Source organism: Rhopalosiphum maidis, chromosome 1, assembly GCF_003676215.2.
Source record: "Rhopalosiphum maidis isolate BTI-1 chromosome 1, ASM367621v3, whole genome shotgun sequence".
Classification (NCBI taxonomy): Eukaryota; Metazoa; Arthropoda; class Insecta; order Hemiptera; family Aphididae; genus Rhopalosiphum; species Rhopalosiphum maidis.
This window is the reverse complement of record NC_040877.1, coordinates 25,539,065-25,611,153: the sequence shown is the minus strand read 5'-3', so window position 1 is coordinate 25,611,153 and position 72,089 is coordinate 25,539,065. Positions and strand designations below refer to the sequence as shown.

At 25.2% G+C, this 72,089-nt stretch overlaps 5 protein-coding genes across 5 annotated transcripts; 2 read left to right on the top strand and 3 right to left on the bottom strand.

The window, feature by feature from the left end:
* Positions 1 to 39,122: 39,122 nt before the first annotated feature.
* On the bottom strand, positions 39,123 to 41,979 carry LOC113548752 (malignant T-cell-amplified sequence 1 homolog). The gene is made up of 6 exons (XM_026949796.1): positions 41,797 to 41,979; positions 40,745 to 40,897; positions 40,579 to 40,679; positions 39,584 to 39,717; positions 39,387 to 39,454; positions 39,123 to 39,320 (listed from the first exon to the last, which is right to left on the bottom strand). Exons 1-6 carry the CDS (start codon positions 41,805 to 41,807, stop codon positions 39,239 to 39,241), a joined length of 549 nt encoding a protein of 182 aa, XP_026805597.1. The 5' UTR covers positions 41,808 to 41,979; the 3' UTR covers positions 39,123 to 39,238.
* Positions 41,980 to 42,212: 233 nt separating this feature from the next.
* On the top strand, positions 42,213 to 44,730 carry LOC113560507 (actin-related protein 2/3 complex subunit 4). Its single transcript, XM_026966413.1, has 2 exons — positions 42,213 to 42,498; positions 44,083 to 44,730. Exon 2 carries the CDS (start codon positions 44,091 to 44,093, stop codon positions 44,595 to 44,597), a length of 507 nt encoding a protein of 168 aa, XP_026822214.1. The 5' UTR covers positions 42,213 to 42,498; positions 44,083 to 44,090; the 3' UTR covers positions 44,598 to 44,730.
* Positions 44,731 to 47,563: 2,833 nt separating this feature from the next.
* Positions 47,564 to 58,737, bottom strand: LOC113547955 (leucine-rich repeat-containing protein 58). The gene is made up of 5 exons (XM_026948555.1): positions 58,577 to 58,737; positions 57,835 to 58,490; positions 53,906 to 54,122; positions 50,871 to 51,060; positions 47,564 to 47,917 (listed from the first exon to the last, which is right to left on the bottom strand). Exons 2-5 carry the CDS (start codon positions 58,344 to 58,346, stop codon positions 47,748 to 47,750), a joined length of 1,089 nt encoding a protein of 362 aa, XP_026804356.1. The 5' UTR covers positions 58,347 to 58,490; positions 58,577 to 58,737; the 3' UTR covers positions 47,564 to 47,747.
* A 6,091-nt stretch (positions 58,738 to 64,828) lies between these two features.
* On the bottom strand, positions 64,829 to 68,953 carry LOC113553235 (checkpoint protein HUS1). Its single transcript, XM_026956453.1, has 6 exons — positions 68,413 to 68,953; positions 68,144 to 68,344; positions 67,428 to 67,534; positions 66,359 to 66,466; positions 66,016 to 66,202; positions 64,829 to 65,046 (listed from the first exon to the last, which is right to left on the bottom strand). The coding sequence occupies exons 1-6, from the start codon at positions 68,462 to 68,464 to the stop codon at positions 64,868 to 64,870; spliced, it is 834 nt and encodes a 277-aa protein (XP_026812254.1). The 5' UTR covers positions 68,465 to 68,953; the 3' UTR covers positions 64,829 to 64,867.
* Positions 68,954 to 69,120: 167 nt separating this feature from the next.
* On the top strand, positions 69,121 to 71,567 carry LOC113553241 (V-type proton ATPase subunit D). Its single transcript, XM_026956464.1, has 6 exons — positions 69,121 to 69,329; positions 69,651 to 69,768; positions 69,844 to 69,991; positions 70,053 to 70,268; positions 70,364 to 70,442; positions 70,903 to 71,567. The coding sequence occupies exons 1-6, from the start codon at positions 69,289 to 69,291 to the stop codon at positions 71,024 to 71,026; spliced, it is 726 nt and encodes a 241-aa protein (XP_026812265.1). The 5' UTR covers positions 69,121 to 69,288; the 3' UTR covers positions 71,027 to 71,567.
* Positions 71,568 to 72,089: the final 522 nt, after the last annotated feature.

The window sequence follows — 72,089 nt, the reverse complement described above, 5'->3', positions numbered from 1 at the left end:
ACAAAAATAAAATATTTTCATATTTATTTATAATTTGTATATGCTCATCCATTTTAAGGTTTTTATAACACACCATTTAATACATTATTAATAATATAATATTAAACCAATAATTTAAATATCTATAAATGTGTACTATAATATGGTCATCAAAAGCACTTCAAAAGCTTAGCCTTAATAACCGTTACAAATGTAACAAATTTTAAGTGAAGAAGAATTTATTCTATTCAGTTACTTTTTATATAAAAGTGAATTGACATATTATCAAATGTATAGGTAAGAATATTATCTAGGCAGCTCGAAAAATGTTTTTAATATTTTAATTTGAAGCTAGTTGTGATCATTATACAATTTTCAAATGTTCATAGATTTAAAATTCAAATCTAAAAAAGAGACTTTCGAAATGCCCCAGATAAATTGTTACTCTTAACTTAATAATCAGTACAATTTACTAATATTAAAAATAACAGAATAAAACGAATTCTGCATAACTTAAAATTTGCTATATCTTTTATGCGTTAATAGGATGAACCATGAAAATAACACACATGTGAGATACCTTTCCTTAAATGTAAGAATTCCAAAACGTTATAATTCTAAAAAGCAATAAAAGCAAAATTTGTGTTACGTTTTAGTTCTAAATAATATAAAACAAAATTTCTTTTCAAATTCAAGCCCTAGTAAAAACAGTCGTCAAAACCTTTAGTTATACCCTATACTAACTATATTCAGTTTTTGTACTATACAATTTAATATTAGGTACGAATGTATTAATTTATTAATTTTTTACGAATTCTACTAAGAAAATACACCGGGTATTTTGAATATAAGGAATTATAAATAATCTCGATAGACCAATAACAAAAAATTAAATAAATATATGTAAAAATCTTTATACAATATTATATTAAATAATTTTATTCTACTCAGGATTTACTGTAGAACCTAAGTATATTTATATATTTCGTTACCATGCCAAAAATAAAACGTTTATCATTGTATCATATAGCTGGTGAGTGTTTTAGGTCTTTAGGATATTATACGCTGGCACTTTATTAAAAGAAAATACGGCTTTCTCTTATTTTTTTATTAACCTTTTCCTGACTAAGAAACACATTTTTATCGTACTACTTTGACGTTGTAGGATAATAAAATGGAGACTGTCAGAAAAATGAAATATATCAGTTTCCTGGAGAAAAATTTACACTAGCCTAAGGATTTATATAAAAAAAAAAAAAACTATCATAACCCTTGACTGCAATCAAATTGCAATTATAAATTTAATTTTTTAATTTAATTTTTTGACATTCAATTACTTTTATCTTATTACTTATTTTATTAACATCTATACATTGTTATTATTATTTTTTTTTTATGTAGACCCATCGAAGACTAGTATTATTTCATACATATATTTTTGTTCACACGTTGCTACTGACCCGATAACCAATACCAATACTGTAATTAGTCGAAAATTAAGATAGGTATACATTTAAAGAACAATAGCGATTTAAAATTAAATTATAAAAATGTAATAATAAGACAATTTAGTAAGAATACATTTTTTGATTATCTATTCCATACATGAATTATATTTGTTTAGTATTTATTCAATTTTTAACTCGTCACTTACTAGTTACTAATATGTGATGTTTTATTTGTGTGGCGAGGGAAAGGTGTTAAAACGATAGTTTTTTTAAGATTGAGATATTAATTCAAGTAATAAAAATAATATAGTATATTAAATTGGTGTTTTTCACATCCATGAACAATTTAATGGAAATACTGTACAAGGAGGAATTAAATAAAAAAAAAAAATTAAATAAAATGAGAATATATTTCATTATTATACGTAATTTATTATTAAAACTAATAAAACAATAAAACATGGAACATAGATTTTCTAAGTCTATGATATAAACGCCACCGGGTTGTGAATTGTGACAGAATCATGACCTAACCAGCAGTTAAATGAGTCTATTTAGACAATAGTTATTGGCCCGGTAATATTTATTATATAATCTCATAATCTGCGTAATTATATTTTTGTTATACTTAGTTTATATTATAATTACATGTTTCCATTTAATACACGAGGAAACAAGACGTGTGTTATTTAACTTTTAACCATCGTATTATTATCATGAATGTATTTATAATAATAAGAGGAAGAAGAAGAACAACAACAGTATAATAATTATTTTCACAAATACCTATAGGCTATAATGTTTAAAATTTAAATGTTTTACGTCAATAATATTAGTATTATTAATATCATGTAATATGATTAATTAATTGTCAATAAGCTAAACCAACAACACAAGCATCCATAACGACGTGTTTTTCTTCTTTTTATCAATTATCTGCGTTACAGAATATTTATTTTCACCGATTTAATCTAAATAATATCATATAGGTAATGAGCTCGTTCACTATAATGTAAATTGTCCGCATAAGCTGCTTATCTAAAATTAGATCATTTGTTTATCATTACACTGCAGGGACGTAAGTCGCATTGCATAGTAATTAATACGTTCCACTGCGACTAATTGCATTCCGATGGCGTAGCCCCAGGTGGCCGACCCTACAGTGTTATAAGAAGAATAGAAAGAGAGAATATAAAGACTGAAAAAATCTACGACGAAGAGGAACGTGCGTTTGACATGGCCTCGCGACTTGGAAGACAAACAAAAAAATCCGTCAAGTTTATTTATTGTTTTTATTACAATTTTAATTTGTGTCTCGCGCTTATGATAAATAGTCCGTAACCGGCACACACGTGTGACAAATGGTAGCGTTTATATTGTATTAAAATGAAAAATAAATATATAAACGTAACCGTTGCGAAGACATATTTACGACGCAAGCTTCGATTTTACAATCTAATTATTTTAAAACGCAATGCCCACAAGTCGGGACCCCCTCATAAGTTTCAGATATGTTTTATTCACGTGGCAATTAAAGAGTAGCGGCGGCGTGCCTCGGCGACCGTGTAGATGAGAAATCAGATTTGCCCACAGCAAAAGTACCGCGAAAAGATAATGTTATTATTGTCGTGTGCATTATATAAAAAAAAAAAACGGCAACACAAATAAGAAGAGGTAAAGATCTCGATTAGGACATTGCATTTAAAGTACAGGTTTTAAGCAAACGAGTTAAAACAACACAAAGATTCCAGAAAGTAGATACAACTTTAAAACTCGTTCCGAGACTCAGTGCTTATTGTGGCCAATCCAGAACTTGCCTTTTCCTCGAGGTTTACTTTAACCAGCATATGTCAAAACTTTCATGCAGGTTTGCCATTCGAATTATATTTCGTATTGTAACTTTTATATTTAATTTTAAAATCATGGAAGATCGATTTATGTTTTTGTTTTATAATGATGTGTGTTTAAAAAAAAAAGAAAGTTTTTTGTGTCTGACGTCACTTTTTTTAGCAGTGAAAAACGTTTCAACGTTCAACTTTAAGATAAAAAAAAAAGTTGTATGTAATTGATAGAAGTTAAAAAGTAGAAAACAAGTTACTAATTATTTTCCAGATAATCGAGAAATACTAAGAAAAAATAAAAATTGGTGAAATTAATATATTTACGTAAGCACGCAAAATGTATCAATAGTTTTCTACAAAATATCATTTTTTTTGTTTTTAATTTTAAAATTTGATTATTTAATACAAAGTTTTCCTTAAAATATTAGTAAAAATAATATCAAAATTACGAAAATTTTATAATTTTTTTTAAAATAGTCAACAATTAATATTATAGCTATAGCTTGAACGTGTAATACATACAAGGTTTACAAGTTACTCTTAAATTAATTTCAAAATATTAAAAATATACATTATGATCTCTTAGATTCTGAGCAAAACAATGAATTTATTGGTTTTACAATGATGTGTGTTTTTTTCTGTTTATTATCAGTAGTCACAATTTTGGACAGTAATAATTCTTTAGTTTTCAAAAATGAGAGAAAAACAAAAAAGAAAATCGTAAATTTTCATGCATATACAACTTTTAGCAAAATCTATTTTGTGTTTTTGGTATAACTCAAGAACGAATAGCCGCAGATACTTAAAATTTTCACTAAAATTGTATATTATTATTTTCTATTTGCGTTAAAATTTTCAAAATATTTCTAATTTTGATGTATTTATACTATTTATAGGCATGAGTAATTTTCGATTATACACAGTTTTTTTTTCTAAAATTTTCGATTAAAAATTATTCGCTCGGTAGTAATGCTTGAAAATTTAATATAAAACTCTTCATGAGTCTTTAATTTTTAATTAAAAAAAAATCAAAAATCTATATTCGTATTATTTTTTTAATATATTTTAATAAAATTTATCAAAATCTTCAAAATGTACAAATTATTATGTAGTTAGAAATTCATTAACATTTTTATTTTTAAACCTAAGATTTTAATTTTGATACAAGACTAACCTTCCTCATAAGTATTTCACTCTAGAACCATAAAATCTAAAAAGTATATATAAACATTTTAAGTTCCAATTTGGACAACATTATTTATTTAAACAATAAATAACGACGTTTATTATTTTATTATATTTTATAAACATTATTCCTAGAAACTTAAAACAATTAAGTATATTATATTATTATTCTGTACTTTACTAAACGCAATGACATTTTTGATTTATCTTAAAATGCTATATATTTATGTTTTACACTATGAATCTATTTTTATTGTTTTACGGTATTTATAGAAATATGTTATTAGATTTTGAGTTATATAAAATGATATAATATAGTATATCACTTTTAGTATTACAGTGTGTTGATGTAATTTTTTCCGATAATATACTCATCAGAATACCGTAATACTAAAAGTAAAATAAACCACCAATAGCTATATCAAAGAATCATATCTTTAAATACACTTAGAGATGCCATCTCTGTTAAGATTCGTTTTTCATCTACAACGACATATCGTTGAATTCAAATTTAACATACCCATAATAAAGACCCACTCAACATGTAATGTACAGCAGAATGGTACCCACTTGTCTACCTTTATTTTTACATTCATATTTTCAAATTTTAACAAACTTATATATTAAAAAAAAAACATATTTTCCTCAACAAGTTTTATTTATGGTTTTTTTTTTTCAAAAAAAAATGTATGGTAAAAACTTGAAACTTTCCACTATTAATTAATAATATTATAATTAAACTTTAAAAAATATTTACTCTAATTTTAAATTATTTAAACCATGAATCCATTCACACCGTTCTACGGTTGTTATACCTACATCAAAATTAGTTCGTTAAATATAATAAAATATGATATATTCTTAAAATAATATAATATATTCGATAATATAATCTAAACACTTTCCATATAATTCACATGAATTAGCAAAATGTACGATCTAACTATATTGATATAACTACTGCACAATTATTATTTTCTATTAATTTTTAGCCAGTATAAATCGATATCAAACTATTTATTTAATGATTGTATGAGGATATTCGATTTCGTTTTAACAACAAACTGATTTCCAATACTACTGTATTTATGTATCATGGACTCTGACTATTAATAAAAGATAATATTACAAAAGTATACTAAGCTTATTATAAGATTATCATCAGCTATCAACTTTAAATGTATGTATTTGTTATTTTGTTATAATTGTTATAAATAATTTAAAAATGTTGACATTTTTTCAAAACTTTAATTAAAACTATAATATAATTTTTCAACGACCCTAAAAGATGTAACATACACACGATTTTCCCCATCGTTTTATTAGGTGTTAATGCGCATTTTCACTACCTCATAAATTATATACAAATATCTAGTGGCCAAAGCCGTAATTGGGATAAGGCGCTTGCCTAAGGCGCAAAATTATTAAATTATTAACTTGAGAAAAAATATCTTTGACAATGTAATATTTTTCACCAATCCGTAGACATAATGATAAAAATTTTATACTTGTAGCTAAAAAATGTTTTTTGTGTTTTACTCAAAACCCAATGACAAATTTTCAGATTTTACCGACGCGTATTAAGAAATATTAAAAACTGTAGCTGTGTCACCCCGCGTCACCCAGGGAGCACATAACTAGAGTTCTACTTCTAAAAAATGGCTCAGTACGGCTCTGCTAATGGCATATCTAGAGTAGATTCACTTTTTTATCTATTTTTGTTTTTTGGACTATTGATTTACAACTGAATCAACTTACTTATCTGTTGTATAATTATCATAATTATTTAGATTAAAGAGTGTTTCTAAATCAGGGTTAACTGAATGTTTACGGCAGTGTACCTATTTCAAATATTTAAAAAAAAAGATTAACTTACATTTTGTCTGTGGCATTTTACCTTTTAAGCTTTTGAGGGAAGTGCTATATTTGCATTTCAACTTAGATTGTATAGCTCCGTGGTAGCTTTTGAATAAGTTATTCAATGAAACCTTGTAGAAATTTTATAGTTATAATTTTATACCATCATTCTTCAGAAAAAAAAACTTTTAAAATTTTTTATTTAAAAAATTAGAAAATCCATAATGCAGTTTGAGCAAATGAAAAATACGACAAACTTCTTCGTTATTCAGATGTTTTAATTAGTATTTAAGCCTTTTAACAATAACTTTTTCTCCGTCTACTATATTTTTTACAAAATTGTTCATTCTTTCGTGACAACGCTTATGTATTATGCATTTTTGTTTAACTCTTGGCCTATCCATTATGGTAATTTTATACTCCAATACAAGTCTAATTGCAAATTTTATGAAATTATTCCTTTGCATTAATTTGTTATTTGTATAAATCGATAAATTAAAATTAAAAATTATCCTCAAAACTTTTTAATTAGAATCAAAAAACATATTGTCATACAATATAATATGCTTAAAATTAAACATTTAAATGTTTGTATTACTTAGAAGTTACCTTAGTTTTGCTAAGTAACTTTCAATGAAAATAAGAAAATTAAAATTAACTATTGTATGATAATCAATAAATTTAACAATATTATAATATTCAATTAATTTGAATTTTATAAAACTAAACGTAAAGCAAATATCTACAAATTTCCTATTTTTTTTTTTTTAAATAAGCTACTTTAGTGACAGCTAGTATGAGTATCATTTAATATATTATATAATTATAAAACAATATTTTATAAATATTGTAATTTACAATAAAAACCACAATTTTCTATTATGAATCAGTAAAATTGCTATTAAACTAAGGCATCGAATAGTATTAAAGAGTGATTATTTATTTATTAACATGACGTTATAAGTAGTATGTATTTGTATATACACAGCACTTTTGAGCAGGGAGATTTTAAAAGTTTAATTAGGAGTTTCCCACCCAAGCCAATTTTTTTCCCCTATAACACGAAAAAACACTGATTTTCAAAAACCACAATATATGTTCATAGCACTTTTCGACAGGAAGATTTTAAAATTTAAGCGGGAGTATCCTTCTCAAGCCAATTTTTTTTAAAAAAAATAATTGTTTTAAACCTAATAAGAACACGGTTTGATTAATATATATAATATTTAATGAAACAACAGGTATTAATAAATTAATTTTTACTTTAATCAAACTGTATTCTTATTCGATTTAGAACAATAATTTTTTTTTAAATGTGGGTAAGGATATACAGAATTTATTTAGTTTGTATTATAGAGAAAAAAAATTGGCTTTATTGAGAAACTCTTCCTTAAACTTCTAAAATCTCCCTGTCGAAAAGTGCTGTGAACATGTATTATGGTTTTTGAAAATCGGTGTTTTTTCGTGTTACAAGAGAAAAAATTGGCTTTAGGGGAAAACTCCTGCTTAATCTTTTAAAATCTTCCTCCTTAAAAGTACTGTGAACATACAAAATACGTACTTCTATGGTATAACATAATAATAACTAAGATATAAAATGATTTAATATAATTTTACAATCCTTCATAGTGAGTCATTTTTACTTGTATAGATTATTTCTCATGATTTTATATTATTTATTCAATCCTTTAAAATATGTTAGACAATTCAATGTATAAGCAAAATACTAAAATATGTAGATACATAACTCTGTTAAAAACATTAAAAACCACATAATGAATTTAAAATTATTTAATTATTTTCAATTATTTTATAGTAACTCTCGTACTTACTTACTTATATGGCTATTTACAATTGTTATATAACAGTTAACTTTTTATTTTATTTTTATATTTATATTGATAAAGTCTAAATAATTTCATTAATATGTAGATAAAAAAAATTAGTACAAGATCCCTCACAAGTTGTTCTTACAACAGTTAAAATAAAATTTTTTCTGTGCATTTATGATCAAATTCTTTGTTTTGTACAAAAACTAACTATTTTAATTATTTTGCTGTAATTACAAAAATATTAACTGTAGATACTTAAATCATTTAAAATTTATTTAAAATAGCATAATTCGTATACAGTGATATTTTTCATAATATCTAGACTACTTTAAAACTATTTATAAACAATTTAAATTTATATTATAATTTATGATAAATGTTGATAATACAATGTTCATATAGATCACATCCAAATAATAAGTCATAAGGAACTATATGACTATTTACATTATTCAACAAATTGAATGACAAGGAGTCAGAAACAACCATGACAATGACACAAATGATTATCGGTCTGATTCAGTCCAACGGTACCGTGTCACGTTCATTCATTTACCACATAGATATGTGTGCGGGAAAATGGTCATAACGGAATATAATATTTTAATAATAAATGATTTAAATATTTTCAAGTATTGTCAATATTGTCAATACATAATATTTAAAACAGGTAGCTTAATGAAACACCTTGTACATAAAAAATTCTGTAAGTAACTTTATTAAATTATTATATGAAAAATGAGAAAAATGTATTTGATAATTTTTACGCTGATATTTCTGTACGATAACGAAATAGAATAATATTGCTGACCCGCGTTTGACGTCAAGCGAATTGACTATTTCACTGCGGGGAATTGAATTTCGGTTGAAGCGGTATTTTTCTTTAGCTGCTCCTTTCTTTTCCTATTCATTCTTCGCCATCAATGAACGACAACCGTTGTGCTAGTTTTATGTCTGGCACAATAAATTTCGACTTTTTGATGCACTCCAGACCAAGCTCTTCGATTAATTGTTTTTTTTTTCTTTGTTCCCTGGAGAATAAGTTGAATTTGATTACAGTGGCCAAACAGAGACAATCACGTGATAATTTTATCATTTTTTTTTTTTATCAAATAAAAAACAGACCCGATGGCAAATGTAATAATAATATAATACTCCATCGTTTCATCTGAAAAACGGTTATATAAAAATTGGTTTTTCTTTTCAATTTTTAATTTTTCAAACATATGATGCTAATTTATAATATCAAAATAAAATTCATACACGTAAATTTACTGAAAAATGTATAATAATCATATAAATTGTCTCTACGGTATTTTTTAAATTACAACAATTACTTAAGTATCATTATTATAGGGAAAATTGTAGTTTTTTTATTTAAATGTTTAATTTTGTAAATATACATATTACAAAAATATGCTTGTATACTTTGAAGCGTACCTAGGGGACCTATAGAGACTTAGGGGGTATCAACATTACAAAGCCCTATTTTTGTTTAAAATTTACACAGACCTTTTTTGAATTTTTATACACCTATTTAAATATCTTTATAGAAAGATACTTTATAAATATTTAAGAAAATACACAATTGTCATTAAATTATGTTTGGTAGTTTATTTTATGAATATTACATGTTTTAATTTCAATGAGATGAATAAAAAAAGCTATTTTCATATACTTACCTAATTATTTAGGTGTTTTTATTTTAAATAAATCTATTATTACCTATACTCTATGTCTCTATATTATAATGATACAATAATTTGTTTTCAAGGACTTAGGCAATCGGTAAAATAAATATAGGTATTGTACACACTATATTTTAATACGTATGTATATCGTATAATATACTCTATTGACCAGTTACACAGACTGTGCAGTGTTATACTCCAGACTACAATTTGCATGTATTGCATTAAGCAAACAGCTTAAAGACACAACATCCGTATGTATTGTACTGTTGTCTCCTTCTTTATAAACTTAAAACGTGACGAGTATAAATTCAGCAGAACCAATTTTCAATTAGCTTTAATAATACAATTAGTTGGCCTACAATAAAATCATAAGACTTAATGCGAAAACTACATGCTGTGTTTATACGTCAATTTTTACGATATGTAAATTATTCAGCGAGTTATGAGTGTAAAATATTATAATTTGAAAATGTTCATAACTCACTAAAAAATTAAAATGTCATAAAATATATGTGCAAACTTAGATGATAATCTAACGTTCTTACCTTTAAGTTTTATAATAGGTCTACTCACTCTAATATTAATTATAACAACACAATATTGGTTCTTTTGAACGACATTTTTCTTTGTCTTACTCGCTTGTAATATGACAATGAACTTATGTTGATACTTACATATATATGACTTAAGTGTAATAGATATGCATTGCATACAGCAGCAACTAACTATTAATCGGATAATTCTTGCAAATAAGTATGATCTCATTCATTTTATTTTTAATTAATATCAATAAAATAATAGTTATAGACTCTATTTGAAAAGTCTTTATAATTATATATTTTAATGAATTTAATTTAAAAATACAAGTAAATTACAAAGACAAATTATGTAAGCTATTTGCATGTAAGTTTGTATGGTTAAATAGTTACTTTGATATCAAATCTATTTAATAAATAAATTAAGTACATTTCGAGTGAAAAGCTTTCTCGTGCAAAGATGGTTATTTATATTTATACTACATGAATCTTCACTCGACAATTAAAATGCCCTAGTAATAAAATCTATAGGTACGCAAATGATTGTACTTTAGATTATATTATGTAACTGGCAACTGCTGAATGAGCGAATTATGAGGACCTGTTTTAATTTATATAAATAACTCAAAAATACCAATATATCTTGAAAATTAGATCATGTCTAGAAAAGCTACTGTAAATATTATGTAAAAATTTAAAATTCTCTTCAGCTCTTTCGTTCTTTTCAATTTAAATCTATAGCAAAGTAACAAAATCAAATTTATCGAATTTTATACATTTTTACCACAAATTAATTTATAATGACTTATAAATTAATGTATTGTACATTAACTTTAGCTTTGTAATAAATAGATTTTTATAATTATATTCCTTATATTTTGTTTATATAAAAATTATATAAATTAAAAAAAAATTAAATTAAAATTATTTTGGTGTAATATTACTTTAATATAATTATTGTAATTTTAATGACTATATTATACAGTAATATATACAACAAATATAAACCAGTTGATTTTTAAAAAGTTGTGTAAAGTATCAAATTTTATCCATCTTCTCTTACTGCTATTTAAATTCAAATGTTTAAAACAGACTAAGATAATAAAATATATTAATATATAAAAATAGATTGCAATAAATTATCCATACTAGTATACTAAGGTAACTGAAATGTATGCTCATTATAAAGCTAAATTTAAATTTAAATTGTAATTACTCATATTATGAACTTTTCTATTTTTGGTGTAACCAATAAACGGCTATTAAAAAGTAGGTTATATTTGACACAGGAAATCAGATTTCCATGTAGTAGAAATATATATTATATATATTATGAAATAAAATAATATTTATTTTACTTATAGTCCATCGATACACGATAAAACGTAATATGCGATATTGCGATAACGTCGAAAATATAAATAACACTGATAAATTATACTACAAATAATTTATATTTTAAAAATCTTCAATAATTCTATATACCTTTGCTCGTTGAACTTATAAATTATAATACTATTGTATCTCTATTTTATATTTTCAATCGGGACTTTTTTTTTTTTTGGTTCTGAAGAGCGGGATAATTCCCCTAATCACCGCCCATCATTTACACTATTGAGTTTGGCACTTTGGTGCTTTAAATCTTCTATTTTCAATATATTCACTATATTTTATACTTAGAGTAGCGTTTAACTACATGTAATCGCCTAATGAATCGGATCATGTCATATATAATAACCGTGAGTAATTGGATAACATAAAATTGATTATCGTCGTAAATATCTGTGAATGTTTCCAATTAGAGTGATAACATATCACCTAAATTCGATTATGCATTATTTATATAATGAGATTTCAAGTTATAATTTTTGTACGCGATTTGATTTTTAAATCGTACTCTACAGTTGTATTGAAATTGAATACAATTTCTTGTTGATAAATAATAAATTGATTCAAATTGATTTAAATAGTAATCTGACAATGATTTGTTTTAAAGTAATTTTTTACTAAAAATCACATATTATATTATTATTTTTATTTTACATAGAATATGGATTTATTTATGTAGTTTTGGTTTGTCATGTGTATAGAAAAACCAAAACTGCTTTGCAGCACACCACGCAATGGCCATCGGAAATAATTATTAATTATATTAAAATATATTACCTACTACAACTTCTTTATTTTTCTAATTATTTGAATCCAACTGCCACAAGTACCATTGTAAGTAACTGGTAGAAGAGAATAACTGTATTTGTATTAATATGTTAATATTGTTTTTTTAAATACAGTCTTCGCAGTTATTTGTGTCTATTTTATTGAGATTGACAATGAGATAATACCATCAGTGAGAATATTGCGCATGAACGGTTTATTTTAGTTTACAATGCATAATATATACTTCTTGTTTAATTTTTATACGCACAAACACAACGTTATTTATAATAAATATCCTTAGTAATATACTCAACTCATATGATAGGGCGTAGCCGCGTAAGTTGTAGCCTGTAGGTAATAAGTAATTGACTTACCACAATGTGTTTATGATCTTTACGCAGCTCGCAGTATACTTTTTAAACAATTTTAGTATTATATTCATAATAATAATTAAATAAATACTATAAATGCAGGTAAAATATATTTAAAATCAAATTATGTTTGTAGTACTTAATAAATATTAAAATAATTTAAAAAATAATGAAATCAATTGAAAAATAAAATAATATAAAGAATATATTTTTTTTAAATGTAAATCTAAATCACGTAAATATTTCAAAACACAAAAATCTACAGACTTCCTAATGCTTGAAAAAGTTAAAAGATATTATTAAGATAAAAATATTAATATGTAGAATGTAGATAGGTTTTATATATTATTGTATATTCTTATTTGGTGCATTTAACATGATTATTTTTTCTGCAGTAATTGTCATGGTAATTATAGTAAAACTGCATTTGTTGTAAAATTAAAAAATTTTAAGATGCATTTTAAGATGCATTTTTAATTGAAACTATATTTCATTTGATCAATATTAGTTATGTTCCATCAAATCAAATTATAATAACTCGGCAATGATTACTGTGCGTTGTAAGTAATAAGCTAACAGCATTCAACAACCACGTGTTTACTTTAGAAACAACTGCGATATCTTATTTAAACATTAAACACAATACAATTATGATATCATACCAAAAAATGTAATATATAATCTTTTATCATCACGTGTACACAAAAATCAAAAGAAACATAATAAAAGCGATAGATTTTTATCATTTTTACAGGGGTACGAGTATAGCATTTAATGTCTCTTGTGTATGTATTTGTATTTTTCCCCTTTTCTTTAAACTAACATTAAGTCATAACTCATACATTTATTATCATAAAGTATATCTTTTGTTGTACAATTTTTATATTAATGCACTCTCAAAATATTAAAACTCAGAAAACGAAACAATTGTATTTGCAAATATTATTTTTCACCATTTTATAAATGTGTATTTCATAGGATTTACATTTTTTTTTAGAACTTTTATGTTTTTATAATATATTTATTATTACTTATAAAATAGTGGCTATATATGTTTACAAAGAGAAGTTCATTGAATAAAACGGACTGTGAACAGTGACTGGATGTTAGATAATTATCATGTTCCACTCGCCTTGAAACAAGATAACATATATATGCATAATTAATACATATATATATATAAATTTGTAATTTCTTACAAAGAAATGTTCGGCCACACTAAAGAAAACTCGTGTAAAGACCAAGGGTTTTAAGTATTATTATATAAACATAAATAACTCTTATACAATTTTATAATAATGAACAAATAAAATATAAATACACTACTAAATAAATAGGTAATAAGTAGAACATTAGAACTAAAATGATAAAGACAAATTTATATGATATGACTATTTATATGATTTTGAACGAAATCGTAGATAAGCTAATTTTTTATTTGTTTTTGAATACATGTGATAGTCATATATATATGAAAGATCTTCAGTATATCTGGTTTATTAATTTGTTTTCTTGAAATTTTTATTGCTTTCATGTATACCTATCTGCTTTTTGTGGTTAATAAACTGAGATATTATTTTAAGTAAATATAATATTTACTATTTACTTTGTGCATGGTATAATGTTACCATGGTGTTTTTTTAGAAAAATAGCTTTAGATTTGAAATGTAGGTCCTTTATATATTTTATTCAATTTTCATATAAACTTTTTTATCAAATATCTTGATTTCAATATTATGGCTATTCTAATTATTATAGTGTTTAGACATATTTTTTTAATCTCATAGTAACGTTATCAAATGTTCCCCCTCCCCACTCAATTTCACGGTATTTTATTTATTTACTTTTTACTGATATATATTATATAATATTAACAATAATAATGAATTCCATTGAAGATATATACTCGACATCTATAGCAGAGCGAGTTGACTGTTTTTTTAAGTTGGTTATGACTTATAATTATGAGTAATAACTTTTATTTTATTTTCATTAATATCGATACCTAATTTATCATGCAAAATTTATTGAGATTAGATTTAATAATTAATTTACATTAATGTTTATTTAAGATATTCACGTTTGAAACGTTGCTATAACTGAATTATCTTTTTCGTTTTTTTAGTTTTTTAAATAAATATTTAGATCACATCATTCAGATCAGTCAAATATTTTATATAATACCTATATTTATTGAAACTATTTACGTTTGAAATTGCAATTGAATGAACATTTAAAAATATTAGAAATAAGTAATAACGATAGTATCAACTAAATAAATGAAAATAAAATTAATAACCCTATTCGATAAGTTAAAACATTAATATCAAGAATATGACATAGGACATATCCACATAGGTCAATATAATACATTTATAAATCAATATCATTAAAGTATTTATTACGTAGTTCTATGAATAAATGTGTCATTTTAGAAAAAGTATAAAATATATTATAACATTTTATTTTATTTATATTATAGCTGGTAGATTATATTTACAAATATTAAATATTGTATGAAATATTGACATGATTCCAGGTAGAGTATTTATATATAATGTTTAACTAGGTACATTATAATATTAATAGGTAAATTAAGTAAACTACTTATTTTAACACCCAAACTTTGGTGGCATCTTGAGTTACACAAGACAATAGTTGTATAACATGTACATCTTTTAGTTAAACATTTAGTTGTATATGAACATTTAAAAACCCCTTGGCCATTTCCTAAAGATTATTCAAACGCTACTCACTACTTAAGACCTTAATGAAACTAATTTATCTTGTGATACATTTTCGGTTGACATTAAGTTTTCTGAACAAATAGTAAATTATGAACGAGTGTTGTTCTAATATACCTGAAATACAAAAATCGTTTTAAATTACGTATGTTATAAACATTTTTTATTCATTTATATCACTATTACTGTCAAGCTGATAATTCCTTAAATATTTTCTAATCGTCTTGATAAAAATATACGTACCTATTGAAATTTGAAATTTCAATCAAGCTGTGACTGAAAATCTATAATATTTTGACATCTTTAACTGACATTATTGAAAACCATCGGTTTAACGACAATAGGTTTTTTTCAGACATTTTTTTTTTTAACAGGATAAGCATAATCCAATTTATTTCATTACAACGGTTGAGTAACTTGTTTTCTATTTTTTGTTACTTAATATTACCTACGATCCCAACCACAATATCCATTTTATATATATATATATATATGTATCTTGCGTATTACATTAAAAATGTATATTTCTATATTTGATTCTTTTTTACTAACTAGGAAAATCAGTCTTTTGAATTTTGATATAATTCACTAACATCGTATGGTAACTTACTCTTAATGTAAATTATTGTTATTTATGATTTTATGAGGTCTCTAGATCATAAAGGGGATCATACATTATGAAGTACCTATACTACTAACGATATTAAAGTCCTTAACATCAAAAAAAAAAATAACTCTATTAAAATTGTATTTTTCTGTTAGCTTTATAAATTAATAAATAACATCGATAACGAGGTATTAATAAGAAGTACATTAAATCCCAAAGTATATTGTAAATAGTACACTTATATTTTAATCATTAAATAGTTCATGAAATAAAACTAGTTATTTAATAAACTATCAATATGCAACACTTGTAGTACTTAGAATATACATAATTTGACGTAATTATTATTATTAATATTATAAGGTAGATACTTGGTTCATTAAAAAGTAATTTAATATATTGAATCAAAATAAAAAAAAAATTAATTAATTATTATTATAGATACCTTTAATAAAGTTCAAGAAATACAATTAAATTTTAACATTATAAGGTATCATATGAACGATTATGTATTAATATTATCAATTACAAAAATGTAAATTGTATTGATAAGAAAATTATACTAAAAATATGAATGTAGGTAGGTAATGTCACATTATGAGGAAATCGTTATAATTGAGATGTTAAAAAATGTTATTTTATAATGTAATATAGTTATACCTAATCATAATAAGACATATAAAAATATAAACTAAAAACTATATAATATGCTCATAAATTATATTATTTCTATGTCAAAAGTGAATAGAGTAAGGGTCTATCTATTTATTTATTTTTTTTTTTTAGACATTTTTTTAGGAGGATATCTACATTGCCGATCCATACGTATTTATAGTTTTTTGTTTTTCCTGTAACCCTCATTCTAGTTTAGAAAATCCGCTTAAAGATTTATGTGACCCTCTAAAAATTAATCATTATTTCATAGAGGTTTTTATTTTAAATGGTCGGCCATATACTTACAGCTTTGAATAATTATTATACAATTTCTAATAATACCTTATCTAAAACTCGCGGGTGGAGATGAGTGGTAAACTATATACAACCTAAGTATCTATTCCTCTGTTTGCACACCATACAGCCATTACAAAATTGACAGCAACTACCGGTATCGTTTGTTTTGCTAACTCCCCGCACAAAGCCAACATCCATTAAACTCTTGATTTAAAGTTTAATTATAATTCTAATAGCGTAACCCAATATCTTGAGCTACAAAAATAACACCAACATTCCCTACGCCGTTGTATTAAAGCAACTTATTGAATTTGTTAATAGCTTCAGAGATTCTTTTAGACAGCTGTAATCGTTTTTATTAAAACCTGGTAGATTTATTGTAACACTACCACAATCTTAATACTAACCATCTATTCAAGACAATTTAGACTTAAGTTCAAAAATATTATTCATCAACTTTTTTTTGAAAAAAAAAATATTTAACAAGCCAATACATTATCGAAATATGTTTCATTAATTTAGTTTTTAGTTATTCTATTATCACATTCGAAATATTTTTAAAAAGTTTTAATTTATTAAATATTTGAATATATTTTGTTAATACGTAAACATAATAATAATCATACAGATACGAAATGTGTATATCACTTCCATATATTTGTATGTCTAATAGAATAATTGATTATCTAGTGACTAGATAATCATTCTAGTGCAATATTGTTAAACTTATAATTAACAAGTGATCAACTAATATCTCGTGCAGCTATGTAGACTTTCTAGAATAACTTAGTTGTGATAGACATTTTCAACTAAAAATCATATTATAACTAATATTGTTTTCATGATAACTATTATAAATTATTATTTCTAAAAATGTTTAATGTGTATGTATTATATTTGCATATTGTGCATAAATAATTTAATTTTAATTACTATGATGTATTAAATGTAATACTTTTAGTATAATTTCTTTGTTCGTCGTTATTTTAGTAAATATAACTTAATAATTACAATATTTTTAATTGCAATATATTATACTTAATATAATATTAACTATAATCTAAAAAGTGAATTTAATTAATAGTTTGAATTAAGGATGAAATTATAATTTATATCATAACAAAGGTTATTCATCTCGTAAAACTCAAAATTTAGTGTAACAACTTAACATATTACACAAATAATTACTGTTTCTAAACAATTTTAAAATATTTTTATAAGATTACATCTACTGTTTCTTTATTATAAAATAAAGTGAATGAGGCTAAAAAGATAAAATGATATTTAATTATGTGAAAATCCATACGTATCTACCAACCATATCATTAAATTTATACACCATGATTTACTAAGAATTATCATCCCAAGTTGTTCCTTTAACAATGAATTTATTCAAATTCTTGATATTTTTTAACTACTTAATAAAGTCCCATGATGATACAAACTTCTAATATTCAAATAAAAACCGTCCTATTTTAGTGTTAATTCTTTAGTTAACTATTATGTAACAAATTCAAAATTCAAAATTTTTAAAGACCAGTTTCTCAGCTATCACTATGTTTATACTGAGAATAATAGCCATTAAAAATGGTTTTATAAAAATAACAAATATACGTAAAATTGGATTTAGTATTTATTAAACTTGAACCATTTTTGCAAAAAAAAATTACAAATTTTAATAAATTAATATAAATTAGTTATTACTAAAGTTTTTAAATCACCAAAACTCCTATATCTTCTAAACTCGTTATCATGAATCTATTAGGCAGTCGTGGTACACAAAATTAAATAACTCAATGAATATTAGTTCTAATTTTTATTTTAATACCACATACTCAGTGAATATGCTGAATAATATGTATAAAGTCATATTATTAATTGTTTCAATAATTCTATAATAATGCCTACTGTGAACAAAATGTATTTTTAAGTTGAATACCCTTAATATATAAATTATGTAAGTACCGTACCTACTAATATAAATATCTTGATCTGCATCTTACTATACATATTATTTTATAGTTATATCACTTATATATTATGAACAATAAATAAATGGTATAAACTTCAAAATTAATATATCTATAATATAATATTACCATTATTTAAAAAAAAATTTACAAAAGTTTTTGCAAAAACAGTGCTAGTTATTAGTACCTAGATAATAATATAAATACATAATTTTGATAAATTTTTGATATTTTTTTTAATTATAAAAACTATATTAAGCTGTTAATGTTTAAAACGTATACATAAAATCCAATATATATTGATTAAAAAGTATAAAGTATAAAATAAAATTTGTTGGTTGATTTGATCACTAATAAAATTAGCAAAATCTGAGTTAATTATTAGGATTAGTATTTTTGTTAATATCTTAGAAAAAATGAAGAGATAAAAACTTCACTATATCTATTATCGATATATGTACAGATAAACTATAAAAATAATTATAATATGATAATATACCGTTAGAATAATTAGGACCCGGTTTTATTTATCTTTTTTTCATATTTACTTAGGTACAATTAATTATTTATTCATACTTTTTAATTAAAAATTCTATTCATTTCTTATGAAGGAATTCTTATATATTTACTTTAGTTTGAATAATATTTTTACTATGATAAACGATTTCTAAATCTATTTAAACTCTTCATGATATATATATATTTAAATAGTTATCATTATTGTCAAAGTTAAACTATCGATTTAGTTCTTGGTTTCGGTAATATCACGTTTTCGCCATAATTTAATGACGTAGAAATTGTACACGTCTGCTTAACTTAACATGTTTCCATTTTAATGGTTTTTACTTTTTACGTTATCGATTAAATTGGAAACTTTTACCGTTTACCGATTAAATAATACGTGTTCGGCTTATATTCACATCCGCCATTTTAGACCCCGTGGTCTAAAAACCACCATTTGAAATTCTCTCTCGCCCTCCTGCGCTGGAATTGATAACACAAATTCTCCCCTCCCCATGGACAATAAACTACATCCATAATAGAATGATAAATAATGCTAACTTGACAAGGCTCAAAGATAGAGCAGAATGGGTGTACAGTATAATCGTGTATTGGTGTGGTACTGCAGACACGAATTATGCAACACACCTACTGGACAGACGGACACCGACCATAGACGTCCCCTGTGTTTCATAAATACACTGTTGGATGCGGTGGATGATAACAGACAAGTGGACAGGACGGTAGCCAAATTGCGCGTCGTTTACCATGGAACTGGTGGATATGGCAGCAGGTAGTAGGTGGGCAAGGGGTGTCTATGAATGATATATTCAATTAACTTGCTACAATTGCTGTCGTTAATCAGAGGGCCATTTCCTTTCCTTTTTTTCTTTTTTTACACCCAAGAGGAAGAGCAATTTTTTCTCCCTTCCCGGTGCATTTGTCAACGGATAGCGGAGTGTAAACCAATCTGTTTTTGTCGTCCCCTCAAGTCACACTGATTGCAAACAATTTTTTCACAACAGACAGTTTTTTGAATGCAGTTTTTTTAATATTTTTTTACCTCTTAGTATCCAGAGTAGATAGGTACTATATAAATTATCCTAAGCAAAAAAGTAAACTATTATAACACTATATAATAATAGGTGGCTATTTATATTTATAAAATGTATTAAACAAGTACAAATCATTATTTTTTATTTATCTATACATTTAAATCTTATAATTTTAATGAAACTTATTAGGTGCTATCAAATTATAAATGCTATTTTATTTTAATTACTAACTAAATAATTTAACTGAAAAATAAATAAGATTTATAATGAAATGAAATAAGTATATGATAACCAAAAGTACAAGTACCAAGTGCCCTAATGGCTAATGCCCATGTTCATTAGTCATAATCCGATTTTTCCTTAAGTTCTAATCACAATTGTAGTCGTATTTTTATCAAAACACCGTTTCATTCAAATTTCCTAGAAAATAACAAATACGGTGAAGATTTGACATTTGTGTAGTATTTGGAAGGACATATTAATAACAAGCAAATTTTACTATTGCAATTACCGTCTGTCTGCACAATAAGAATTATTTGTTTTATAAATATATAAATATTATTATAGTATTTTAAAATTTCTCTACTAGGTCATAAATATACGTCTTTGGATTTACATTAGATTAAATAATAAAAGCATAAACCAATCAAGCACTGAATATTTCCATAATAAATCATATATACTTTATATAAATATATATGTATAGTTTTAAAAACTTCCTATACACTTAATCAAACATAAAAATACCTAATATTTTGTACAACTTTAGTTAAATGCAAGAACTATATGAAGATAATTCTTATACAGTATGCAGGTAACTACAATATATGTCATTATTTACACATCATTTATTATATTTTAATTATAAATTATTAAAATTATATTATTTTTATGAGTTTTAATAAATCGCATTATGGCTAGTGAACAAGTAGTATAACCAAAGAATCAATAACTATTTTATGGTATATTATTTTAATATTTAAATAATAATAAAAGATTAATTAAATGTCATAAAAAAAAAATAATAAAAATTCAACATTATTTTAATTAAATAATAATTATTGCCATCATAAGAAATAATTTACATTAGTACATGGATATATGAAATTCTGAATTGTTTATAATGTAGATACAGGAAAATATTTTAATACAATTAACTACATTATATATTTCGTCTTTTAAATAAAATGTTAAGTTTTTAAATTTAAAAAATACCCTGTAAGTCACCTATTAAACTTTAGAAAGTTCTGAAACTCGACAGGTCACTGGCTAAGCGAATACCCAATAATCGAATTTCATTGTATTTTTTGTTGACAAAAATACATAGTGTAATATTAAGTATTGAACCAGACCATGTAATTAACGCATAAGACAGGATTCACTGATCACCGAACTGCGTACAGGTTATTAGAATATTTTTATATCTACTCAAATAAATGTATATTTAATCGAATGAACAGTAATAGTATCGTAACATGAAACTATAAATACCTAATACAATCACTCAATAATAGATAACCAATCAATCGCACAAAGGGTAAGCAGGTTGGACCTTTACTATACCTTTATTGACACGTTTTTCGCGTTCTGCTCATTGTTATTAGTTGTGAACAAATCGTATTGGCATCCCATTCAAACTTCTATAATCTCTTCTTATTTTTTTGCTTTCATTTTCTCTCCTCTTTCTTTTTACGTCCTTTTAAATTCTATTTTCTCACCCTATTATTTCCACCGATCACCTTTATAGTATTCTATTACAAACCTATGTGTACGTATACAACTGATTGTACCGATTTATAATTATTTATTATTTGAATTTAAAACTATTAATCAGTTTTTCTATTTTAGCCAAAAATGTATTGCATTTGATTGTAATAATTTTTTATCAAAATACAATTGTTAACAAAAATAATTTTAAAAAATAGTTATCTAAAATAACTATTTCGTGAGATCAAATTGGACTTATTAGTTATTATTTATTACTTATTTATCTCAAACTAATTTGATATGACAGTAAAAAATAAACTAAATAAAACACTAGATTCACTCAAAGGAAAATAAAATTATTGTACTGCACAACAGTTACCAATAAGTGCCTACATAGACACAATAATTGTCTTCAATTTCTTTTGTTCACAAGCGCCCGCGAATGGAAATGCGCTCGTTATTAGCTCGTTTGGCTCGAAAGGTTCAAAAAACAGTACGACGGTTGCTTGCTCTCGTCGTCCGCTCTAATAGGATTAGTCATTGTTTTCCCGTGAACCGTATAAATTAATTTACACGTTGCGGACACATCCTCCAGTGGCGCATTGCAACACCATATTTTGTAGTAGAAGAGACTCAGTACTTAGTAATAGTAGTAGTAATAGTAGTATTAGTAGTAGACAATAGTAATAGTAAATAGTAATAGTAGGAATAGGAGTGCTATAGAAGTACTAGAAGTAGTATTATCTAGAAATGACGAAACGGTATTAATTGCAATCTCAGAGGCCGAGAAGTTTTCAATTCTTAGTGCGTATATTGTATAGTGTATACATTTAATAATTATCTATTTCAAGGACTTCGTTTAATCGTATAATGTACTTCATATAAATTCTTAATATTTTAATTATATGAATTCTTTAATTTTTCAATTTATTATATTATAGTAATAATTACTAAAATTACTTATTACTGATCTTGAATAAATTTAAAAAAAAAGGTAAAAGTATAAGTTACCGCTCTGTTGTACAGCAGTTAGTAGGTGTCGAGTGTATCTCGTCTTTCAAAAATTAACTACGATGTATGATGTATGTGTTGCATTTGAATTAAACGATAAATCATTGTATATGAAAACGATTCTGAGCGAAGATGGTCCATCAACCTACGAGTGTAGAAGCGACCAAGGCGACAAGTTTTTGTCGATGGCGCGCAGGTCACACATATAACTGTTTTCTCTACTTAATCAACCACCAGTAATACCAGAACGATACTGCGCCTATGTACTGAAGTCATCGACTGCCTGAGTCATTTTTAAACGTAAATGAGTATTGAGAATATATTACAAAGTATATTTCATAATATATTTATATTGCTAGTTGCTACTATCGTAATTTATTGTTCTATAAGTAATACAGTAAATTAAATTAATGGTATTGAAAATATTTCATTTATTATAATAATAATATTAAATTATTAAAATAGGATATATTTATATAAATTATTATTCAATTTTGCGATAATACCGACTTCGCATAAAATTATGTTAATAAATAAACAATAGTACAAAATTAATCTAAATCTTTCGAAAATTGTATTATTGTGTATATTGAAATATATTATGACACGTAAACATTTTAAGCACCTACGACAAAAATATTTTTGAATTTCAACAAAATAACTGAATTCGTTTAAATTTTAAATGAATAATTTCATCTAAACGTATACTTAAAATAGCTATAGAAAAAAATTATGTTTATATATTTTTTGATTTTAGTATTAATTACTTATATTATATTATATTTACTAATTACTTGTATTATGTTTTTAAGACTACGTAAATATCGTGTAATTAACTCAAATCTGGAAAAGTTAGTTATTTCTTTCATTTAGTTTAAGTTAAATTATTTTAACATAATAACCGAGAGAGTTAGAATAAAAGTTAGTTCTTAGTTTATGAAATTTCCCAAATTTTTAACTTAGTTAGGTTAGGCTAGGTTAGTTATTGATTAGTTATTTTCTAGTTGTTATAAATAAAATAAAAGCTTGACAATTTAATACAAGATTCCTCATAGCCCATAGGTATTAAGTTGTTATTACATATTATTTGAACTATTTAAAATAAATAGGCACAATTAACACTTAAAACTTTTCGTATAATTTATTTTTATACACATTAAAATTTTTTTAAATATTTAGAATAATTTTAAGCTATTTATACTATTTTAGTTCCACTTTCCAAATTATAAATATAAAACTAATTATTAATGGTTACATAAATAAATTATAAAATATCTTTAAAAATAGAATTAAACATCCATATAGTAATCAAAATCACTTATCATGTACGTACAATGATTTATTAACGAATTCAAACCTCAACCTAACCTATCATACTTTTAATTTTTTCAATATATTATTATATTAAAGTAAAAAATTGCACTTATTAAAATTTTAATATATTTTCATTAAATATTGTGTTAAAGAACATAAAACTATATAATAGAATTATTATATACGATGCACACAGTGGCGTATTTAGGTGGGGTGAGAGAGGACAATCACCCCTGGCATCAAATTTCAAGGGGCATTAAGTTATTATTTAAAAATGTGTTAATAATTATAGTGTTACATATCGTTATTTGTGCTTACTGCCTCAGTTATTATATAAATAATACTCGACCAATAACGCAGAATTTCGGAAATAAAAATGTGTTATTTATAAAACACGATAGTGGACAGTGGTTGTAGTATTAAACGTTTTAATGTATATGTTTCATATTATATTATGTTCTATACTTGTATGTATGATTATGTTGTTATTTTTGAAGCTCAAAATATGTTTTTAATTATTATAAAAAAAAAAGGTAAATAAATGTTTAAACTTTGGAAGCAACCAATTATATGTACCCAGGTCATCAAATCTCTAAATACACCACTGGATGTACAACTAATTAATTTTAATTTATATGGTTGACTAATGAATAATTATTCAAAAATGTTAAAATAAAAAGCTAGATAAATAACTAAATGTATTTAATTTAAATAAAACATTTTAATAAGATTTGCAGAATTTATTTTATTTATTAATAATGTTATTCAAATAAAATAAATTTAAATCATTAACCCATGAATTAATCAAGTGATATCCATATGATTAATTAAAAAAATAAATAAAAGACATTTTAAAAATATATTTTATGTGTTATTATAATGATATATTGATTACTTAAATAAAATTATAGTTTATATGAATATTCTGAATAAAAATGTTTCCAAATTTACCGGCTAAAAAAATGTTATAAAAAAAAATCGCATTATATCATTGTCAAATCAATCATTCTCTCTTTCTCTCTCTCTACTCAGATAATAAAACTAAAATATATATTTTTAATTACGTGTTTTAATTGCATATCATTAAAAATAAGCTTAAACTGGTAATAAATTTAAAAAATTAATCATACATAATAATATTTTTAATAAATGGAATTTTAATTAGTTTTAAATTACACTATTATTAGCTATGTTAAGTTTTGAAATGAGTAGGTATACCTAATAAATTATCCAGTTGTATGGATTTATAAATTAAATTCGATATGGCTCAAAATAAGAAAATATTAAAAAAATATATTGCAAATTTTAAATACTTATAGTTTAGGCTAGACAATTTATTTGAGATTGTTAAGATTCAATGATAATGTTCATACCATTTTATTTGTGTTTCTTTATTTTAGATCAATATTATTTTTTTTAGAAAATTTGTTATACCTACGTTGATATTTGATTTTTTTCTTATTCCAACCCACAAACATTCATATGACAAATCAACACTATAAGATATTATCATACCTACTTCAAATGTTTGGAAATAAACAGAAAAATTAATTTTATGATGGGTTTTGACTTCAAAAGTATTTATATTATGCGCAATATTAGTATATACATTTTCATGAATTTTTTTTTTTTTATTTTTAAAAAAGTTGAAAATTATGAAAATTTTATAATTTCTTATCATATAAATGTTCTGATATTATACATTTATAGTATTAAACCTTCATAATTATATTTAAAACTATGCACTTCTATTATACCATTTACTCATTCTATTAAACATAATATTATAAAATATTATATTATATAGCAATTCCAAAATACAAATAACTGTATATTTATATAAATCCGTATATAATTTTTATTTCGGTAATATATGTGTATTTTTATCTCTACGAGAAAATATATTAATAATTATTGTTATTATTATTATATATTAATTATTAAAAATTTTGTATTCTTATGCTGAGTATATAAATGTCGTGTCTAGTGTTTTGAGTGTATATAAACGTCTTGCTACATTTATTGATTGATCAATTATTTGTTATTTATTGTTTGAGTCATTTTCATAATTTTACACAAACATAATTTTGTTACAAATTATATTGTTCCTATCTAGTTTAACACAATAGGTACTACAAGTCGCATTTAATTCATATTTAAATAATTAACAATAATTAAAAAATATTAATGATAAGAGTATTACTATATTTTTTTTTAATCAAATATAAGGTTTTTTTTAATACTTTGACGTTATACCAACTCAAAAATTAATTATGTTAAGAAAAATAAATTAAACTAAAAATATCAATTGAAAATTTTCAAGCTTACATCTCTACGCATTATACATTATATTACATAGGTGATAGGTACAACACTGTAACTGATCATAATATTATATAACTTAAAGTATATTAAGGTATTGGATTAAATTCAATTGTAAGTTTAAATAAGTATCTACACGGCTACACCTATTACCTATATTATATTGAAATATTATATAGGTACCTAACCTACCTAGCTACATACACAGAGACGCAGAGTTACCTATCCAAATAATAGGTACCTACATTACAAAACATATGAGATTATTTACAAATTATAATATTATAATCCTAACTGTAAGCTCACACATACAAAAACGATAGTAAATTAAATCAAAACGACTTCAACCACGCAGATAAGAACTTGCTACGGTATTATACCGTATACATATACAAACACGTGATCTGAATAGTGTGGACCCGCAGGTGCGCTCGTTATTATTCTTCTACGGCAATTTTGTTTACTTCAATATAAAAGAACAAGTTCCATAATGCAGCAGTATTGGTGGATCTACCCATGTGTGTTGTGTGTGTGTGTGTGTGTGTGTGTGTGTGTATATGTGAGAGAGAGAGAGAGAGATCGTATTCCACAGTTTTGTTTCGCAGAAGTTTAGAGAGAGCCGGCAAAGTTGTTGATTAAATAAAACAAAAAGTTGTTTCAATTGTTTTGATCGCATGGTCTTGCGGTTAGTAGTTGGGAAGGGGACGAAAAGAACAAAAAGAGACTCTTCATTAAGTTTACATATTCCGTTTCTAGACGACTTTTTTAAAGAAACTGTTGTACTTTGTATAAACAACAGAATAAAAATGTATTTCTTCTTAGTTTATTGTTAGACGTCGATGTACTCTTCAATCTTCATAAAAGTTCCAACGCTTTTGTAAGCACAAAAATTGTAAAAAACTATTATCGTTGGTTAACTGTAAGACTCTCGTCAACTAACAAAATCCGCAAATGAAAAATTATATATAATGCATATTACAAAGTACCAAAAATAATATTTTATATAAAATATATGAAATTGTGAACATTTTACTTTTGAAATAATATTTCTATAACCAACTATAAATAAATATTTAATTTTCTTGAACTATAATTAATAATTATAAAATTTAATATCTTGAATCTAAATATCTACAATAATTTGATAAATTTGTTATAACTTATAACAATTTTTATAACAATTTATATAACATTTTTATTTTTTTTTTATAAAATCAATAGTCCAATTAATATTTATGATTGACATAAAACATTACTATATGCAAGCAACTAACTTGGCTAAAATATTAAGTAAATATTTAAACTATTAAGCTCTTTGTCAATTTCGTTCATCTTGATAATCCTTCGATAGAAAACTGATTTTCAGTCTTAAAATCCTACCTATTGACCACAAACCTTGTTTAAATAAGCACGCAAGGCCTTATTATAATAGTCAATAGATATATAACCAGAAAATCTGTTAAATACACTGTCCTTTCATAATGGGATCATTTAAATCAGTAAATCATTGCTTTAAATTGGTCACACTGTTATTTGAAAAAGCAATTTTCTTTTTTTTTTAATGAAAATGTTTATAAATCATGTATGTGAGTATAATCAGTTCGACCGTTTTTAATCTAAAATTGGAAATCGGCTGATCCGTTTGACTAATATAATGTGTCAAGATCCTAATGACAAAATGCTTCCTCAGAGAGGAAGCAATCAACTAAGCCCAATGGGTTTTCATTAATCCAGGGTTCGGCACAGGGATGTCAACCGTATTTGTCACGACCACTTCATCCGTTGGTGACCATAGATCTACCATGGCTATAGTTTAACAAATGTGACCTTTACCACTGGCGAGTCTAGTATATACTCAATATCCGTCACTAAAACAAAAAACGAATAAATAAGGTAAATCTAGTTTATTTATTTTGAGTGAACATTTTAAAATGAAATAACGGAAAAAAACATTCTAAATTAAATGGAAAATATCTGAAAAATGACACATAATCGATAAAAGGCAATAATAACAATAATGTAACTTTCATAATTTAGTATAAGTTTCATAGTTTCTTTATGTTTAGTAACTTAAAATTAAAAAGGTTTGTTTGAAAATTGTTGACTTCATATATATATTTATAACCCTTAAGTAGATTTTGTATCTTATTAGATACATTATATTTTAATGAATATCCAACTTTTAAGCATGCAAAGAAAACTGACTTTTAAACTTTCTAAAATTTAAAACGAAAAATATATAATATGCTATATTATTCGACAATTAACATAGAATTTATTTTAATATGTTCTAAAAAAAATCGATTTAACTAGTTGAACTTTTAACTCGCCAATCCATTAGTTTCAATGAATTAAATATTTTAATAGTTATTTATAATTGTATTTTAGTTATGTTTAGTTATTATAAGTATAACAATACTACAGTACTGGTTTAGTATTGTATATATTATGTACACCTATTTAAAATAACTATCCTTAAACTTTGACACAGGTTATTTTGTTATTCTATAGTAATTTGTAAATATATATCATCCTCCTCTAGCTTCCTTATTATTACATTACCTAGGCTATTATCAATGCATAAATATAAGAATAAAATATAATGATTTCAAATATTTATTTCATATGACGTATGTACTCGTAATTGTTAGTAGTTGTTTGGCTGTTAGATTAGCGTGTCGTTCAGTCTTGTCTTGTGTTTGCAGGAAAACTATAGGTGATTTCTTCTGCAACTTTATGAAACATTATTACGTGATATATGATTTTATAAATAATAAAACAAGGACTACCTCGAAATCAACCTCCGGTGTATTATTACTTCCTACAAAGGGACACTTCGTCAACATGTTACTGCATGTCGTATCACATAATTTATAGTATAATATAACATGCTAAGTTTTGCCTGTTTTTTCTGTATTGTTTTTATATTAAATATAAAAATGTTGATAAATTGTGTCGCATGCATACGGAAAATATGATATCATCTCCATCATTCTTTGCTTAGAGAATTTTAAAATTAATTTAATGATTAAGAAAATAAAATTACATAGGTAATAATATATTATATTTAGATCTTTAAATAAATAAATAACGACTTTTATACTTTATATCAAACTCAATAGTTATACAAATTATAATAAAAAGTGAATTCTAAACTCTGACTGCATAGTACTAAATTATAATATTGTAACCAAAATAAACAACTATTCAGAATTTAATTTGAAACGTTAAATACATTGAGAAAATCAGAAGTCAAGTTTAAACGTAGAAGGGTCAAAATTACCATTGTATTGCCAACAATCAATGAAGAGGTAGATTCTCTTGAAAACTTTCATTAAAATATTTTGATCAGTTTCTATTTAATTTTAATATAATCAGAAACGATAAATCTTCAATTTAAATATAATTATCGAATATGTTAACAACAAAATTAACATATTGAACTGGCTAAATAATTAAAATATTTTTATTAATTTATTATAATAAACTAAAATATATTACTAAATTTGTTATTAAATTGATTACAAGAATCTTAACTGAGAATGAATATATACCTACGTATAATTTTGTTATTTTGGTTTATTTATAAAGCTGGTTATTTTTTTTTCTGTTTCTGAGTTGTCACATTTAGAACCAGAAAAAAATACTTTAATAATTCAATTTATCTTCAACTTTGAGGGTGGTTCTGATCAGGGCCGTTACATGGCAAAGAGAATCAATGATACCTTTCGTCTTGAGGCCTATACTCTCGAGAGGCAGCACAAAAATTATAAATTAACAATTAACAAAATAAATTTTGTTTTATTGTTGAGTTTTATAAATTCCACGGAAACTCGATATTTTTATCAAATATTTATATTTTTATTATATCTGGTAAAGGTATTATAATTCTCAAAACATGTTGGCTCTTTTTGAACCATTTATAGACATTATCTTTTAAGTTTCTGATTTCAATTTTTCTAGTTTATGTTAATAACGTTTTAGTTTCTATGCCAAAATGTCAAACAATATAAACTATACATTTTTATTATAGAAATAAAAATACTTTTTTAAATTTTTTTTATAATTATTTTAAGTTTTAATTTTATTAAAATTGACTGTTTAATCTTAAAATAATGGTATAAATTCTTTATTCTGAATAGGTTTTTTTAATGTAAGTAATTCCTAAAAATAATAATTATTGGCACTTAAAGCTTTTCTCTGCTAAGTGTATTATAATTGTCAATACATAATTACGTAAATAATTATAATATATTATGTAATTTTCTTGCAAAAACTATATCGATCTACATAATATAATATAAAAGAAACTATCCTTAGAAATAAATATTTTCGTAGTTTGGAATCCTTTTAATGTATTTGTATACAAATATTTATCATTAAATATAATCTATCAGATTCATTTCAGTTACATGCTCAATAATGTACACTTAAACGTTAAAGCCTACTTGATATCGGTAAAGCAAAAGTGAATATCCCGGTTTTTTATTAAAATAACCAGTAAATAACTTTTTTCCATATAATTTTAGAATAATTGCACACTATACATATTGGTTTTACTTAAGTAATTTAGTTTAAAATCAAATATTATTATTATTACGTTCATGATATCAATCTTCAACTTTTCTAATTCAACATATAATTTTAATCACTTTAGATGTTTAAAGTTTAACCATGGCTAATAAATACTAAGAAACTAGTTTTTAAAGAATAATGACCAAACCAACAAAAGGTCTTAAATACATTTTAGTAAGATGCACACAAAACGATACAAAAGTACTGAGCGGTACAGTCAAATCCATCATGTATAATTCGTATTTTAACTTTAATTTCAAAACAAATCCCCGAACAGCATGCAAATGAGCACAAATTAGGTGCATTGTTTAAATCCCCCGTGGGAATATGTCATCTGTACAGATTTTATTTAAAATTACAAATTGGTAGTAAAACACTGAAATAGTTTTAATAATAAAAATATAAAATAAACCCCCCAGGTTTATGTCCGAAAGGTTTAATTTTATTACTCACTTAATTGTTGTAATTATAAAATAAATTGTTTGACATTTTAGAATTAAATACATTTGGTACCCAGTACCTACAATAATTATTAATACTAACCTAATTTTGAAATTTACTATGGTGAATTATACGTTAATATGCCGCTTTTTCGTTGTTTCATTTTTTTTTTTACTTTAATCGATATTTAAATTATATTCCAATGCAAGTTCAGAAAATATTTTGAGTAAGTATATCAAACTACAATTTAACCATTATATTGCGATAATTTTTTTGCTCTTCATTTTGACAATTATTAATTATTAACCTTTTACAATTAAGTGATAAGTAATATAATAATCTAAAAATATATTTGTATCCAAGCCATAATTCACTACAAATATTCCTAATTCTTAAAGCTTCTTTAAATAAATATAATTTATTTATGTGTGATTAGAAACCAAATTACTAAAAGAAAATAAGGTTCTAAAGATTACGCCGAGGCTAATTCGCATTTAAAATAGTTCACGAAATGGCATATTATACAATCCCATTAAATACCTACATAAATGACAAATAATTTAGTGAATTGCAATTAATATTTAACTAATTAGTTAAAATTACATACAATTTAAATGTACCTTATAGCTACCTATTGTGTATTAAGTCCTTTATTAAGTTAAAATTAAATCGTATAATATTATACAATACATTAATTTCCCATTATTTCTATCCATACCCACTTAAGATACATAGTCAAAGGTTTTATGCATCAGACGTAACTTTTCCAGAAACAAAGTTTTGAGTGTTATAAGTATACTTTAAACATATTGTATGGTATATACCTAGTATGTGTGTGTGTGTGTGTGTGTGTGTGTGTGTGTGTATATATGACACTGTGACGTATGCGCATCCGGATAGCAAAGATGCGGTGAGATTACCAACCGGAATGTAATTAGTTTTAATTAAAAACATTATACTTCGCACGCTTACTCATCTACCTAGTACTGAACATTTGTAATCATTAGTATAATGGTTTAGGTATGGTTTTTTTTCATCTCAGTCCTCAAGAATTCTAATGCGATGCTGTTGTATATCTTCGAGTTTTGATTAAAATCGGCCTTGAGCACTACATCAAACGTATTTCTTGAACTATACTATTCTACTTCTTTTTTCGTATTTAAAGTTTACAGTGATAAAAATGCATATGAACGACTCAAGGAAGTAAAGAAAATATATGTACACTTTTATTGTTGCGTGAAACAATTTTTCGTTTCCAGTGCAATATGTTTTACTCAAAAAAGAATTGAAATTATATCTTTCCAAGCATTATTTGTCAGTTAAAATGTGTTCGTCAAGTGAAAAAACCACGATGGTAGGAAAATAGAAAAGAATTTCCTTTTATCATTGTTTGCGCTCCGTCCAAAAGATTTGTTTACACCGTTTTAATACCCGGTATATTTATTTGGCATTTGTTTCCATTCTAGTATTGGTTATAAACCTTTTCTTTATTTTTTTTCTTGGTTTCCATCTCTTTCTGATTCACCACAAAAGATGTTGATACACTGACGTTTATCATCATTTAGGTCACTGGACTATATATAACGCACGTAAATATTATATATATATATATTTACACATATTTTTATTTTTAATATTTCATTTTTTCACACTCAAAATAATCTTTAGTTCAATAATAAACAGTAAAAATTGAACTAAAGGGTTAATAACAAGTGATGCGCACTATCACACTTATACAATAAATTATTATAAACCACGGAAATCATCATCATACCACATTAAAAAATTATAGAAACATATTACATATCGTAAATAATACGGTGCATAAAAGATAGCTAAAGATTACTCATGACAACTGAATTAAAACAATTAATTGATTACCTATATAGGGATTTGCTACTATAATTAAAAATACAATGATGCATTTTTGAAATTATTATTAACTTATAACCGTATTATATTATAACCTTTCTTTTTTGTTCGGTAAAATATCTATATTGTCATTTATTTACTTAATTACAATAATATAGATTAAAATTGAGAATAATATCTGTGTTTTACTAAATTATAACTTCAGTGATAAATATATAGGTAGCTATGCAACTTTGTCTTTACTAATAGATAATCAATAAATCTTTTATACTATCAAAAACCTTTTATTACTCTCACTATTTGCACCATCTATATACCCCGGCAATATAAATGTTCTTTAAAATTTGAAACAACTTTGGCCAATTATTTGGAATCTTGAAATAACTTTGAGAGCAAATTATAATAATGGTAACCTTAAAATATTATTATACTTGCAGATATTTCACATAGCAGTCTTATTTAACAATAAAATTGTAGGTATATAAAAAAAATTTGTAGTTAAAAATTATTATTATAAGTTTTATAACCATCATGACATTATTCATTAAAAAAAGTTTATTAAATACATTTCAAGATCATAAATTACAATAGCATCGTAGCCCATTCGAGGATAAAAGAAGGAATCACTTGTTATTCCCCAAATCATGAAAATTTACATTTGTGTGTGGCAAACGAATAAAAAGTGAGAAAAGTTTTTTTAGAAGAACAAAATGGAAAAAGGTAGGTTTTTTACATGAGAACGGGGTGGCTTATTGAAAGGCAAATGACCAAGAGTCTAGAATTAATCCCAACTGACTTTATATTAATCACGGTGCAACAATTCCGCATCACAAAAGTTTATATTAACATAAATTATACTCACGAAAAAGGTAGGTATTTCTTTTCTTTTCTTTTTTTTATTTAATTTTTTTCGAGCATTGTAATTCCCAACCGAACAATAACTACCACTAATTTCAATATTTAAATTGTAATGAAGATTTTATTTAACAACTTTTGTAGCTGAAAATTAATAATTATCCACGTGTAAATTAAAATCTGTGAAACCCATTGCAATTAGTATTAATCTGCATACAAAATTAAAAACCTTCATAATGTTTTTTTTTGCATTTTTTCATAATTTAATAAAATCTGCATGGTATTCGTTTTCTGTATTGAACATTTAAGATGCTGAGTCTTAATTAGTAATTATTCTACTAGGTACCTATTGTCCTAGTATTAAAACAATTTTTAGGCCTACTGAAAATTAAAACAAGTATAATTGATAAAAAAAAAAACTGTACTCGTATGTGTAAATATATTGAATAAATATTTTAAAACCTTATACTTATTAACTTTTGGTATTCTTGATTATATTTTTTAAATACTTCACACTTTTGTCAACCTATTTTGATACATGACATTTATTTATATTATTATATGTATATAACTATATGAGTAATATATTTTTCTATTCGCAATATGGTATGCGTTCAACTAAGTTTTGCCAAAAATGACATTTGTTTTTGGTTATTATAATTAAGTTTAATAGTTTTTTTTATTATTATATTTTTCTATTAATACTAGTTATACTAATCTAACCCACTGACCTTCGAAAAACGACTTTAATAGGTTCGTAGTATAATAAATAGCTGAAAATTAATATAAATATTTTGAAAAATGTATTGCATGGGTAAAGTAAATAATAATATACATAATTGTATAATAGTATTAAATTTAAAGTTCTAACAAATAGTATTTTTTAAATAACATCAAATGAAAATAATAAATATTAGTTTTTTTCGTTCAAATAATCTACTTTAAGGAACCTTGAAATATTTTTTTATAAAAATGAGCATAATATATAAACATTATTTAATATTGTTGGGCTGCTGTAAAAAAAGTTTATAAGGAACTTTCAGCCTTGCATTGTTAAGACTTAATTTTTAACTACAAATAATTTTAAAATATTTGTGATTTTAAATTGTCTAGCTTTTTGAATGAACCACAAAATAATTATAAACACTTTTAAAAGAAAACTAATAATCTGGTAATATCAGTAAGCACTTAGATTGCCTTACAGCATATCTCTCTTCAATGTGAAACCAGAACTTAAATTTCATAACGAATAGAATCTATTGTCGTTTATAATATTAGCGTTAGGAAACGTAAAACCCCATGAATAATATAAGTAAAATTAGTTTAATTTTGGTGGCGTTAAAAGGACATAACTTATTAACTTCCTAATAATAAATTTAGTTAAAACTAAATTTATATCGAACGGAAAAATAAAAAAGCACATCTTCATATATCATTGTCACCGTTAAATAGCTCAAACAATTTAAAAATTTTACCGGATATAGAGAATGCTAATATACATTTGGTAAAAATTTCAATTATCAATTCAGTTATTTGTTTTTTAACTATAACTAAATATTAAAAATCGTTTGAAGATAAAAAATATTTTACGGGTGAATATCCAATTTTATAAATACTTAAACTTCAAAAATTCATAAAAAATTAAATTAATATTCTGGTAAATCATTTTTTGTTCTAGTTATTCTAATTACTTAATATGAGGAATCTTGTATAACATTTTCAAATCCAAAATAATTTGTAAATTATCACGATTTCGATTCAATTCATCAATATCCTAATTTCAGATGTTTATAATAATTATAACTACACATTTTCGATATTTTTTTATGCATATTATGATCAACTTAAGATGAGTCTTTTATTAAATCTTTAAAGATTTTTATCAAGTGGAAATTTAATTTTATGTATAATTAATTTTAGTTTATAATAAATACTTCAAATTTGTATTTTTAATCTGTGTACATAATATATTTATATATATATTATTGTTACTCGTAAAAAAAATAAATACATATTTCAAAAATAAAATAAAAAATGTATAATTTTAAAGTTTTAAATTTAACTATCACCTACTTCAAAATTTAATGAAGTAATAGAAATTATTTCACTCAAAAAACATCTGAAATATTGAAATATAATTTATTGTGTATAAAAATGTATTATTTTTAACTGCCGTTTTACAATGACTAGCTCAAACAGTAAATCGTTTTTAATAATAAATTACTTCATGACATCTACATGCGGTAGCCGAAGTTCAGCATTGTTTCTGGCCTGTCATCCACAAGAAGTAAAGACAAAATTACGATGCATTCAAAATCCGTACAATTAACGATCAGTAGAATTCTCCTTCAAGCAATTTAAAGGAACTTTGAATACATTATAATGTGTGAATGACGTACCAGTAAACAGATAATAATCCAAGGTTTTCGTTTATACTATAAAACTCTCTCATTATAAAGTTATTTAGAAAACTCGGTTAAATTAATTTCAAGTTGGAATTTAAATCATTGAAAAATAAAATAAGTAGATATCTATTGATTGCAAAATAATATATACACACTTGTAAGACTTTTAGGAGGTATCTATATTCAATAATTTTAAAAAGTAAAAAAACCGGAAAAGTCATGGTTGTGTAATACTATAATAAATAGCAGGGCGATATGTTACATTCAAATTTAATGATAATCATTGTACCTAGCCTCTATTTCTAAAAATATTTTATAATATGTAGGTAACTATTATTAAATTATTTTTCTATAATTATTTAGTCAAATAAGTTATACTATTTTCTTTCCAAAAATATCTATATATTATAGTATTTACTACCTATATTGTAGGGATAATAAATTTAAAATAAATTAATGTAGGTATAATAGATTATAGATAAAACTATAGGTATATCTTAATAATATTTTAATAATTTAAGGTGTTTAAAGTATAAAAAAATGTATGTAGGTACCCGAATGTTTAAACCTCTTATTGATTAGAATATAATTAGAAAAGGTATACCTACGCATAAATATTTTTTTAAAGAAGAAAGACCTCCCTCAATTCAAAATCCAAACACTGAACCGGAGTCTTATTCGACATTAGCGAATTGCTATACAATACTTACGAAAAAAAGAGTTTGGTTTTAATTTCAATACATTTGAGTGATGTTAAGTGTAAAGTGAGCGTATCACTATGCCGCTTACCTCCAATACGGTATTGTCTGCTCTATCGTATTGATAGTAGTCGTAGATGGTAGACGCTGAACTAAGTTCAGTGATGGTAGATTGTCGGTGCTGGTTAGTATTCTTAATTGTTTTAATTTAAAATTGTAATTTTTTTCCTTATACCAGAATGCATTAAAACCTTAAAATCTCATGAAATCAAATTAAATGCTCCAAAATTAAGTGTCAGACAATAGAAATACCCACATCATTGTAAAAGCAACATTGTACAAACGGTACAGTTCATGCAAAATCTAAGAGTGATAATGTGGACGAAAGATATATATGACTGCTGTTGTATAGGTAGCCACGATGATATCAAAAATTAAATTATTATTGTAAAATTAATCATCCAACATTGAGATAAAATCATTTTATATTTTACATTTGGCTTTATAAAAATGCGAGGCTATAATATATTAGTATATATATATATAATAATATATACTAATATCATACTCATATAAGCGTTCTAAGGTGGCACTAAATTACACAATTCCTATTGATTCTACTTTCATCAATATTTTATTTTATAAAATTTAGATTATGTAAATATAAACATAATTCACCAATAAATCATTAACGGAATTATTCTTGCTATTAGTCTTAATTGAATTAAAGATTAACTGTTCAGGAATTCCTGCTATGAAGTATAATATACAATTTTGAAATAAATAAGGAAGTATAGAGCATAAAAATATATAGTATATAATGTGATATAATTATGTCTTATTGAATTTTTTAAGTAATAATTAATTGAAATAGCCACAGTCCAGTGGTTTTTCATGGAGATAACATATCAAAATTTATATAATAAAAATACATTGATAGTGTGGAATTCAAATCCAAGACCCTATATACAGACACTCAGGGCCGGATTGAACCGGATCCTACCTATAAGTGTGTCATGTGTATGCACATTGTACTATTTTATTTATGTTATTTACAAACATATATAGAACATAATATAATGTATAATAAACCACACAGAGCTAGCTCATGTGAGAGCCCATAAATACAATTTGTTTATGATAAAGAGTAGTTAAGGAGATTATATGACCATGTAAAAACACAAACCTGGTATCTTAACAATTATTATTATACAATTTTAATGTTGAGAGTATTTTATTAAACATACGACTTAAATATCAAAATAATTCGTACATAGTTTGATACAATATGTTTACTATGTGTATTTGTATTACTTCACAGCTTTCATTTGCCAAAGACCATCATTCAAATAGTGACAGTTTTCAATACCAACTCCTTTATTCACTTTTAATCTGAAATAAATATAAAAACATATTTTTATAAAATTATCATAGTTAATATGTTAACTATAAAATTACATATCATCCGTAGAAAGACTAGTTATTCCAATGGCTAGAGCATGCTGTTTGCCTTCTGCCATTACAGCCTAAATAATGTATAGTTAAAGAAAATACTCATAAAGTTATACAGAGATTATTTAAACAATAATAATAAAATAATAATTATGAAATTTAGTTAGTCAAAACATTGGTATTAGATTTAATTTAAAGGATACTACAATTGTATTTTGTGGAACAGGCTCAATTTTTGCTCCAGGAGATGTCAAACCAGGACACATAATGTTGGCACCACTCATAACAAATTTAATGGCACCTAAGTCTACTTGTTCTTTAGGAAGGAAGAACGGATCTAGAAATAAAACACATTACACATTTAATTTACTTACAATCATAAAATAATAAATTATATTTCTTAGTATCTAATGAATACATAATACTTTCAAGTTCATTGAATAAAATAGTAAATTAAATATGAATCATTTTCTTTTTTTTAATTTAGGTAATTTATGATTTACTTTTATTAAACTATTATAGTAGTCCACGTACTAGTAATTATTATGATAATGATGTAACTTGGGGTATGAAGTAATTCAAGACCCAAAATATTACCTAATGTTTTTATAATTAAAAGTATTTTTAAATCCAAAACAATATAATTCCAGTTATAGACGGTTATGAAGATGCTCCCTCTAACTTTAGTAAATTATGCCTGGAAAAGGCCTATCTTGGGTATTCCTATACATGACCTTTCCCCACTCTTTAGGTTGAATCCCTTCTAGTAAAGTTACAAGTATTGTTGTATACCTATGGTTCATGCATACGTACGATGATTCTACTCTCTTATGGTGTCTAAATGGCGTACCACCTAAACAATAATAATGTATTGGTACATTTATTTAGTTAAAACTATTACATAGCTAAGAAGCTAAAAGAGTTAATGTAAGTACATTAACTCTTTATAATTATATAAATCAGTAACTAAACGCCCTTAAACATGCTTTATGAATGCTGGACATACCAGAATTACCTCATTAAATATATTATATAATATTATTATACTTTTCTTTCCCTGTTATGTATTGGAATGTGTAAGACTACGTCACAGTATATTCTATTGAGTAACACAGTAAGTAGCATTTTATAAAATCTCATAAATTATAAAATTTAGATATTGTAGAACTTTTTAAAAGATATACAATATTATGCTTACATTTATGAAGAAGCTTTAGTGTAGGTAGCCAAGGGCCATTTCTATGCCGGAAAAATAAACAGTCACCAGCTGAATTAACAATTATTTCAATATGATCTTGGCTAGACAAAAATTTTTTTTTATATTAATTAAAAATGTATATTGTCAAGTATATTTTGAGACTTACCATTTAACAATTCTTAATGCATCTTTCTTAGGTAATATTGAATCTATATACTCCTCAAGTGTTGGATATTGATCAATAATTTTTGTTCTAATACCTTTTTGGACAGATGATTTTAACTGTTGAATACCAATCACACTATCTTTATCATCAAATCTGAAAAATTACGATAGTATAACATAAGTACTATAAACAGATAGATATGACTTAAAAAATTGTTAAAATGATACTCAAACAAAAAATGTTAATAATTATGTGAACATCAAGTTTATAAATCTGTAAGCAGTAAACTAATAATAAAAAATTTAACAAAATAGAATGTGGTATGTACACATTTCACAAAAATATGAAACTAAGAATTTTTGAAATTTATGTCTAAAAATATAAAGTTACAAAAATAGATATTTCTATATAGTACATTGCATTATTATTTGTAATACAGTGTGATTAACTGATGTCAGTAGCAACTATGTGATAACCAACAACTATACTATACTCAGTACACTTTTTTATTAACTATAAAATATTTCAATTTCAATTTTAGATCCTACATAAAGCAATAAATACTTTTCCAAAACTTTTTTTAAACTGATTTTTCTAACATCGCTAACACACATGGGAATATTATTTTTAAATTTCTATTAGTAGGTTTTTTTTAAATAATATTTAAATTAAAAACTATTAATGATGTAATTTAAAATAATATAATAATAAAAGAAATACAGTATAAAAATATTTAATTTCATAACAATAAATTAAAAAATCTTTTCATTATTGGTAAGATTATTTACTTATAAGTAGAAAAAAGTTTATGTAAATAATTTTAATTAATTTTATATTGCAACTAATTGTAATTGGGAAAATATATTTTTAAAAACCTTTCTTTTGATAGTTTAATTATAATTATATATTATTATATTTTAACTATATAAAAGTATATTTTAAAATAACAAAAGTTAAAAAAAAGCTATTCTTTTCTATGAATTAAAAACTATCTATTCATGTTTTTATTGAACATCAATTTTATCAAAAACATTTAAAATATTTATACTCACTTTTTAAACATTTTTTATGATTAATGATCGGTTTACTATTTTTATATAAAAATGTATGTGTAAAGACAACAACAATCAAAAAAATCTAGAATTTTATTGAAAAATATGAAACTAGTTTATTAAAAATCGAACAATTATATCGTGTTGACTGTTAATCATATAATTTTATCACTCCATGCGCCGTGGTGATAAAACCACATATTATTATTGAACCATTCTCAGCAGTTGTAAATACATTATAATATCTTTATGTATTCTTAATTCTTATCTCGATGAATAATAACATTGATAATGGTTATATGGAGTTACCACAACCACTGTCTAACAGCTACATACCAATATTTACGAGGGCGTCGCTATCATTATTTGATCACACTATATTTTAATACTGTCAAAACTTATCAGTTGGCTATAAAATAATAAGTAGGTTTCGTGAGTATTAATTAATAAATTCAAAAATTCAGTCTTCTATTTCTTACCCATTAAATACTAATTTTTCGTTATTATAAATTTAGCAATAATTAAACATTTAACTAAAACAATTATAATAGTCTGCTCAAAAGTATTCAATATTTTTTCAATGTTTAACTTGCCCACTACTTACAATACCCTATAAGGAATTTTTCGTCAATTTTTCTTCAACACATTTGACAAAAATATACGCTCGTTTTCACGAAATTGAATATAATTTATAAACAAAAGGTGAGTGAACTCTAACTTTAACTATTCTACATTTCAGATATTGTATAAGCATTTTATAATCATCAAAGAGATAAATTATATTCCCCCTTTTTCTTTAGACAAATATATATATATAAGTATCTATACTAAGTGATAATAAAAAGTATTTTTACATGATAGGTTGATAATTAATGGGTACTTTAACCCATCTTTAGTCATCTAGTGATTATTTGCATATCTGAAGATTTAAATGTAAAACCGCTTTTTATTTTTGAAAATTTTGAAAAATAGTTTTTGCTACAATTCATATGCGAGAACCAAATATAACATAATATCACAGTTATGTCCACTTAATTTTGTATTTTATATTGTATCATTGGTATATTATTTGCCATATTCATCTGGGTATAAGCTCATTTTGTACATAAATAAATATTATTTTTCATGGTCATCTTATACCTACCTAATATTATATTATTATTGCCATAAGTTATTTAATAATTTAAAATCAATACCATTGATTAAATAATACTCAGAAAGAACACATCATCTCATACATTTGGGTGTAACCTATAGATGTCGAGTTTTTTTATGTATATTATACTATAATGCTTGTTCATTTTTTCACTATCAAAGTCAGGTTGTACAGCTAATACTATGTATAGTATATTATATTATACATTATAACTATAATTCACATCCAAAATTAGTTATATCCGTGTTGTAGTGGATACCAAATTGTTCTATATCAATGATGATACTTAACAAAATTATAATACATTATAAAAAGGGAGCATCCATCAGCACAACTTCCAAAAAGCTTATATTATAGTTTTTTTTTACAAAAATTATCTTATATATACTTTATGTTATACCTACCTTAAAGTTTAGGGGCCTAGCCATCCCAAATATAAAATTAGTACTTTCCAAAAATCTACCAGCGCCAGATAGGCAAGGTATTGGCCTACCGAGTTTCAAGATTTCTAACATTTAATTACAGCTACTGTATACTTTAATAATTCAATCCAATTATATTTTATATTAATGTTTATACTAATTTTTCATTAAAAAATTTATAAATATGACCAAACCAAATTCATAATGAGCTCACTTAGATTTGGCGCCTGAGCCTGCGCTATACTTATTATGAATATGAACACTTACGTTTATATATATATATATTATTTTTTTTTTGATAAAAATTATAAAATATATTAATTTTTTATAATCTAATTTAAATTGTTTTATGAAACATTTATAATTTGAATTTGAATATAATTTGGTTAGTGATTTTTATAAATGTATTTACACCATCATTAATTTCTTAAGATTTAAATTTTAAATATAATTGCTTACGTGCTAAACATTATTATTTAAATATATTTATATAATAATGGTAATAATTAACAAAGCTTATTAAAAAAAAAGTTTATCAAGTTCCGTTTATAATCTTAAAAACTTTGCCATCTATATTTCATTTTTTTTAGTATGTTTTATAATATAAAATAACATTTATATTTATATGTCATGTATACAATTTAAATAATTTTTTTATAGTCATTACTTAAACTTTTTATTATTATTTATATTTCTGATATTTTATAGATTTCAAAATGACCACAACACTCAAACCTTACCTTTCAGTTGTAAAGCATTCGTTGGATGCTGCCATATGCATAACCCAATTTTACTCGCAAGTAGTTGAACGTCACAGCAAACCAGAAATAGAAATGCAAACCAACAGGGAGTTAATATTGACTCCAATGTTAATCAGTCGCAATGAGCGAGAACGTGTTTTTATTGAAAGCTCTATAAATTCAATACGAGTGAGTATAGCAATTAAACAATGTGATGAGATTGAGCGATTATTGTGTGATAAATTTACACGATTCATGATGAAACGAGCAGAAAATTTTTTCATTCTAAGAAGGAAACCAATTGCTGGATATGACATAACATTCCTAATCACTAACATGCATGTGGAACAGATGTACAGGAATAAACTTATTGATTTCATTATTCGATTTATGGAAGAAATTGACAAAGAGATCAGTGAAATGAAGTTGGCGATTAATGCAAGAGCAAGAATTTGTTCAGAAGAGTTTCTCAAACATTTTTAAAAGAAAAATGTATAACTATCCAGTGTGCATTATTTTTTATTTTCTACTGTAATCATTTTTTTATATTGTAAAATGTTTAAATGCAAGTTTATTTAAAGTTATAAGATTAAAATATAAAATATAGACAAATTAATTTTCATACATGTTTAATAGTTAAAACACAGAAAAAATACTATTAAGTATTGATACAAACATTTAAAAATCTTTTTATATGTTCTATTTCTTTATTATTATTATTATTATTTTATACTTAGTTCAGTTACAGAAATAATTTGAACTAACATATTGTTATGGTATGACTACTATTATTTTACTTTTATACTCATCTTAGCAAAATATAACATACTATCTATTTAAATACTTTATATGAATACATAGTTCATGAGTGCATGAATAATATAATATAGTATAGCTTACATAACACATTATTTTATGAAGGTCCTGTGCATGTCCATGTCACAAAATAAGTGCTACTTGGCATATGTAGTTAAAAAATTTAAGATAAAAACATACCAGTTATATAATATAATTTTAAGCCATGTTTATTAAAATTTAGAATTGAGATAATGAATTAACAGAATAATTTATAAAAAAAATACAGATATTGTATGCAAAAATAATAGTTTATTATAATTAATTATTATTTATTATTAGTTATATATGTTTATTGTTTAACCTTTAATTAGTAATTTACTTAGATAAATTCTTGAAAAATAATCTTTCCTAATTAAATTTAAATTATACTTGGTTTAAGGTATAATAGCATCAAAAAATTAAATAAAGATTCAATAATTTCAAATTTAATTCATTTATAGTTATTCAAATGAAATTTTACAATTAAAATGCTAAAAATAAGATTTATAATATATGTAATATCTTGAAAGAAATCAAGGATAACCTTAATATTATGTCTGAAATTATCTGTTAAACTAAAACATATTTGAGATATGAGAATTTTATGTTAAGTATTATTAAATAATTAATAAATTGCAGATAATTACTGTGATTAAGCTTAAGCTTAATATTATATTATGTCTTTAAGTACAATTTTGTATAGCTTATTTAAATTGTCAAATTCTGACTAAACTTACACAATAGGTATTTTCAGTTTTCAATATGTATTACAATTTTATATTCCCTCATAATAATTTTGCATACCTAATTAAGAAGTCATTTTGATTATCTATATTTTAAATTAAAGCATAACTGGATAAAAACTAGAGGGGGAATAATTTATTCACTAAAATAAAAAACTATTACCTAATTGTTTGTTTTTATATAAGGTTTAGAACATTTATGGCTTAAATATTAAATACTCATAATTAAATAATATTACATATTAATTACAAAGAGTTCATTTTAATAAAAATGTTTTGTACTTTAACTTCTTTGAAAAATATAATATGAATTGTGATAATCATAATGAAATAATATTATTGAGTAAGTATTACTCTAAAGTAAATATTTAATTGTTGTAATCCAGATAATGTAATAATGTTTACATAATATTATTAATATTATACAAACATACAATAGGAGAAAATTGAAAAATCAAAATAAACAAGCTGTAATAGTTAAAAAAAAAAAAATTTCTTATAAATGCAATACCTATCGTATTACATTTTTTTTTCTTACTTTAGAAAATTTTAAAAAATACTTAAATATATCAAAAGACATGATTAATTAATTAGGTAGTAGTATTATTAATTTTATAATTATATATCTACTAATATAATAATCAATGGTAGTTAGGATTAGTTAGGATATTCTAATCACATATTATATTGATGTAATATTGAATCATTTCAAAATAGGAATTAAAAATATTTTATAGAAAATGTAGGTAGGTAACAAAAATATATTTTCTTATTTTAAATAATATTAAACATGTATAATGTCATATTCGACCATATTCAAATAGTGTTTTAACAATATAGATAATACATCATTTCTTAGCAAATTCTTTTCATATAGTAATCGGCTTAGAATGATGTAATTTAATGTTTTTATTGTTATAAGATACATTTTATTCTACTCCACGGTGAAGTATGTCTACTGAACGGTATTATGTACTTATTAAAAGAGCTGTAAGTGTACCTATTTAATACTTAATAATAGATGTACTAATCGGTTTTTATTTGCTCTTATTTTAAAATACTCTGTTAAATGAAAATGGCATTAATATCTATTTAAACAGATAGGGCGATAGGCTAACATTTTGCATAAATTTCTTATCTACATATAATATATACATATGTGTATATCGAGAACACTCAATTTGTACATGGCGATAAAAAATATTCCTAATAAGGTTATATTATATCATAGTGATATGGCAAGGAAGTAATTTGGAGTTTTTTTAAAAGGTTGTGGGTGTAATAACCAATAGATACTAATTTAGTATTTACTATGACAGCTGTCTAGTTAAAAATATAGCAGTGGCTAGTGGCCAGTAATTAACTTAATTTGGCAATATTAAATTTGCCTCTGAAGATTTCAAATTCACCATACCAACCACTGAGTATACAATAATAATTTCATCGTTTAACTGGAATGGTTTTTATTTGTTAAACAACTTTTTATCAGTCGATATTCCATTCGGTATATTTTCATATATTATGTTTACAAAAATATACAATTTTTAAACAAAAACAAAACAATGGTATATTTATAGTTATAACATAAGTCATAAACCGATAAATCTTATTAAATGAATTTAATAGGATAACTTCCATTCACATATGTAAACAAGCCCAAGTTAAGGAAAAATTATTTCTTTTTTAAATCATCAATAAAGCTATTATTTTTATCATTAGAAATCATAAAATAATTAAGTAGGTAGTGACTGTTCATCAATATTGTTATGATTAACATAATATTTGTAATTTTTAAGTTGATGGTTATTTATAATAAAATTGTTTTATTCTTAATAACTTTCATCAATCATTAATTCTACGAAAAATAAATTACACGGGTAGGTATATAGGTTTATATTTTTTTTCGTGTACTCTGCCTATACTGAAGAATTTAACCCTTGGCCTTGAATAGCCATAATTGGGGCTTGTATGTATAAATATCGGTATTTACATATTATATATCAAATGGAATATGTAGTAGGTACCTATTTGTTTTAAAAAAATATTTACGGATTTATCCAAGTAAAACCTTTCTCATCATATTGCTGTCGGTGCTATCTCCAAGTATGTTTCTGTGGTTGACTATACATTTTGATGAACATAGGTACTGTAGCAACGGAATACGGTATTTGCCACAAAAGTCTACGAACTTAATGTGTTCAACTCTGTCGTCGAAAAATACACCTGCCAAAGTAAATAAAAACGTTACATTACAGTTTCTGAATTCTGATTAATTTAATAAAATAATCTGAGAACAATACAAGACTAATATATTAATTATTAATATGTAGGTACCTATACTTATTATTCATAAAAAAAAATGTACAAGTTAAAATGTAGTTTTTTAAAGTTTTTAATTACGCCCGGGGGAAATTGTCTCTAAAAAATATTAACACAGAAAATAATTTATTTTGTGACACTAATAAATAGGTACTTACAGGGTCGGAAAGTCGGGATTCCTGACTGGGCACTTGACGTATTATAATTCCTGGGCCCTTGTACTATGTTTCCCCAAAATACAGTATAAAATTATAGAACCCCAGAAAATAATTCCTGCCTAGGCCCTCGGGTACCCAGGCCGACTCTGAGTACTTATATGAAATTGATAATATTTTTAGTCTATACTCTTTAAAATTACCTAAATGATTCTTATGGAGCCTCAGTGGCGTTATTTGGGTATAGGTACATTTACATATTTAAAATCCAATATTGTAGTACCTAATTTGGCCTACTTTATAAATTGATTGGCCTGAATAATCGATAGTGGCTTGCGCTCAAGTGGCCTGCTCTATTACGCTATATGTATTATAAAAAAAAAAAATATGAAATGACGCCACTAGAGAAATAATAATATAGACAATAACTAGTTAAGGGACTTCTTGCAGTTGCAAGTCTTTTTATCGTAGCTATAGAATACTTTAGTTATTTATTTTAGGTAGGTTACCTACTTAAATATATACCTACCAAAACTTGTTTTATAAAATAAAATACAAATTTTAACAAAAAGGGATCGAGATTAAGTTCAAAATTTAGAACAATTATTATGAATATCATATTAGGGCATATTTCGAAACAAGTGCAATGTACATAGGTATTGTTTTCTCGTTGTTTTTTCCTATATTTTAATTACCTACTTATTCTAGAGCATTTTTTTGGACCTAGTTTTAATTGCATATTTTTAACATGTTATGCGTGTGCTATGAATAAAAAAATCCTAACGGGTATCCCACAATTGACAATTCACAATCATATAGAACATTAAAACAGCGGTTCTTAACGTATGGTCCACGGCAGCTTTAAGTATATTAAAAAAAAATAATTTATAATACAGTTTTATGAAAAATTAAGTTTAATAAAAATAATTATAAATGTGTATGTTTTGTTATGTCTACTTCTATAATTTGTAATATAAAATAATTATTATAATTTTAGTTATGATAACATCAGATGTTTTGTTTAAAAAAAAGGTATTCGACAAAAAATTGGCAGGGGTCCGCGATTTCTAAAAATCTTTCATCGGGGATCCGTATTCTACATAAGGTTAAATACCGCTGATGTAGAATATAGGTTTATAATAATTGTTTATGCGAAAATAATGCCTAGAATTCCTTTTATTTCAAGAAAAAGGAGAATCTTCTCAAAATAGACTACGCACGCACCAAACAACACCCACAACTAACATTTTAAAACAACCTGTGACAAAGAAAGTTCTAACAATAATTGTGTAGATCTTAATCGTGTAAACTATAGAGTATAATAAAAATACATTTAAAATCTCTTCGATTTTACACACCAAAATCAAATTTAAAAAATCACATAAATAACGTGTTAGGCATTGTTCCTTAATGTATCGATTTCCAGTCATATGGTCATACCAAAGTGGCAAAGTTTATTGTGATTTGTAGGCAAACCCTTCACTGTATCCACTGCAGTGACTTTCACACTACGTCAAGCTGTGTTAAATCGAATTTATTTATTAACATGCATTTTAAATGCGCTCTATTATATTAGTCTATAGATTATCACCCCGTCAAGTGACAAGTGTAAAGAATGCACTACCTATCTTCTATAATCTCCAAACTAGCTTTAATAAAAAAAAAGGCAAGATATTCATCTGAAGCCAATACAGTAATACCAATACCTAACAGTATTAATAATATTAATAATAATAACATAATTTTTTTATTTATTTAGATAAGTTAACGCCAAAGATGGCTTCAGTACAGAATTATATACAATATACATATGTAATAACATAGGTAATACAATAATATATGACATCATACATTCAACAGTATTAAATAATAAATAATATTAGTTAAAATATAATTAAAAAGTCTTAATATAAAAGAATTTCGAAAAAAGTTTATCTCATGAAATACGGCGGATATTTACAAATGAAAGAAATCAAGTCCGGATTCATTTCCCAATCTCAGAATTCTTTCTAGGGGATTATTATGCCGATACTTAAAACGGTGGGTTAATATAATGATCTATAATAAATCCCTTTAATGCCTTATTAATTAAATTATTAATAAACTTCCTACTAATAATAGCTTTTTAACAACACTATATTTTAATGCCAAAGGATTAAAAAACCGCAAAAATTACATTAAATACTCGTATACTTGGATAGAATTGATGTTGCACTCATTTTTCTAACATCACAACGATAAATATTCCTAGATAGGTATACTATAAGATATGTTCACAAATCATAACTTATAGTTCTAACAAAACTACCGTGGAAGCTCGACCGTCTTAATTAAATAATATATAGGTATAATTCCAACACTATTATCCTTTCAAACAAGATTATCTCCAAGCAAGTTCAATAACGATATCTAAGATATTTGTAGCTATAAAAAATTGTTTTCCGCTGAATATTTAACTCGTGTTAATACTTATTAACTGTTGTATTGTAAACTGTTTTCCCCGGCAGCGAGTGTGACTTTGGTAGTTAGGTTTAATAGATATATCAATATTAGACAATAGTTACTAGTTAGATAACCCTTTCTCATGTATGGTCATATTATTGATTGCTATATAAATTAAACGGTCCATAAAACATTTCAAAATGTTATTTGCGTTCATTATATAATCGGATAATCCAAAATATTAATATTAATCTACTAACCTTTACACTTAGGGTTGACACAATGATGTGCGCTCGATAAGTATTCGATCAAATTGTAAGGCAAATCGCGTTCTCCATATTGTACATTGTTAATTTTCACTGATCTGGCAGACAGTTCGAGTAAAGATGGTGGATTATGTGTCATATCACTTACAAATCTCACAACCAATGGATTGTCCCTCAGGCTTAACTATAAATATAATTAAACACAATTTATTAAGGTGATTTAATTTTAAATTTAAACGGTAAATAAGTACTATTGTACTAATGTACTATTCATTTTCTTACAAATCACATTAAATAGGTAAATACGTATTATAATGATATAGAACCTTTTATACCTATAACCTATATAATAAATTTATATGTTAAAATATGAATTAATAATAATTAATAATTTTAAATTATAAAAATTAATAGATACCTCATAACTGGTTATCATTGAGTATGTTACGTTAATGTTTAATTTAAATTTATACGATTATTTAATTTATTAATAATTATAAAAGTGCATTATATTTATATTATTGTTATTGAATTAATACCATATTAGCGTAAAACAGTGCAAGCAGGTTCATGGCTTAAATATTAAATAGACAGTAGCTTAAAGTTCAAAATATTTTGAAAATGTCTGCTAGATGTATAAAAAAATTTTTAAATTATAACAGTATAAGTAAAAGTTTTAAATCCCAATAAATATTTTTGTATTAAAACAAAATAACTAAAATCTTGTTTAAAAATCCTATTTATTCAACATTTTAACTTCAAATGTTTATAAAAAATATCAATACATACTCATTTATTTTGAAAATATTTAAATTTCAATAAAAAAAATAGTTTTAATAGATTTTTTTAATATTTAGTAAATGAACGCACCTATCTTCGCCACTCTGTTTTTTTTACATTTTTTTTACTTTTCATATTCGTTTTCCCATTGAAATGTATAACAAAATAATAAGTTAACTACCATACCAATTATATCTGTACCTTTTTAAAAACTCTACAATGTCCAGTTCTTTTTGAAACGTTAAAAAAACAAAAATGAGAATTAACTGGTAAAAACATCCAGAACACCTTGTATATAAATATAGTACATTGTACCTAGACACATATGCAAGAATGGGTCTATCATGACGTGCATTATTAGTACCTTTATTCCATCATAGATACCAATAATTAAGATAACAATACTACCATACCATATTAGAATTTTTAATCATTTATTTGCAATCTCCACTCATCCACCTCATGCGTTGAAACAAAATCAGCTCTGGATAACTTCAAAGGTTAACATACTGTAATGATATACAAAGATGGCCGTTCCAGTAGTATTTATAGATTTTTTCAAAAGACTAAAACAGTAAAAAAATTTTAATTTTAGCACGTCTATATCTTTCACACCAAGTTTTCAAATAATCTCACAACCACAATGAAATAGTATAATATCAACATTTGCAAGATTACGGTCACATTTGCACTTGCTACAACTACACTCAAGACTCAACACAATGATAAAAATCATGAATCACCCTCCTGAAACTAACTGAAAAGCGTACAATCTATCAGCAAGTTATGTCAATAAAATTATCTCTTCAAATACAGACGTTGCCAAATTCGCAAGAAACCAAAATAAAAAATGTAGGTTTATGTTATAATTATACCCCAAAATATAAGCTTTATCTCGCAAGAAGCTAGCAACACCCTCCTTGTATTACCTCATCCATGCTCTTATAACCTTAAAGCGCCTACTACAAAATCACATCTGATACCAAACCAAATTCCTCTCTCTAACCAAGTTATATCAGCTTAGCAAGAATATTTGAAATTTGAATTACCGAATTTAATTCAGTAACATATTACCTCTATAACAGCTATCATACTACTAATTAAAAATACGAGTGAAATGGTTATGTACATGGTACATAAATTTCTTTTTATTCTTCCTTGTAACTGTAGCGCCATTTCTAAATTACACTAACAAATTAATTTCAAAATAACATGAACAATGAATAGATGTAGCTCATAAGAGAATCTCAACTCACTGATAAAATTTTCCAGGTTATAAACTATAGTTACATCCAATCACTCCGATGATACACGTATTATTCAGGCTCTACAATTCGAATTTATTCAAATATATTCTCTTATCAATTAAAATTAAAATGCTTTCAAATCTGTGAAATTTTGTTGATATCAGTATATCACCAAGCCATAACATAACAATCAATCAATTTAAACATTTTATTAAATATGTAAATCATAATGCATAATATCATAGAAGAATAAACGAACTATTAAGCCTTTAAACAACTCAATATTCTTTTAAGAATATTATAACATTCTATCATTATCTTTGCAAATCCAACATTGTATCTCTAAATTTATCCAAAAAAGTCTCTTTTATTGTATTTCATAAAACTTTAATTTACCTAAAATCTTTAAAGAAAAACGTTAATACTTCCCACTTATATTTTTTTGCAATGTCTTCCTCTTCTCACATATTTTCCGTTACAATAGAAGTTTTCAATTATTGTAATAGTAGGTAATACCAAAACCTAGCAAACCTTTCAATATTATATCATCGTACAGATCTATAATATTCTTTTATCTTTATCTCGGAGGTCCTACAAAAGTAAGTCTCCAAACAAATAAATCCTTTATGGCTATTAGCTATGTATACAAAGTATTAATTAACTACAAACTAATTCGAAATATACAATTTAGCTAATTTATCCGACACTGAAAAAGTTACTGATTTGTTGTTATAAATATGATGCATTTTATTTTAAAAACATACCCAATATAAAATTTATTTTTCAAATTAGTACTTAAGACAATTATATACTAAGTATCTAATTCGTTTCTTATAAGTTATAGGGTTTGAGTACTCACTCAATCAATTATAACGAAGAAGAGTGAAGACCGTGACATTTCTCGGCAGCCCACATTAATAGATAATAGGCCAAAGAAGGCCAAGAATATATTTTAAACATAAATTAATATGGGTAAACCAAATATGTTTTTATGGTATTTACCTCTGTGAGGCACTTCAGTGATATGATTTCTATAGGTAGTGTACGAAGTCTGTTTTTGTGTAACATCAACGATTTTAGGTGTTTGAGATTGGCAATGGCCGGCGGCAAGCTCTCCAGTGAGTTATCACTCAAATTAAGCGCTTTCAAATTATCCAACAAACCCAATGTCACAGGTACATCTGACAAATGATTTCCGCCCAAACACAAGAACTTCAACCTATAATAAAATATTTTAGACTTATTAGATACTTAGTGACTAAGTACATATAACAAATCATAATTGTACAGGATCATATTTATTTATTAAATTTTAATATTCTAATTCTAAATGTATGTATAAATTATTTTGACTATATAAAAATGAAAATTGAAAATTGTTTATTCTGTCAAGTATTATATTTTTAAACATTGCAATAAACAATTATTACAGATTTATAATACATTTAATTTAAGGGCTTTATTTTCTCATTTATCATAAGACAAATTTACCAAAAACAATGCAACACTTGTACGACCACCTAAAATTTAAAGATATAATGAGGAGCGCGATCGAAATATTGTCATGATTTAACTATTTAACAACCGACCCAAATGTGACAACCAGTCGATTAAATGCTAGTTGAAGGTTCCTGTACGTAATAATGGCCCTTGATTCATATCAATTTTAGATGCAACTATAAGGGAGACGATCGATCACCAAAATTAATTATTTATAGTTATATATTGGAAAGGATGTAGCTAAAAATTTCGTCAGGCCGGGGGGGGGCTGACAACCGGCAACTAATATTCAATAATTAAGATATATTTTATGTATATCTTTAAATTTTTACGCATGTCAATTTTTTTATTATATTATTTATTATAAATTATTAAAACTTATGAGGTAGACTAAAAAAACAAAATCATTTTTTATCACTATCACTATCATTAAAGTAAATACGTTTTCTTTTTTGTGAGTTTCACAAAATCATCAGTTTGATGATGCTAAAAATATTAGCATATAACTTGGACGTCTGTACCTTCAAGACTGTCTTCATAGTTTATAAAAACAAAATTATTTCTATTTTTATTTAATAATAAAACTATAAAATAATTAAAATTTAAAAATACAATATTATTATATAATATTTTATATTCATATTGATAATAATTTGATAAATCGATAATAAAATATCTTCAACAAAATAAGTGACTATTCGTCGACCGTGGCACTAAAAGTGTACATATACTTCCATAAAACAAGTAATAATTTATGTACTTAGAAATGAAAATTTATTTATATCCGTTATTCGTCGTAAATAAAAAGGAAAATTTGAATTCATAACGTCGTACGTATTACACCATTATACGACTGATTAAATTATATATAATTTTGCTTTTATATGTATACAGAGTATACACCTAGTATTATTAAAATTTTCTAAGCTGAAATTCGCGTTTATTCCTTTCCCAATTTAATATATTTTTCCGCTATGAACACGGAGTGGTATTTGCTCTCCCTTCTGGCTACGGTTAAGTTAGTATATAATAATACCTTGTATATTATTGCGTGTATAAGTTATTAAAATTTTGTGATACAAATAATCACATAATTCTACAATGGTAGATACCAGTGTCTATTTTTGTGTGCACTACGACCATATAGCTTTGTAGGTATAAGGTCTATGACTACGACATACTTTGAGCATTATGAAATTACAAATATGCACCACCTTTAATAGTACTATGACTATCTGCAACAGTACCTTGAACGTAAGAAATTCCTTTTTTTTGTAAAATGTACAATACGGAAAATCAGAAAAAATAACCACTAGTAAGTACAATACTAAGTTATTAATTTATAATAGGTATTTTATATACATATTATATTATAGATATTAGATTAATATTAATCTTGTTAGATAATGATATAAACGATATTATATTGGAAATGTATTTTTTATTTATAATTCGGTAAATTTCTAGAATAGAATATTTAATGTAGGCCGAATGCCAAAAATTGAGGGAATAAAGCATTTTAGACTCTCTATATGTCGTTGTGCCCTCCCTCTTACAAATAAATAATATTGTAACTATTTGTAATTAATTACGGTAAAATTGTTTTTAATAAGTGATGTGGCCCAGAGAGAAATAATGCGAAAGATTTTCCTTATAGGTTCACGATTTAAAAAAAAGTTATAATTTACAATAGGTAGGTACTTTAAATATTATATACCTACATATAATAATTATTATATATATGCTCGTTACTCACTTTAAAGTTAAAATATCAATAAAAGCCTATGTTTGATATTAAGTGAATTAACTCAAATATTAAAGTTAGACGGAGACTGAGACAACACATGCGGGTATAACTTCTTCTCAATGTTAATCTTGTTAAACAGTGCTATAAACGATATTGTTAACAATATATTTTTTTATTTTTAATTCGATTAATTTTTTATGATAGTCACTACATACCACTACACCCTACACGATATTTTGAAATTAACACAATTAGAAAATAAATTTCGTTAGGTGATATTTGCATTTCATTTTTGATATACTGATTTTTTTAAATATTTAGTTGAAATTTAAGTAATTTCCTTACAGACTTACAGTATAACATTTTAAAGGAATATAATATTGTATTTGATATTGTATAGCATAGATCCAATTTTATATGTATTTCATAATTAGTTAAATGTTCCTCAACCTAACCACCATCTAATTAACCCTCTAAAAAATACTGTGGGCTCCACACCTGAAATTAAGACATCATTTTCTTCTTTTTTTTTTATCGCACAAAGAATATAATATTATATAATATAAATGCATTAATACAAATGTATGAGCTGTTATATTTATTTCATTTACATCAGTCTATCAAATTAGTGCGTTGTTTAATTTATATTTTAATAAATAATACCACTCAACGCTATCGATCTGGTCTTTTTTCTATTCTACAGTTCTTCTATTGATACCGCTAAGATTCACTATATAATCGTAATTGAATTGCCCTTCCTAACTGAAATTAAAACTATTATGTTTATTTCAGCTGTCTTATAGTGGTGATGAACTGATGACTTGATAATTAAATTGAGTTGTACTTCGACATAATTTATAAACATACACATAAGTATTCGAAAATCGAAAGATCATTAAAATAATAATTAATATATTGTTGTAATAACCAATAACAAATGTATTTGATTTATTTGCCGATAGGACTATATACGAGAACAACAACTGAAGAACTTTGGTCTGTCTGCAAAAGGCCAAGGTCAGTGACATGAAAATGTTTGTCTCTGGTTTCGTTGACGTTATGATTAGATATTCACATTGACCCATACATAACTACATTTATAACGTACCTACCTACAAGCGAGTTAAAAATTTAAAATACGTTTATCGAATTATACCTTTGTATACGATAACTTCACATCTATAAATGTCTCACATTCTAATCATTCTGTTAGGCGAATACTTTATAACTGTAAATATCAAATACCCTCATAAAGCCTAGGATACATTATGAAAACGCTTGTAAAATTACAGAAATTATTCTTGGCATTCGCTTCAAGCCTAAATCATAAAAATAAAACGCAAATCGGAATATCATCTTCATAATATATTGATATTTATTCAATCATTGATGTATACCTAGTTCCTTCGAAGCATATATCACCACGACGATCAACACGCGCACGCGCCCAAATATCATTGTTGCCCGTATAATCGCGTTTCTTGTGCAATTTTAGATACGCAATTCGGTTGTTATCATAAATCTTGAGCACCATGACCAACACGTGACCAATAAATACACACAAAAACATCGCGCAACCCAAAAAACTTCAATTATGATAATAATTATGCATATTCTACACTAATATCATATAGGTAATACGAGTTATATAACAGGTATTGTGTACATTGTGTAAATACGATACCTGATGAGTTTGTTGATATCTTTGGGTATCTCGACCAGATTGTTGCTGCCCATGTACAGGTACTCGAGAGTGGTGACCGAGAGCAGCTGTTGGGGAAAGTGCGATAACCGGTTGCCGCTGATGTTGAGCACCTTGAGGTGGACGGCATAACCGAACTCCTTGGGGAACCCGTCGTCGTCGATCAGATTGTTCTTGGCGACCAGTGTGGTGAGCGGCAACCGCGCCACGAAGTCGGGCACATGCGTCAACCGGTTGTTGCTAATGTCGAGCACGCGGAGGTGCTGGAACCGATTGATGGCCGGCGGTAGGGACAGCATGGCGTTGTGGTTGAGCAGCATCGTGTCGATGCCGTCCGGCCGGCTGCGCTCGCACATGTCGACCAAATGCTTTTGGATGGTGTCGCCGTCCAGCAACAGGTAGTTGAGGTCCATCGTCTTGACGGACGATCCGTCGTCGATCGGCGCGTCGCTGTCGCTGCTCTCCGACGTCGACCCGTAATACCCGTTGAACATGGTCGCCAATAATAATGGTTATTAATAATTATTAAAAATTATTAACTACAGGTACGTGTATCGGCCACTGCTGCGATACGATATGGTATATGGTTTCGTATACCGTCCACGAACACTGCAGCGCGTCTTGTGTTGTCTACAAAACTATCAAAAAAAAAAATTAAAAAAAAAAAAAAAAAAACAAAAAACAAAAAAACAAAAACGTTAGCAATCAACCACAGGGCACCTACCTACATACACATGTATATTGAATATCATGTAATACGGCAGTGGACGACCGTGACTATTAACCTACCGCGCGGCTGTTATGCGTAGGTATAGGTACGGTGCGCGCGCGCGATTCACTCGACTACGGTAGGCAGGAAAATAAAAGTTTGCTGATGTCGCGGCAACCAGTTATATGAACATGGAGTGTGTACCGAACACTCGATACGTCGATAAGCCGTATTTTGAATACGCGGTGGCGGGAGGGGCTATAGGCGTTAGCAGCAGCTGCTGCTGATCTAGGTTTAACTGTGATAGCGTGATAAAATTAAATAATACAAATCATCGAGTCTGCGCGTAGTACACTATACATGGGTAAGATACCTGCTACTGTTATTATAATTATTATTAGGCCACTGTTATTACTATCATTTTTCAATAATAATAATAATTACTAATGATTCCCGCTTTGTCTGTAGGTGCTATACACAATTACGTGAGAACGAATACGGTTAGTATAGTTGGTACCTTATAATGATTAATTTATTATAATGTATACCGTATTACACGCGTGTAGGTAATCTAATCTCACGCAGCCGCGTCACCGTTTAATAGGTAATTGTATGATGTAGGTACCTATACGCGTAGACGCGTAGTGTATGCCAAATATTATAGACACGATAGGCTATACAAACATATAATAATTAATAAATAATAATTTTTTTCAATACCTATAACATTAGGTATACCTGACACCTGAGATATTACTAATTACTATAGTCATCTGTGCCGACAATTTCTTAGATTTTATTAACTACTAAACATTACTACAACTTTATCATTACTATAATTAACTATTAAAGTAGGTACAGATACTATTTTAAAATAGTATCACACGCCAGGCCCCCTTATAAGATTTAGACCCCTCAGCCCCTGTTGTACTAAATATTTTTGCGGGCCATATCCGAAATTTCTAATAATAAATTTACCATACATTAATTAAAGTCAAAAATAATAATTTATTATGCTATTTTTTAATTTTTATTTCCAAAATCCTTATTATTAATAAGCATTTTGAGAATAATGTCATTTTTATAATATTATTTAAATGATTTGGTGTGACTATAACACGCAATGCATTGCATAATGTCTACTTATCAAATATAATCTATAGAGGCTAGGTGTATAAATCTAATTATTTATCTAATCGAAAATAGTTACAAGCGGGTGTCACATACACGATAATTTTGTTTATGGGTAATTAATGATTAACCTGCAAATTATATTATTATTTAATATAAAATTAATAAATAAACATTTCAAAAATTATAAATTAATTTTAACGGGTTCCTAAAATAGCCTGACTCTTGTACTACAGACTCCCCTAGTCCCCTCTCCCTTTTGAGGATCATGTACATGCGAGTTACCTAAACAGCTAATTTATCTACATAATATAGTATTCGCGCCGTATTCAGCTTGGATAGTTGGATGTATAAATAATATGTAGTAAGAGATAAGTAATAAATTAATAACTTATATAATAACAATAATCTATAAAAATAAAATTACACTTTCACAATTTTTTATCTATAGCTAATTTGTTCAACAATTTAGGTATTATTATTGCACTATATTATATTATACTTATATAATATATACAATACGTATTTGATTTTAGGCTCGAGTAGGTACCTATAGTAGTGGGCGCGCCATTAAAAGTTCATGCTTTAGAAGTTTTATTTTCTGACAACTGGCAACTCAGTGTAAACTGTAAGTGAACCTTGTTTCGTCTAGAGTAGGTACCCAGGGTTGAGAAAAATATTATCAAGATAATTATTCGAATAAGTATGTATTTTTTCTAGTTTTTTCTTTAGATAGTTATATATTTTTTTCATTTATAGTATTTTTCTACTTATTTCAAATAAAAGAAGATTTACAATTGTGAACTTTAAGTACAATGCCAACTGTTGTTTTTTTAATACACAAATGTTTTAATTACCAAAATAACAACCATATGTTAACTAAGATAAAATTACTGAAAATTATTCGAATAAAAATTATTAATTACATATTTTAAATGAAAAATACTATTAATGAAACAAATATAGAACTATCTAAAGAAGAAACTAGAAAGTTAAGAATTCGAATATATTTGTTTTCTGTATTAGTATTATGTTTGAAAATTGTTCAAATACATTTTTATTTGATTAATTTTTTATTCGAATAAAATATTATCTAAATAAAACTGTATTCGAATGACGCCCTACTCTGCCTGTATTTAAGTCGGAATTAAACCACTTAACTCATATTATAAGTAGATACCTAGTTATCCTTAGTTTCCCCTTTAAGTTAGCAGTAAAATCATAATAGACGCGTTTAAATGTTTAAGATATATTCTGCAAGTATCCAAAAAATATGTTCGTTATTATTGAATAAGTATCTACTTTCCAATTTTATTGAACGTCATTGTTGGAGCTTTTTTTTTAAATTGTTTTCTGTCACTACACCTATATACTTCAAAATCTCATTACATTGAAGATTTTTTTACATGTAAAAAATTTTGAACTCATTTTGTTGGAAATTATTAGGTATGTTGAATATCAACACTTATTTCAGTTTTTTTTTTAATATGATTGCAACATTTAAACGACAGACCAATTGTTTTGTCATCAGACTTCCTATTCTGTATCGTTATAAATACAATTGTATTTTATGTATACATATATGGATGGGATTAAAAGTTTATACAGAATGTCCCGCGAGGATTTACCCATTGCAATATCTCCTGAAATACTGGAGATATTATAATTCTGGTTTTTTAATAAGATTCACAGGGACAAAAACTACAAATATTTCATGCTTTAATTTATTTTTATGTTTTGGTAAAAAAGTAAAAAAATGTATTTTTTTATTTAATTGTTTTAAAAAAAATTGAAGATGGCAATCTTGTAGTTTTTTTTTTTTTGAAAATATTGACGTTTTAACATTTTAATTTCATCAATTTCCTGATTTTTAATATTTTTTTCTAGTTTCGAAAAAACTGCGAATTATTTAATACGATAGTGCCATAATTAAATAAAAAAATACATTTTTTAACTTTTTTACCAAAACATAAAAATAAATTAAAACATGAAATATTTGTAGTTCTTGTACCTATGAATCTTCTTAAAAAACCAGAATTATAATATCTCCATTATTTCAGGAGATATCGTAATGGGTAAATCCTCACGGGACACTCTGTATATTTAATATTTCAATGTATTACAAAAATTGGAATGTTAGAAGTAGGAAATAGCTTTTGTCGTACATATTAATAATAATCAACTCGGCATAGTGACGCTCAGTAGGTAAGTACATAAATGCCGAATGGGTGATTGTAAACTCGGCTCGAGGTAAAAAAATTATCAAAAGGTCTATTGTAAGCTTGGCCCATGTTTTTTTCAGATAAAAATGATTGACGTGTAAAATGGGCCCGAATAAAAATAAATGTATAATTTTGTTGTAATATTTTTAGGAACCACTTAGCATTACCCAAAAGACACCACATGATTCTCATTATACTCCAAAAATTATTTTCATTTTCATATTCTTATTCATGATATAAAATTCGTGGTACAAATATACAATTTTGTAAAAATTTAGATAAAATATTGAATTTAATTTTAGTACCTATCAGTAAGTAAAAAAAATATAAGTAAAATGTATTTATGTAAAATTTAAAGTGTACAAAAATAAGCAAAATTGTAGTGTAATAATGTAAGGTTATACTTATAATATAATATAAATATATTTTTTTAAGTAAGAACCATGTGTTTGATGTATTCACTCGCCGATATTTCCTTATTTTTAAATTTTGTAAGTATTCTTTCTAAGAATTTTTTTTTTAGTTTTTGTATTTTGAAATCGAAATGGTGCATTTAGGCTGCTCATTTTAATGTAGGTTTTTGTTTGTACTTCTTTTAATTTTGTTATTATGGAATATATATATTATATTATATTGGGGACTGGGGTGAATTGAATTGAAATAACTTGAATTAAAATGCGCATAAAATGATGAAATGAATCTCATGCATTAGTTGTTAAATACGTATCAACTAATGCATAGGCTCACACAGGCCACACATCAAATGGAAAAATAGCATCTTCTCCTATGTCCAAAATCTAATATGAAAATGAAGTTATTTGTCTCAATGTTTAAATAAATTTTAATATTTGTTAATATTTTAACAACAAATTGTTCATGATAAGATATAATACGTTATTTATTACTTCCAGATTAAATTATGTCATGCTTATTATATTTTATTGGTCAAAATTATCGGGCCGAGTTTACAACAAAAAAGATAGTCGCGGGCCCAATTTACATTTACCGATGCCAAATATAGTGTTTGTCCTAAGATCAAGCAAAGTATAAACATGTTGTTATGGTTAAATCTATTCGAGACTTATTCGAGTAGAGTCCGATACACCGACGATAGATGACGTAAGCATTAGCTGATATGTCAATGTACTATTGCACTTAGTCCCAGAGAAGTTAGTCACGCAGTGGTTCTTGTGATTTAGTGACCAAACTCCAGACCCAGGCAGACAGTTTAGTCAACTATTCCAAGCTTTTGGAACTACGTTTAGATTCCTGCACTATATTAGAATATTTTCAACCATTCAGCAAACCTCCGTCGACTCTTGAAAGCAGTGTTGAGTAGGTACCTAGTAAGTACAGGAAAGAGCGAACAGTAGACGAACAATTTACCAATAATCCTCTTAACACTTCCGAGAGTAATCAAAAAGGGGTTATTGGGTTAATGTGAATAATTCAAGTTGTTATTAATGCTATTGTTATTTTTTTCCCAATTACTGTTTTAATAACAACATTAAAAGTATTGATAAGCTAATAGCTATAGAGTTAATTATTTATTTTTATAGAATGACGCGAAACATTGGGGATGATCTGTGATATGCGGCATGTAGATACCGGAGCACTGGGTTATTTATTATATGAATAACAAAAAATTATAAAAATAAATTGTATATTACATTACCACAATTGCGTCTTTGCACTCAAAAGTTGACATCGGACATCTTCGTACAGCACAGTTGATTGAAGCATTGTACCTATGGTACCTATAGGCTATAGGTACACGAGAGCGGCTAGCGGGTACCCAAATATATTTTCCGTCAGTAATCAGTTATTAAATTAAAAATCCGTTATAGTTGTGCGGTTATGCCATATTATAGGTATTACACTCATCAAGCTCATTCCCCGACATGGGACATGGATATAACATAATATAGTTAATAATCTAAAGGAGATTCCAATTAGAGAATTTATAAAAGGCAAATACTTTAAATGTCAATCGAAAATCGAACAGTAATTTATAGTAATAGGACAATTACAACTTGAGAAATCAGTTTTAGTGTACCTAGGTACTTAAAGCCATTAATTTACAATAATATACCAATTATCAGTTGTATGTGAGTATCTAGGTATGTTACATAATATTCATATACTAAAATATATTTTATCGATTTTGCAGCAACCATAAAGTTGTGTTCAACGAACTTTATAAACTAGAATAATTTGAATATATTAATATATTCCTAAATAATTTTTATAATTTCCTATACATTTAGAATATTCAGATTATTATGACGATTTCCAGAGCTAAAAAAATCTAAGGGCTAAGGCTAAGCTGCTATTTAAAATAATTACATATCTATTTAATAGTTCAGAAAAATACTTAAATCAAACTTATACTTTAAATTTATGATTGACCGATGAATACAAATCTGAGACAACACAAATAAATGAGCCTGTCAAATTAGGATTTTTGGTTTAGAAATCTGCAATTTACACATATAAATTACAAGTATATTGAAGAATTGTATACGCACGTATTCAGTTTATGGGGACACTGTAAATAAAGGTGTCCATTAAACAGCATATTCAGGTGTACCATAGAATATAGATAGATATTCAGTCCTAAGAGACCTTAAGACCATCACAGCCCTCTAAGACTATTGTACTATTTCGTTTAAACTTGTATTTTTATTCAAAAAGCAATTTATTTTAACTGATGGGAGTTTTTTGAATTAATTAAATAACACTACCATACAACTTAATAACTTAATAGCAGTGTAGCACACAACAATTAATTTTAATTCCTTATTTTAAGTGTTCTAAACTTCTAAAATATATACTTTAAATAGTAACTTGTTTATGTTCCTTTAAATTATAGATATTGGATCATAATAAGATAATACTTTAAAATATTATAGATATAATAAAATTATTTATTTACAAATTTAATATTTTTACGTTAATCATCAATACCACTCAAGAAATAATGTAATACATATTCATCTTCTTCAATCGAGCAATGTAATAGCAGTCCTTCTACTACATGACATAATATTTTTGACAAGTTTAATGTTTCGCAATTTAAAAATTGTGAAAATTTTTTGATATCAACTACTGTAGAATATTTAATTTCTTTATCTGAAATCAATGAATACATATTATTGTAGTTTAATAATAAATAAACTTATATAAGTATAATATTACATTACAAAATTAAAATATTTATTTCTTGTCTAATTATTTGAAAAACAAAGTATATAAAATAGGTAATTTAATAAACCAATGCTAAGAATAATTACTTGAAGTAACTCTAAAAGTACAAGTAGTTGTAGTATATCTATAATTATTTTTAATGAGCAAGATTTTTATCACAAACCAATAATGCTAGACGTTAGTTCTTAGTTAAATCAATTGGTATATAATTTATTAACTTCAGAACACTTACGTTATTTTTATACCTCTATTGCTTACCATTTGTTAAATCAGCAAAATATATAGCATAGAATACTTTATTGCAAAAATATTTTTCATGAATTACAGTAAAAAGATAATTAAAATATACTTTATAATATAATATTTTTTTAAAAACATGTTTTTAAATCCTATAATAATAACCTTACCTTTATTGCTTATTATTCAGCAAATTTATAAATATAGTATAAATTAAGTAATTTCCAGTAAATTTTATATGTAAAGATTTTATATAAAATTACCAATGTTTGTTGAATCAACAAATGGTTAATGTTTCAATGTTAAATACATTTTTTTATGTACTTAATATAAGTATTTTTTTGGTATAATTCTACAGGTACAATATGTAGCATTTTTATACACATATTATATATATGTGTATATATATAAATAAATATTATAATTTTAATAATTAAAACAACAATTTAACATAAATTATTTTACGGGTTAACAGTTTTAATTATTACCATAAAAAATAAAAATGTACAATTAATTAAGTAAACATTTAAATTCAAGTTTGGTTTGGTATGGCAGAAAAAATTCCTACAAAAAAGTTGTTAGACAATAAATTTATTTTGAATATACATTTGTGTAGACATAATGTAATACATTTTACTTTTAATGTTTTGAACTTACCAGTTGAATTTTGTACATTAACTATCTCAAGACCATTAAAATGTGTGTCGACTGTGGCTGATAAATTCGAAACTCCTAAAACCATTTTTCCAGAAGCATTCAATGATACCATTAACCTGGGACCAATACGTTTCATTTTATCAACAATGTGCCGTACTACTCGTATTGATGGCATAACAACACTAATCTAAATTAAATCATAAATTTAATAAATTAGTAAAAGTATAAGAGTTTTACTTTAAAAAGTAACACCCAAAATATTGTTAATGTTATCTTGTTTATTTTAAATATTTAAATATTTAATGATAAGTAAAATTAATTAAAAACATGTTAATACTATTACATTATGAGCAGGTATGGTTGGCTCCTTATATTCTGACCAATCCTTTGGGAGTATAACAGTAACTGGAATATCATGAGTACACAACTGTTTACTAGATACTTGAGACTCCTAAAATATGAATAATGTATTGTTAATTTTTATCAGACAATATCATGGATTAAATGTACTATCACAATTCATAATGTAACAAATTACTAAGAGCAAGTAATGGAAATTCCTTGACCAAAGATGAATTTTATGTGTTGTGCATTTGAATTTCAGAAATTTATAGAATTGCAAATAAAGCTGAACAAGAAATGCTTGTTTCTTATTTTAATAAGCTACAGGACTTAACTTAGAAAAATTACATCCTATACTATACATTTACTATGAAGAAAATAATGAAACATTTTATGAAAACAAAGATATGATATGAGAAAATTAAAGCAATTATGAAAATATAAATATGAAACATTTAAAGAGTTAAAGAGTTACAGATTTATAAATTCTTCTATTCATAGGCTCCTATAATTTAACTATATTTTTTTCATTATTTCTGCTACTTTAGTTTCCAATAAAAAATATTTTTTAAAGTTGTAACTTATAAAAACAAAAATTTGATCTACAATGATTTTCTATCAAATAAAAAGTTTAGTGTTATTATCAACCAAAAATATTTTATTAAACACAATTAACATTGATGAAGCAATTTAAGTATATTTTAATATTAACTTTATTAGAAAAATCTTTAATGTTTAAGTAAATAAACTGTACTAACTATTATGCAATATTATATTTAGAAAATGTTTTCTTAATATTATTATTATTTATTAGTCATAAACATATTTATTTATTTAATACCCAAAATTAAATTAATAATAAAAAAATAAATCATTTATAAAGCTAGTCATGTAACATGTAAGTATACAACAGAATTTAAATATATACTAATCTAAATATTTCATTAAAGTTAACTGACCCAATTAATATCAAATTAAGATTGGCCCATTAATTACTAATTAGTAGTATATAACATCACTGATTAAACAGATATTTAATTTATGACTATATTATTTATAAATATAATAACCAGATCCAATTCAATAGTTAGACACGGAGATAGTTTATCAGTAAGTTTCATCTTGAGAGTTTTTAAGTTTGTTTGTTTTGCTGAACTCAATGAAGATGCAAGCATATCTAAAAGAAAAAAAAAGAAATATAAATTAATGTATACCAAACAAATAATTGTATACCATTCAATAGTTATTTTCAAATAATAACATTAGCAACCTTAAGTTGACATTGGATTTTCTTTACTTTGTAAATTATATTTTTGAACAGAAACAGTTGAATTTGAATTAAACATTACTTTAATACAATACACAAACACTTTAATTTTTCTTAAGTTTCTGAAATAATATTTTTATGCAATTAACCATGGTAATTATGTATTCTGGAGGAAAATTTAAATTTAAACCTATTTCTTATAACTTCACTACATGACTTTGATTTGATTTGTAAAGCAGTTTTTGAATAGTTGTCAAATATTAAATATTTATATGTAGGTACTTTATAAATACCATGGATTTTTATAAAATTCAAAACCTAATTTATTAGGTATATTCATGATAAATGTCTTTATGAAACAAGACTAATTAGAATGTATAGTGTACTGGAATAAATTTAAAGTAACATTTTAATATAATTTTAATTAAAAGTAGAATACAATTATTCACAATATCAGCTACCTTTCTATTCAATTACAGTTATCACTAAATATATCAAATATAATATAATAATACATACCAATTGGTAAACTGAATAAAATTTCATTAGATTCCGTTTCACCAATCATATCATAGTCTTTAAAAAATGATTGTTGATCTAATACAGACCAAACACTAATTTGATTACTGCTCGATTCATTTGGAGCAATTAAGTATAACTTAGTAGAACTCAGTCTCAAAACTACATTTCTACATAACTTGGATAAAATAATAACAATGCCTAAGTTAAAAAAAAAAAATGTTTTAAATTTAAAAATAAAAATATTAGATATGATATTTTATATTTACTGTAGAACTGTTTCATGCAATGTGGATCAATGATTTTTCCGCGAAACTTCATTATTTTGATTAAAAGTTAACTATCTTTTTATAATAATAATTTAAAAAAAAAACATGTTATGTAGTATACTAAGTCTTATATTTAAAAAAATATTGAAATATGTGACAGTGGGCCATGGACTTAAAAAAATAATAATTACAATTAAAACTTAGGTACTATATAGGATTGAATTTAAAAATATTTTGTGATATTATCAAATTTGTTATCACATTTTAACTCTGGTTTTTTCGAATTCCCGCGATTTTGCACCATGATAAAGCGGTTATTAGATTCTGTGAGATCTGTCAGACACATATATTATGTAAGTAATAATAAATAACTGTATGGGTGGGATACGGGCTAAAATAAGATAGACCTATCTAAGTATCTAAGTCCGCGAGTTACTCACGGTCTTGTGAAGTCCGTGCTCCGTGGTTACTCTGATGGATATTGGATAATCAACGTGAGAGATAATATTTCAATTTTGTTATCATTGATCAGCTGTTTTACTTGAATCTTTCAATGCATTTTTAGCTCCACCTATAAAATAAAATACTATAGTAGTATTATTATAATTTATATTGTATGCTGTATTGTATTAGTGTATTGTGTATTTGCGTTTGTGTACACACTATACTGTTTAGGTTTAGTGCTCACTGCCACACCGCAGTACCTACACTAGCACAAAAATCGGCAGCAGATTTCTAAAATTTTAAGGAGCTCGCTAAAGATAAATTCGTTTCATAAGTTCGACATGTTATTTAACAGTTACTCGATTTTACAGTTTTAAGATCTTATCTATTATTATTTATTACATTAATTTTTAAAGCAATAAGTTATTCATCATGTCGGGAAAAGACAAATTGCCAATATTTCCATCTCGTGGGTGAGTAAATCAACTGATAAGATATCGAATTTGGGCGTTGTCTGTTGAGGCATTGCTTAAATATAATTTGTATAAAATTAATGGCTTAGGCAACATACATTCGCTATTATTTTTCAAAACTATACTAATTTAATCAAACTATACATATAATTCATCGTAGAACATTAACAACATTGATCATTGATTGTTGTCTATTGATACATTAGATACACTATGTCTAAAAAAGAAGAAACTGATCTTAAAATTCATATTCTTATTATAACATTATGTGCTGTATTGCTGTTCCTGAAATACAATTATAATTTTAAAATTATGTTTTAGTGCTCAAACAATGATGAAAGGGCGTCTTATGGGAGCACAAAAAGGTCATAGTTTGTTAAAAAAAAAAGCCGATGCTTTACAAATGAGATTTCGTTTGATTCTTGGTAAAATTATTCAGGTACAATTAAATATTATTCATAGTCATTTTCCGAACTAAAAACTTGTAAATATTAAACAATTATCTTTTATGTAGACAAAGACATTGATGGGTGAAGTAATGAAAGAAGCAGCATTTTCTTTGGCCGAAGCAAAATTTACTACTGGTGATTTTAATCAAGTTGTCTTGCAAAATGTAACGAAAGCTCAAATTAAAATACGTACCAAAAAAGATAACGTTGCTGGTAATAAAAAAAATATTTGTATTATACTTTATAACTTAATTAACAAATATATTTAATTTAGGTGTGACATTGCCTGTTTTTGAAAGTTACCAGGATGGTACAGACACTTATGAATTAGCGGGTTTAGCTAGAGGAGGTCAACAGTTGGCTAAACTTAAAAAAAATTATCAAACTGCAATTAAACTCTTGGTTGAATTAGCATCATTGCAAACATCTTTTGTTACACTAGATGATGTTATTAAAATAACAAATAGAAGAGTCAATGCTATTGAACATGGTATGTATTTGAATTGAAGTATATTTTCTTCTTGTATATTGTATTGTATGTTTTTTTTATGTATTATAAATCTAATTCTATAATTCCTTTTCTAGTTATCATACCCAGGATTGAGAAAACACTTGCATATATTATTTCTGAGCTTGACGAATTAGAACGAGAAGAATTTTACAGGTATATATTTTATATAATATACTCTTATCAAGCTGAGAACTGAATTCAGAGGCGATCAGTTTTTGTTAGTCTAACAACTCCCACTATTTACTCCCACATAGTTGACAATCTATATTTCTGCTGTGTGTTAATGTCACATCTCTGTACATAAGTCAGCCACCATGTACAATTCTCAACTTTAATAAAGTATATTTATAATTTACTCTTAAAAAACAAATTTATTAAATGTATGTGAATATGATATACTTAATTATTTTATTATAAACAAAAAAACATCTTTAAAATAAAAATAATTTATATATTTTAAGAATGAATACTAAAAACAAAATTTTTTTATGTAATTTCTTGTATTTCGTATAATATTGCCTGGTTCATGACAAAAAATCAACCTTTGTAATATATTGGTTTGATAATTTATTTAATTTTTTTACTGATTTTGTTTTATATTTGTATTATTAAGGTTAAAGAAGATTCAAGATAAGAAGAAAATTGCCAATAAGAAGAAAGAACAACTTAAGAAAGACATGAAAGAAGCTGATTATGGTAACATGTTGGATGAAGGAGATGAAGATTTGTTATTTTAATTGAAATAATATTAAATATATTTTGCTTCTAATATATAATATGAATTAGACACTCTTCAAGGATATTAAATAATTATTTAAATTATTATAAAAATAACTGTACTTCAAACTCTTATAGTAATTAATATAAAATCAAATGAATGTTTATATTATTCGCAATATTCAATCATTTTTTTTTCAGTTACCATATAATGTGTCCAATCATCGTCATTAAACTTAGGTAAATAAACTATTTGATGCAAAGTTATTACATTTTGATTTATACATATAGCTAAAAGTAAGATTTCTATGGTTGAATTGTTGAGCTACAAAAATAATGTACTTTTTAAGATATAAAATATATATGTTTTATTAGTTATAATTGTATTGGTTTATATAAGAGATTAGTGTCCACTATAGATAGTAGATGTTTAAATATTTTTATTTTATTTTTGTGTAATGAACATTCCATTATTCATCTAACTACCTAGTAGGGTGCCGAGATAATATCTCATAAAAATTTTTATTGTGTATGTAATGAAATAAATTATTTTAACATGCATATTATGTATTCACCACACCATAAAAGAATTTGTTGTTTTTATTATTGTTGTAAATTATAATATACTTATTATTGATAATAATATTCTATATTTACATAAATATTAATAACTTAAATGTTATCTTATACTTTTCGAATACCTTTACTGTTACCAATTTAGATCAATATTAGAGTATTAATATATTATTTATAATATTAGTTAAAAATGTACATTTTTAAAATACTAAGTCCTCAATATTTATATTAATTGATTGTTTGAAATATTTTCATATCAAAAGTAATTTCCAAAACCAAATTAAATAAATAATAGGTTCTAATTTTTTTTTTCTTTATGTCTTTATGGTATAAAGTAAAACTTAAAGCATAAAAGCATAAAATTGTGACTACCATGATATGTACTTTCAAGTTCCACTTCCATTATTTTTCAATGTATAGATAAATTTTTATCTGTAAATTTGTATCATATAATGACCACTGGCCAATTTTTGAATACTTTGAAATTTAAATAGTTTTAATCAATAA

Bases quoted from the DNA above. Each gene is read 5' to 3' on its own strand.
- LOC113548752 (XM_026949796.1), bottom strand. The intron at 39,718-40,578 runs GTAAGCATAATA...TTTTATTTCTAG, and splicing joins ACTAAAGCTTCTTCATAAAT to ATCCGTTCTTCCTTCCTAAA. The intron at 39,321-39,386 runs GTAATTTTATAG...TATTTATTTCAG, and splicing joins AGTCTTTCTACGGATGATAT to ATTAAAAGTGAATAAAGGAG.
- LOC113560507 (XM_026966413.1), top strand. From the start codon at position 44,091: ATGACCACAACACTCAAACCTTACCTTTCAGTTGTAAAGCATTCGTTG.
- LOC113547955 (XM_026948555.1), bottom strand. From the start codon at position 58,346: ATGTTCAACGGGTATTACGGGTCGACGTCGGAGAGCAGCGACAGCGAC. The intron at 51,061-53,905 runs GTAAATACCATA...TTATATTTATAG, and splicing joins CACTGAAGTGCCTCACAGAG to TTAAGCCTGAGGGACAATCC. The intron at 47,918-50,870 runs GTTAGTAGATTA...TTACTTTGGCAG, and splicing joins TGTCAACCCTAAGTGTAAAG to GTGTATTTTTCGACGACAGA.
- LOC113553235 (XM_026956453.1), bottom strand. From the start codon at position 68,464: ATGAAGTTTCGCGGAAAAATCATTGATCCACATTGCATGAAACAGTTC. The intron at 68,345-68,412 runs GTAAATATAAAA...TTTTTAACTTAG, and splicing joins TTGCATGAAACAGTTCTACA to GCATTGTTATTATTTTATCC. The intron at 66,203-66,358 runs GTAATAGTATTA...GATTTAATTTAG, and splicing joins CAACCATACCTGCTCATAAT to ATTAGTGTTGTTATGCCATC.
- LOC113553241 (XM_026956464.1), top strand. From the start codon at position 69,289: ATGTCGGGAAAAGACAAATTGCCAATATTTCCATCTCGTGG. The intron at 69,330-69,650 runs GTGAGTAAATCA...ATTATGTTTTAG, and splicing joins CCAATATTTCCATCTCGTGG to TGCTCAAACAATGATGAAAG. The intron at 69,992-70,052 runs GTAATAAAAAAA...TATTTAATTTAG, and splicing joins CAAAAAAGATAACGTTGCTG to GTGTGACATTGCCTGTTTTT.